This window comes from Macrotis lagotis, chromosome 8, assembly GCF_037893015.1.
Source record: "Macrotis lagotis isolate mMagLag1 chromosome 8, bilby.v1.9.chrom.fasta, whole genome shotgun sequence".
Classification (NCBI taxonomy): Eukaryota; Metazoa; Chordata; class Mammalia; order Peramelemorphia; family Peramelidae; genus Macrotis; species Macrotis lagotis.
In genome coordinates, this window is record NC_133665.1 from 8285870 (window position 1) to 8357958 (window position 72089).

Genomic DNA, 72089 nt, shown 5'->3' on the forward strand with positions numbered 1-72089 from the left:
AGATGTTCTACATTTTCTTCAATCTGTAACATGCTAAAATCCGAGGTTCAAATTCTACCTCTGACATTTTTTCACTAATTTTTAAAATGTTTTATTTTATCTTTTACATAATAAAAAACTTTGTCATGTACACAAAAAAACCTAAGAAAGGATTCATAATATAAAGCAATATATTTCAATTTCAATAAAACCTATATAATAAGTATGATACATTGTGTTCAGAATTATCTATCTTTTCTGTACTTCCTTGTGAGTTTTCTTCTGTTTTCTATTGGGAACACTTTACTTTAATTTTTCCTCCTCTTTTCCCCAGAACAACCCCACACACACACACACACACACATGCACTTACAGTCATATTTGCACCATATATAGTCATTTATGCATGTATATATATATATATATGCATTTACACATACCCACTTACACATTAATAGATGTATATAAATGGATATATATATTTGGTTTGTTTGCATCTCTCATTTCTATAATATTTCCTGAAAACAAAACCCCTCTCCTTACTCCTCTATTTTACTTCTACTCACTACCTTGCTTTTCTAATCCTTAATCAACTGCCCTTCAAAGAAACCTTCCCTTACACATACTTCTATACCATCTCCCCATTGATTTACACACCTTTCTATAGCCCCCATTAATTTATCCACCCTTCTATACACACTTATATTATTACCTTACCCTCTAACTCTTTATCATCGCTATCCCTCCTATTTCTTAGTAAATTTCAAAGGCTTTTATAGCCGTGTGTGTGTGTGTGTGAGAGAGAGAGAGAGAGAGAGTATTGTTCCCTCTCCCAATGAGAGTAGATTTTCAGAACTACAAACTCTCCTTTCCCTTCTAATTCCATTGTATTAATTCTTCTCACACCTCATTTGTATAAGATGGTAACTTTTCAATTTATTTTTTTAAGAATTCCACTCTTCAGGGGGCAGCTAGGTGGCACAGTGGATAGAGCACCAGCCCTGGAATCAGGAGTACCTGAGTTCAAATCCGGCCTCAGACATTTAATAATTACCTAGTTGTGTGGCCTTGGGCAAGCCACTTAACTCCATTTGCCTTGCAAAGACCTAAAAGAAATATCTGAAAAAAACTGTTATCTTATTATATAATTTTGCTATCTCTTATACTTTATTTTTCTTCCTTAAGGATATGATTTCTCTTATCATATTCAACTTAGATCGATGTATACCATGGAAACAATGTAAAGACTAACAGACTGTACCCCCTTCTGTGGGGGTGGGGGGAGGGAAGCAAGAACAGAAGAAAAATTGTAAAATGCAAAATAAATAAAATCTTTCTTTAAAATAAAAGAATTGCACCCTTCTCAGATCTATCCCCCTTTCCTTCTAATTATCCAATTAGTAATAATAATCTCAGACATATGGTTTACATTTCCTTGAGCATAGTAAACAATTTGTCCTTGCTGAGTTCCTTGTAATTAGTCTCAGATGATTATTTTCTCTTGGTTCTTATATGTCAGGTTTTCTATTATGTTCAAGTCTTTTTGCAACAAACTCCTGAAAGTCTGGAAATTCATGGACTGTCTGTTTTTCCCATTCATCTTTATGTTTAACTTTGCTGGTTTGATATTTTTGCTTGTATCCCCAGTTCTTTGGCTCTTTGATACATTGTGTTCCAAAACCTGTAGTCTTTTAAAGTACATACTACTAGGTCTTGTGTAATTCTAATTGTGTTATCACCATATTTGATTTACTTTTACCTTATTGCTCTTAATATTAACCTTGGGGATTTTAAATTTAGCTATGATACATCTGTCACTTTTCCTCCTAGGATCCCTTTCAGGTTGATCAATAAATTTTACTATTTCTACTTTCCCCTGTGTATTCTAACACTTCAGGACAATTTTTTTTGGTGATATTTTATTTTTCTAATTACATGTTATAAAAGATGTTCAACATTCATCCACATGCATATGAATATTTTAAATTACATAATTTCCTTCTACCTTCCCTTCCCACCCCCCTCCCCTTGGCAGCACTCAGGTGAATATTGTACATAGACATTTGTATTTAACATGCTTTGAATTAGTAGAAAACCATGAGATAGGAAAGAAAAACGTAAGATAAATTTTGAATGTAGTTCATTCAGATTCTGTAGTGTTTTTAGTTTAGTTTACTTTTGTTTTTCTTCCTGGTTGAGGATAATATTGTCCATAATATTATAATATTGTCCAGGTGATCTCAGCAGCTGATCTACTGAGAAAAAATTCAACCATCAAGGTTGATCAATTCACAATGTTGTTGTTAACATGTACAATGTTCTCTTGTTTCTGCTCCCTTCACTCAGCATCACTTCCAGTAATTCATTCCTTGATTCTCTAGAGTCTGATCATTCATGTTTTCTTATAGAATATTAGTTTTCCATAATATTCATATACTATACATGTTTAGTCTTTCCCCAATTGATAGGTATTCCCTCAATTTTCAATTTTTTACCAGTAAAAAAAGAACTGCTTTAAATATTTTGGAAAATGTGGGACTTTTTTTGCATTTTTAATTTCTTCTGGATATGGACCTAGATTTGGAATTGCTGGGTCAAAGAGTATGATCAGTTTTATTGCTCTTTGGGGATAGTTCTATATTGCTTTACTGAATGTTTAGATAAGTTTACAACTCCACCAATAATGCATTAATGTCCTAATCCTCCAAAAACCTCTCAAACATTGATCATTTTCCCTTTTTGTCATTTAGCCAATCTGATAAGTGTGAGTTGATCCTCAGAGTTGTTTAAATTTGCATTTCTTTAATCAAGAATGATTTGGACCATTTTTATATGATTATATATAACTTTAATTTCTTCATTTGAAAACAATTCATTCATATCTTTTGGCAATTTATCAATTGGAATGACTTGTAAGCACATACATTTGATGCAGTTCTCTTTATAGTTTAGAAATGAAACCTTCATCATAACCCCGAACTTTGAAAATTGTTTCCCCAGCTTTCTGTTTTCCTTCTAATTTTGGCAGAATTGGTTTTATTAGTGCAAAACCTTTTTAATTTAATATAGTCAAAATTATCCATTTTGCAAATTATAATATACTCTATTTCTTGCTTGGTCATAAATTTCTCTCCTTTCTCTAAATCTGATAGATAGAGTATTTATTTCTTGGTATGTTAATTCGTCTATGGTGTTTCACTTTAAGTCTAAATTCTGGACTATTTTGATCTTCTTTTTAGTATAGGGTTTGAGATGTGTGTCTGTGCCAATTTTACCATATTATTTTGCAGTTTTCCCATCATTTTTGTCAAACAGTGAATTATTTTCCCAAAAGTTAATGTTTTGGGTTTGTCAAACTGTAAATTACTTTAGTCATTTACTGCTGATTCTTTTGAGCCTATTCTAATCCATTGAACCCATACCAGGCAGTTTTGATGACTGCTGCTTTATAATATAGTTTTGGATCTGATAGTTAGATTTTAGTCATACTTTTTTATTAGTTCACTAATGATTCTTATCTAAATAAGTTCTTTTTCTTGTGAAGTGTTTCACCTGTTCTATTTCTACATTTTTATATTTTATTATTTCTTGATCTCTTATAACTTTACTGATATCCTTTTGCCCAATTCTAATTTTCAGAGTCATTTTCTTCCTAAGATTCTGGATCTCCTTTTCCAGTTGAATTACTTTCTTTTCATAATTTTGTTCATTTTCTTAGATTTTTTTATTTGCATTTTTTGTATTTTTCCTCATATTTGATTTTAAAGTCTTTTTTATGTTCCTCTATGAATTCTTTTTGAGCAGTTAGCCATATGACATTACTCTTTGAGGTAGAAGAGGATTTTTGTTTTGTTTTCTGCTTCAGAATCTTTCTCTGAAGACAAATCCCTGTTCTGTAATGTGGGGGATGGTGTCTCTGACCTTAGGAACTTTGACCTTGGACCAGTCTATACTTTCCTTTCCCTCTCCAAGTCACAGATAGGTCCCCTCAGCACATTGTGGCTATAACCTCTAGTGGCTATAACCTACAGTTCTCACTTCTTGCATGAAATCAGGATTGCTAATTCAATTCTATTTTGTGTCTACCACCAACAATATCCCCATAGAACTACCTCTACACTCACCAGGCAAATGTTGGTAACTTCTTGGCCAGGTGTGCTTCTTACCTGCACAGCTTGGACTTGCATGCCTTATCATCAAAGTTTCCCTCTCTTCGCTTCTTTTTGGACACCTGATTCCCTACACTGTTCAGGAAGTGAAAATTCTGTGGAGGCTACTTCCCAACCTGACTATTGTTAGGATTAATCTCTTGCTGTTTCAGGGAGTTAGCCTGGATATGTTTTCATTTCACTCAATCTACAGAATCTTGGTCCTGGAATTTTTCTTGGGATCTTCTCTGGTTGTCCCAGAAGCAATTCTGGACCTTCTCCAGTTGTTCCAGGAGAACCAATGTTCTGCCACAAATTTTATTTGTGTTTAATATTCTATTGTCATCCTGAGTTGTTATTTTGACTTCTTAATGGAGGAGATATGGAGACTTTGGAATTTTCTGACCTACTCATCCCAGAATTCCCCCTCTGATGTTACATTACTAATGTAATTATAGAAAAGAACAAGTATTTATTAAGTTTATTAATTTATTAATAATCAGTTTATTAACCTGACACTCTATGTGATGGGCAGCTAGGTGGCCCAATGCATAGAGTGTCAGGTTTGGATTCAGAAAGATTCACCTTCTTCAGTTCAAATTCAGCTTCAAACTCTTCTTACCTATGTAGTCTTGGGCAAGACCATGCTTGTCTTAGTTTCCTCTTCTGTAAAATGAACTGGAGAAGAAAATGGCAAATTGCAAATGGGTTCATGAAGAGTTGTCCATGAGTGAAATTACTGAACAATAAAATCAACAATAACAATATGTTAGGGATTGTGCTAAGCACTATCTATCTGTATGTTTGTATATATATATGAATATGTCTATATACACACTTACATGTGTATATAATCTCATTTGATCATCAGAACAACTCTGGTGTATAAGTGTTATTTTGATCTCTATTTTACAGTTGGAGAGACTGAGACAGATATAGGTTAAGTGACTTGTCCAGTGTCACATGGCTACTAAATTTCTGAGTTTGGATTTGATCTCAGGTCTACTTGATGCCAGGATCAGTGCTCTATCTATTGCTGCATCTAATTGCTTTTGGACAAGGAATTTATCCTTTTGGAGATTCAATTCTGCCATCTATAATAGGAGGATATTATTATGTATAACATCTTGAAAGATGGTTGTGAGGTTCAAAAAACTAAAATATGGAATGTGCATAATATAAATATCAGTTTCTATTATTCCTATCTGCCTCTCTCCCTATTGCTTTGAAGTAGAGAGTATGGCAGTGAGAGCCTTTTAAAGAACTTACAGCTTACAAGTAGTCAGTCAACAAGCATTTATTAATCATCTACTATATGTCTGCCATTGTGCTGTGCACTGGGGAAACAAAGGCAAAAATAGAATCCTTGCCCTAGAGGGGTAGATATTCTAGTATAGCAAGAAAAACCAACACTTGGCAAAATTTGTTATAAAGATTTGTTTTATAAGTAACCCTGTGAGAAAGCAAGGGTATAAATTATCCCAGTTTAAAGAAAACTAAACCTGAGATTGTGAGAGTCATACAGATTTATAGGGTAATACCTTTATTCTTCTATGCCTGACTATCCCTCCTTGCTTCTGCTCAAACTCCCTTCCCTTTTCAAAACTGTCCTGTGAATCATCTCCTTTTTCATCAGATAATCTCACCTACTAATCCATAGAAAACATTGAGACCCTTTATCATCTTCATCTTTCTAGCTCTACAGGTCAAAATTTATTTGTATTGTCTCCTCTTTTACTTCTCTTGCTTCTAAGGAAGAAGTGGCTCATGTCCTGATAATGGTGAAACCTTCCACTTATGCTTTTGATCCCATGTCCTCCAATTTCCCCTGCCCCAAGTATCTCTATTGTACTATCTTCAATATCTTCCTTTATATTCTCTCATTCCTTCTTTCCACCACATATGCCCACATATTCCCTGTCCTTAACAACCCTTTATCTAACTTTGCCAGATTCTCAAGATATCATTCTATATGTTGTTGCTGATCATTTCAGTCAAGTCTATGTCTCCATGATCTCATTTGGGGTTTTATTGGCAAAGAAACTGGATTAGTTTGCCATTTGCTTCACTAGTTTATTCTACAGAAGAGGAGACTCAGACAAATAGACTTACTTCCCCAAGGTCATAAAGCCCATGTGTCTGAGGCCAGATTTGAACTTATCAAGATGAATCTTCCTGACTTCAGTCTCAGTGTGGAACTCATTGTTGCCTCTGGTTGTCCATCATCCTATTTATCTCCTTTGAATTGACAAACTCCTAAAAAAAAGACTTTATCTCACTCATTCTTGTTACTCACCTTCTAGTCACTTCTTACAAATAAACTTCTGATACCTCCCCTCTAACTGAAGGTGATCTTTCCAACCAAAATTAGAGAGAGCAAGTTACCAGCAGTCTCTTAGATACTAAATCAAATGAGTTTCTCTCACTCCTCATTTTGCTAACCCTATTGCTAAAGAAAGAATTCTTAATTCTTTGTTTTATTTTTTTTGCTGTTACTGACCTCTTTGATCACTTGGTGGAACACCTATTTTGAAATGCATAAAATAAGATATATAAAATTTTATATAAGATATAAATTATATTCAAATAATAAGGATGTGATTATTTTTTCTGGTTCAATAGACTCCCTGAAATCTATCTGTGTTAATATCTCTTGTTCTAAAACTTTTGACACTATACCTAGATGGGCTCTTAACCCCTGGCTTCTCTGATACCTCTGTTTCTACCTTTCTGATTGCTTCTTCTCACTTTCCCTTCCTAAATTACCTATCCATTTCCTGTCCTCTTAAGTGTGAGTGTCATGCAGAACGCTATCTTGGGCTTTCTTCTCTTCTTTCTCTCTACACACTCCTGGTCATCTTATTAGCTCCCATGGGTTCAATTATCATCTCTGTGCAGATGGCTTCCAAATTTATATATCCAGTCCTAATTTTTTTTTCTGAACTCTAGTCCAACATTGCCAAGTGTATGCTAGAGATGTGTCCTTTTATCTTCCATAAGCATCTCAAATTCAACAGTTCCAAAAAGGAACTTAATATCCTTCTCCTTGAATGTGTCCCTTGCTTTTCTTGAAAATTTTCCTATTTCTGTCGAATGTAAGGGATATAGTACCTAGTGAATTAGATTTATGGAGACCTCGGAATCCTCTCTCAGTCAATTTCTACCTATGTAACCAATATCATTTAAACCTCTTGTTTCTGGGAATATCCTTATCTGTAAAATGAAAATTATTACTTCACAGGTTAGTTATGAAGATCAAAGAAAATACTCATAAAGCATTTTTCAAACCTTAAAGCATTATTAAAAATTTTATATTATTGTCAATATTAATAGTATAGTAGAAGTAGTATTGGTAATAGTTCATTTCCCCCATCCCTCATGTAAGCAATTGTCAAGTTCAACCAATTCCTTGTCTACTCATCTAACTTCACCAATCACATAGTCTTCATCCTCTAGGTCTTTATTACCCCTCTCCTGGATCATTTTTGTAATAATTATTGACCTCCTTGCTTCCAGGTTCTCCTCCCTCTCTAAACAATTTCCACACAGTTGTTAGAATAACCTTCCTAAACTATCCCCCCAAGTCACTCTAGCACTCAAAAGTCTTCAGTATTTTCTAATTATTTCTGAGACAAAATACTATAGAAATTCCTTACTCTGCCTGGCATCTATGGTTTACCAGACTGACATCAATCCACTTTTATACCTAATTTGACTTGCCTCTCCTTCTTCACACATACTTTCTGTTTTAGCCAAATTGGGACTATTGCAATCCCTTAACTTGGCATTCCATTTCCTGCAACTCTGAATTCTCACAAGTCGTCTCTAATACCTAGAATGCAATCCTTCCTCATCTCTGACTCTTAAAATCATTACTTTCAAGATTTAGCTCAGTTGCCACTTTCTTTATGAAATCTTCCCTTATCCCCAATTACTAGGGCTCTCTTCCCATAAATTTATTGATATTCATTCTACCAGTAGCATATCAGGTTCTTCAGTCAGAATATGTTTCATTTTTGTCTTTGTATGCTTAGAAATTTGCACAATGATTTGCACATAGGAGGTGTTCAATAAATAGTCATGGAATTAACTCAAATTTTGACTATACCATGCAGTCCCTAACTTCTTTTTCCTTTAAAATTCATATCATGGGTCACACACCTTTAATACTCTGCTCTACTGTGGTGACAATTTAATCAGATGAAAATATTTTATATTGAATACATTGACCCTTCTAGATAACAAGAATTTTTGGCACTTTTAAAGAAGTTCTTCAGGAAGTAAAGGGGGAAAAAAACCAGGTCAGGAATTCTCAAGTTATATCTTCTCACCTAGGGGGGATTGCTTGTACATTGTTCCTAGGTGATCTACTTCATAACCTAGGGATATAAATTTTTTTCTTTTGACCAGAAAAAAAAAGAAAAGATAGTCATATATATTGATACCTACTTATTCTGGGAATTTGACTTAATTTAATAAACATTTATTAGGGTCTCCGAACTTGGTATTCAAGTTGGAGATACAAAGGGAAAAAAATAAAATTTCTGCCATCAAGATGCTTATGTTTTATCCTGATAAATCACATGTGCCCAAGTAAATAGACACTAAATTAGAATAATGTGATTTGTAGGGGATAGGAAAGGGCATACTAATAGCTGGTAGTTAAGGAAAACCCCTATGTGGGAAGAGACACCTGAGTTAAATTTTGAAAGAAGCTAGAGATTCTTAGACATGGGATAAGGAACATACATATTGTATGCATTGGAGATAGTCTGTACAATGATGCAGAAATAGGACATAGAATACAATGTACAGGAAACAGTAGCTATCACCAATTGAATCATATTCTTTACTCTTACAGGACAGATTCAAAGTTTCTTTGTATTCCCCATAGCACAATTAATACCAAATGCCCCCCCCCCCCACCTTCTGTGGCTCTTTCAGGGATCATGGCTAATAGATAGTGACAATGGAATTGTTTACTTCTCTCTTTCTGCAGATGATATTTTCCCCTCCAAAATGCTTTAGCCCCCTAGTGGGTTGTGTTCTGAGGGGGGAATGCATAAATAAAAGTCATGTTGGGCTAGTGCTGAGAAGCAGATGGGAGAGCTACTGGGAGTCTCTCCCTGAGACCTCTTGGACTGAGAGAAGAGAGTCTAGCTTTGCCTGAAGAAAGGAAAGGATGCTGTTTCCAAGATGAGGACAGTAGGAGGGAGGATGGCAATGCTGATTCAAGTTTGAGTTTTAGATGCCCTAGACAGCAATCAGTCCTGGAACTAGTTTGCTCTTGAGGATTTGGTCTTAGCCTATGCTTATAAGGTTCTTAGAATCCTCTCTGTACAGCATATTCATAACATTTTCCCTTACTCATCTCCATGTTGCTTGATATTTCCTTTGGGCAATGATTCCCTGCCTTTTTTGAATTGAGGCACCCTATGGTGTTTTGATTTTTTTTTTTTTGAACTTCTGCCTTCCTTCTCCTCTTCCTGAATGGTAGGTATTTATTTTCTAATTTTATTGGAGATTTACTAAATCTTCCTTTGTACTGTTCATATGTGGTTCCCAGCACATAGTAGGAACTTAATCAGTGTTATTTTCATTTATTCATTCATTTATTCAAAATGAGAGGGATGCTCTAGTTGATCTCTGTGGTTATTTCTAGTTTTAAATCTATGAAACACTTATCCTCTTTATCATAGGATTCTGTAGGGAGTTCTTAATCTGAGATCTCTGAATTTTTCATTTTTATATTTATAATTCTGTATCAGCATAATGGGTTTTCTGTGCAATTCTATATATTTTATTTTTTGCATTTACAAATATTATTCTGAGAACAGTTTCATAGTCTTCATTATATTACAAAAGGAATCCATGGCATTAAAATATTAAGAACTCCTACAGTTAGCCTATGAATAGATGGAGACTCATTAAAGTATCACAATCTCAAGGCCAGGACCATTACCTTGGGGCATGGCAGGTTTGGATTTACCCTCTTTGAGTCACTGAGTTAATGTCCAGGGAGCCCAATTATTGTCCTCCTTTCACATGTGTGTATAATACACACACACACACACACACACATATGTGTATATATATGTATTAATATATATGTGTGCATATGTATATATGTATGTATGTCTACAGGATTACAGTTTTGCATATTTTCTTAGGAAAGTACTTCTGTAAACCATCATTTTGTTGAGTTGGAAAAACTTCATATTTTGACATGTCTCTTCCCCTCTCCTTACCCACTCTCACAATACTTTAGGATCAAAGGTCTAGAAGCAAAGGGAAACTGAGAGAGATCACTTTGTCCATCTAACCCCTTTTTTTCAGATAAGTAAACAGGACTAGAGAGATAAGTGACTTGTTTAATTAAGTTCACACAGTTAGAAAGGGGCAGGGCCATGATTTAAATTGCTTTGTGACTCTAAGGATAGGTAGATAGCATGGTGATTAGAGAACTGGATGTGGAGTTAGGAAGACTTCCCTTTGTGAGTTCTGCTCACTTCTTTTCTCACCTACTTCCAAAATGGGTGCCTTAGAGCAGTGGGAGGGCCTCTGACTCCAAAACTGTCCTCCCTAGTCAGGGTATCATTGTTTGGAATTTCCCTTCCCCTTTTCAATATAGATTTTGAGAATGTCTGAGCTGGAAGAGACCTTGGTGATTCCACTTTTCAGGGAAGAAAAGAGATTTAATGATGCCATGACTTGTTCAAACTCATACAATGAATTCTTGATCAAAACAGGATCAAGGGGAGTAGGAGGAAGAGGGAAATGGTATTTAGTGTTTATTACATTCTAGGGTCTGTGTTAGATACTTTATAAATATTATCTCATTTGGTCATCAACTCCATGAGGGAGATACTATATGATCCTCATTTTAGGATTGAGAAGACTGAGGTAAACAGAGGATAAATGACTTGCCTAGGATTGCATTGCTAGTAAGTATCTGAGACTGGATTTGTACTTGTCTTCCTGAATCCTAGTCTAGTGCTCTAATCACCAGTTGCCTCTAGCAAATAGAATAAAGTGAACACTAGAACCCAAACTTCCTAATGAATCCATAGCATGTTTTATATTTAACTAGATCGACTTCTACAACATTCTCTGACCTGGGTTCCCCTCTCTCAAGTTTGATCATGAAAATGTCACAGGAGATTGGATCCCCAGCCTTAAAAGCATTTCTGAGGTTAGGGCCAGAGGAGTAAAACAGCTGGTGACAGAGACCTGAAGCTGATTGAGGAACAGGGTAGGCCTTGGGAATCACCTCCCTAAGGGCAAATTCAATCTACTCTGAGATAGACTATCATTAAATTTTGAATGACCTGGTTCAGTGAAAGAGAATCCTTTAGCACATTGAGTTTTGACTTTGTCAGCAATCAGGAAATGAAGTTTTTGACCACTTGAAATGTATCACCACTGGGTCCTTCAGAAGGTTCAGTCCATTCCTGCTGATTTATCATCTGCATCAAGTATGCCACCCTCCCCCCACTTTTTTGGTAGTCAGCAGAAGTCATTTAAAATGAAATGCCAACTTCCTAGAACTAGGAGGAGAATTTAGATGTCAACCAAAGACCTTCTTTCTTGTCATGTGCTCAGATAAAAAAAAAACAGTCAGGAATATAAATGACCTGAAACACCAATTCTTTCATGCTTGTGGGTGAGAGAAAATTGATCATAGAATTTTATATCCTGTCTCTAAGAAAATATCTATTTGGAGATGCTAATGATTCCATGCCTCCTTCCAAATCCCCCTCCCCACCATCCCTCCCCTAATCAAAATCATTCTCATTGCTTTTAAGGTTTCTTAGACAATGCCTTGCCTCTCAAATTGGTGTATTTGAATCTAGGCTTGGTAATTGCAGCCTCTTACTCATCTTTTCAAGAAGGTGGCTTACTGTCTGGAGTGTGTATCATATCTTTTATTTTCCATGCACTTTAAAATTTGTCATTTTCTCTCACAGGCTTCCTCTGCAGTATATGCCACTTTCTTTTCTTCCTAGGATTATAAAGATATTCATTCTCCCCAGTGAATATCATCAATAAAAATCTCTTTGCCCTAGCATGTTGATTAGTCAGGGCCAATGCTCTGTCTCATCTAAGTTCAGTGTCAAAGCAACAAACATGTTTTCCCAGCTTCCTCCTTAGAGCTCATCCTCATTTCCTTCAGGATTTCAGATAAATGGAAAGTGCCTTCTTTAAAGTTTGAATTATTAAATTTTCTTGTAATCTCTCAGAGATACTTTTCTCAGTTGCAGCCAACATGTCCACCAAGTGAACTTTTCAAGAAGTTGGTTGTTATGATATTGTCATTTTTTTAATGCTCCTCTTGAACTTGTCTTTAGTCTGTTGCCAGAGCCTGAATGACCCATTCAGCTGAGTATTTATGGACTTGGGTATTGATGCTAATCCTTTTAAAACCCTTTCTTTTTCCAAAATATTCATAGCAGTTCTTTTTGTAGTGGCAAAGGATTGGAAATTGAAGGGATGTCCATCAATTGGGGAAAGGCTAAGCAAGTTATGGTACATGAATACTAAGGAATATTTTTATTCTATAAGAAACCATAAAATGTCAGACTCTAGGGAAGCATAGAATGATTTACCAGGAGGGAAGGGAATAGAACCAAGAGAACAATGTACACAATAACAACAACTTTGTGAGATGATCATTCTTAATAGAAGCAGTTAATCTCATCAGTTCAAAGAGCTGAGCTAGGACAACCATGTTAGACTGGCTATGGAAGATGTTATCCCCTTCCAGAGGAATACAAAACAAAACAAAACAAACAAAATAACCCCTTCTGAATCTGATGAACACTTTAAAAAATTATCACTTATGTATCTCTTTCCCTTAATCCTAATTCCTCAAACTGAAAGTGACTAATCTGTAAACATGTTTATCAAAAATATGTATGTACAATGCTATCCTAACTGTTCACCACTGAGGGGAGAGAGGTGGAAAGTAAATTTTGCAACTTAAAAATATGCATGTGCATATGGATGAAAAATAAATAAACAAAAAGATAAATTTAAAAAGCCCTTTCTCTTCTAGTAACTTTAAGGGAACATTTATCTTGACACTGTCAAACTCCCTTCTGTAGTCAGTAAATGCCAGAATTGACAACAAAGTAGATTTTTTTTCTACCTTCTGACTTCAGGAACACCTTATAAAGATGATATAATAGAACTTGGGTTATTATCCCAGATTGGCCACAAATTGAGTGATTTGTTTAAGGCTCTTTACTCCCAAGGTACTCATTACCACTTGTCCCTTTATCTCTACCTTAACATCTCTTTTATTTAAACCTGTGTTACTTCTAAGATCAAATGCAAACTGCTGAGTTAGACAGTCCTGATCTGGCTTCAACCTCCTTTTAGAGGATTATTAAACATTACTCCCATATATGCATTCTAGGGTTCAGCCCAACTATCCCACATGATAGCCATTATTCTTGATATTCCCTGTTTTCAGTTCCATGCCTTTGTGTAGACAGCTCCTTCCCATATGATAACAACTACCCTCTGACCCTTACCTTAAATGCACTTCCTCTTCAACTCTTGTTTTTGAAAATCCAATGCTAATAATAACTAACCTTTAGTTCTCTGAGCTATGCAAAGTGCTCTATGTCTTTATGTTGTTCTTACAATGATCCTATGAGTGATACATTGAAGGTGCAGGGACACGTAATGAGTGTCACAGGTTGGCTTTCAACTCAAGTTTTCCCAATTCCAGGTTCAGCACTCTCTCTGCTAAATTACTTTCCTGCCTAGCTTCCTTCAAAATACAATTTAATTCCTCAGCAGCTACGTCCCCCTTTGCTTCCCTAATCCCTATTTCCTCATGTTTGGTCCCATGAAAGTTGTGAATGAGACAGCAAGTATATATATATGAAATCATGCAAATATACATGCACACATATGTGCATATTTATATTTGTACACACACACACATACATGATCTGATGAAATATGAAGTCCTCGGAGGTAGAAGCTATTTTATCTTTACCTGTGTATCCTCAGAGCCTAGCAGTGTCTGGCACATCATAAGTATTGAATAAATACATATTGCTTGATTGATTTATTGATATGCAAATGTGAATAGTAATGTTGGTCATGCCAACTAATCTCTCAAATTTTATCTCAATATATTGAACATTTTAAGGCAATTCAAAAATGAATTGGGTATTAAATGTGGTAGTGAACTCTACTTCACAGGAAATCTTCAAGAGGAGGTTCAAATATCTAGGAATTTTTCTAGGAAAACTTAGATTGAAGTTTTATTTTAAATAATAGGTCAATATTATCTATGATCGCACCGGCCCTGGAGTCAGGAGTACCTGGGTTCAAATCTGGTCTCAGACACTTAATAATTACCTAGATGTGTGGCCTTGAGCAAGTCACTTAACCCCATTGCCTTGCAAAAACCTAAAAAAACAAAAAGATTATCTATGGTCATTGTATCAAAGTAGTCCTATACTTGCAGTAAAATGTAGACAGGAGTATCAATATCAGATAGATAAACTGTTGGTCATGAAGACAGGAAGATTTGGATTCAGATCTCAATATTAACCTCTTTTGTGACCCCAGTCAAGTTGTTTGATACTTAGATAGCTTTCTAAGAGAATATATCATAGATGGGTTATGATAAGTGGAAGGCATTACCATGATGATATTTCTAGCACCAAGTATTTATTCAGCACTTATTTTGTGTTAGATACAGTAGTAAACTCTAGGGATATCAAATAAAGCAAACACATGTTCTCTGCCATCAAGGAAGTTGTATTTTGGTGAGGAATTTATATAAAAATCATAGGACCTCAATACGAATGATTAAATCATGGCCTTGCTCCCTGTTAGGTAAACTGTCTGAGATCTTGCCTACAAAGGATACCTAGGATGAGTACATCTTCCAGGAAGCAATTAAGAATGGCTCTTCCCCTGATACAAGTGGGCTACAGCATACACTTGTGATCCCTGGTTCCAAGGAGGCTGAGGTTAGCAGAAAGCTTGAGTTTTGTTGAGTCCTTTTTCCGGATTCATAAGAGTCCCTTTCTGGTCTCCATTATCTTTCCCAAGTAAGCATTGGAGGAGAAAGAGACAAAGAAGCCAAGATCCTCAAGTACTCCATGGTCTCCAATTTTTTTTTTTACCAAAATACTAGTGCTTAAATACCTTCTCAGCCCCTTAATCTACTCCCACTCCCATGGCACTTAGTAAAATAGGACTCTGGTGCTCAAGGACACCAGGTGATGATATTTTACAGTGCTCCAACACACAACAGCCCTGAACATATTCCCCCTTCTTTTCTTTTTTGGAAACAAAATTATTTCATAATGAATGCCACATAAATTGTAAACAAAAGTTCAAAAATAAACAAATGTCAATGGTAAAAACCAATATTCCTAAATTCCTTGAAATACATTTTATCCCGAACTTACAAACAAAAATTACAAAGTTTTTTTCTTTTGCCAAAAAAACCTTTCAAAGTAATCAAATTCAAAATCCAAACTAAAAGAAGTAACTTTTAACTTTACCTATTTCAGAGATTAGGCACACAAACACAGAAAACAATTCTCTTGTATCACATTACCAAGCTGAGACTGATACCCTGGCCAGTAGCAGATCTCAGAATAAAGGAGTATTCTCCCATCTCTCCAGACCAGTAGAGTAATGTAAAATGCCCTACAGATATTAAAATACACACAGACACACATAACCAATCAAGACCAGTCAACAGAAATATAAGCCATAGGCACAGACTTCTTTTGAAAGACAAAATCCAAATTTCCCAATCCCAGAAAAAAAAAAATCTTCTTCCCCTTTTTTAATTAACTAATTAGCCATGAAGCTTCCCAATCAATAACCTATTGAAAAACATAGTCATTTTCCAACTCCCCCCTACTTTCTTCCCCAAACCAGGAAGATGGCATGGGGGTCCCTTAATTTCTTTTTTTGTGGGGCTGGGTGTCAATAGGACATCCGACAGAGTCAGTTTATTGGAAACATTAAAAGCTCTTATAGAAGAAAACCACAAAATTAGCATACAGAATAAAAACAATGATATAACTTTGTTATGAGCAGAAATTAACCTAGCAGGATGTGACTCAGGTCAAGAAGTTAGGAAACAGGGTTCATCAAATAGTGAGACCAAGAATGATACAGTTGTGTTATCAAATCAGAGGTCTGTGGAAGATTTCAGTTCAAGGCTCAACAGAACTCAGGCTATTTTAGCCAAAATTGGCCTCTTGACCCCACACTTGCTTGGGTGGCCTCTACAACCAGTGGTCCTGATTTTTTGTCTTGCCATTGGACTTTGATGACTCTGGAAGAGAAAGGGAGGCTCATGATTTTGTGCAACTCTGCCACGTTTGAATCCAATTCACTCATAAGTCAAGATATCATTGGTCCTCTTTAGAAAATGAAGGATGGGAGCAGCTAGCTGGTGCAGTGGATAGAGCACTGGCCCTGGAGTCAGTAGTACCTGAGTTCAAATCCGGCCTCAGACACTTAATAATTACATAACTGTGTGACCTTGGGCAAGCCACTTAACCCCATATGCTTCACAAAAACCTAAAGAAAGAAAGAAAGAAAATGAAGGATGAAAAACAGCTTGGTTTGGGGAAGTATGGGGCAGTGTGACTTTTTTTTCATTCTTTCCTCTGTCATGGGAGGGCCTTCCTTTTGAGCACAGTATAGCAGTAACAGTATTTGTGAGTTCAATAATTAAAATGACCTCACTCACACTTTTATCCCTCTAGCTTGACACTCTACTAACTTGTGATTTTTTTCTTTTATTTATCTTTTTTTAATTAATTTAATATTTATTCTCATTTTATACAAATAATGTTTTTTACATTAATAAAATATTCTTGTTTAAGAGTAAATGAAATACCCCCACCCCCCCTCATAAATATAGACTTGCTTGAGCGATAAAGTAAAGGGGAGAGAGAGAAAAATTAAAGTTAAAAAAAAGTAATAGTAATAATTGTAGGTATGGACAGGTGGTGCAATGGACAGAGCACCAGCCCTGGAGCCACGAGCACCTGAGCCCACATCTGGCCCCATACACCCAACAGTCACCCAGCCGTGTGACATGCAAGCCACCTGAACCCCACTGCCCTGCAAACCCCCCCCAAAAAAGAAAAAAAGACCCAAAATAAAATAAAATAATAATAATAGTAGGGGTGGCTGGGTGGTGGACAGAGCATTGGACCTTCAGTCAGGAGCACCCGGGTCCAAATCTGGCCTCAGACACCCAAGGATCACCCTGCTATGAGGCCCCAGGCAGGCCACCCAGCCCCATTTGCCCTGCACCCCCACCAAAAAATAATAATAATAAAAAATGTACTTGAGTGTTTGTTCCAACACCAACAACTCTGTCATGGGTGGATCACATTCTTTATGATAAGTCCATGGCAAAAGTTACTTCCATATTTTCCCAACATTGCCATTGCTGATTGCAACTCCCTCCTTTTGGATTTCTCCACTACCATGTACTTTCTCTCTCCTTACACTCTGAGTCTGCTGTAGGGGAGCTGAGTGGCATAGCAGACAGGTCCCCAGCTCTAGGGCCAAGAGACCCTAAAACACATACCACCCCTTAGGCCTTGCATCCACCTGTCCCTATGGTCCCAGACAGGCCATCCAATCCCAGCTCCTTGCAAGAAGTAAAAAAGAAAATATGTTATACCTGACCACTTACTGCCCCATGGTCCATCCTCTCCTCCATCACTCATGTACCACCCCTTCCCCCTGTCCCCCCCTCCTTCTTACTCCAGATGTCTATACCCCATTGTGTATATATGCTGTTTCCTCTCCTAACCACCTCTGATGAAAGCGAAGTTTCCCTCATTCCCCCTTGCCTTTCCCCTTCCATATCATTGCAATAGCTCATTGTAATAAAGAAAAATCTTGTTATATGAAATAAATTGGCCTATTCCCCCTCTCCTTTTTCTTTCTCCCATTACATTTCCCTTTTTTTCTATTGACTCCATTTTCACACCATCTTTTCTCTTCAAATTCAGCTTTCTCCTGTACTTCAACTATAAAAGCTCCCTTTACCTGCTCTATTAACTGTGAGTATTATCAATGTCATGTTTCTATACAGGAATACATGCAATTCATCATCATTACATCCCTCATATTTCCCCCTTCTCCTCCAATCTCTATGATTCACCCGAGTCCTGTATCTGAAGATCAAACCTTCTGTTCAGCTCTGGCCATTCCAACAGGAACATTTGAAATTCCCCTGGTTCATTGCAAGTCCATCTTTTTCCCTTTAAGAGGACATTCAGCCTTGCTGGATAGTTGATTCTTGGTTGCATTCTAAGCTCTTTTGCCTTCCGGTATATTATATTCTAAGCCCTACAAGCTTCCAATGTAGTTGCTGCTAAGTCCTGTGTGATCCTGACTGCAGCTCCATGATATTTGAACTGTGTCCTTCTGGCTGCTTGTAATATTTTCTCTTTGACTTGGGAGTTCTGGAACTTTGCTATAATATTCCTAGGGGTTGGTTTTTTGGGATCTCTTTCTCGGGGGAATTGGTGGATTCTCTCCATTTCTATTTTGCCCTCTGCTTCTAGAATATCGGCAATTTTCCTGTAGTAATTATTTGAAAATGATGTCCAGGTTCTTTTCCTGATCATGACTTTCAGGTATTCCAATAATCTTTAAATTATCTTTCCTAAGTCTGTTTTCCACAACAGTTGTTTTTTCAATGAGATATTTCACATTTTCTTCTAATTTTTCATTTTTTTGGTTTTGAAGTATTGAGTCCTGATTTCTTGTAATTTCATCAATATCCCTGAGTTCTGTTCTTTGTCTGAGGGATTTGTTCTCCTCAGAGAGTTTTCTTATCTCTTTTTCCATCTGTCCAATTTTGCTTTTTAAAGCATTCTTCTCCTCCATAACTTTTTGAACTGTTTTATCCATTTGACCTAAGCTGGTTTTTAGCATGCTATTTTCTTCAGGATCTTTTTGAATTTCCTTGACTAGGCTGCTGACTTCATTTTTATGTTTTTCCTGCATCTCTTTCATTTCTTTTCCCAGTGTTTCTTCTAACTTCCTCATTTGATTTTCAAAGTCTTTTTTGAGCTCTGTCATAGCCTGAGCCCAATTTCTTTTTTTCTTGGAGTCTTTAGATGCAGGAGCTTGTGCTTCCTCATCTTCAGACTGAGCATTTTCATCCTTCTTGGGCTCATTTGCAAAATATTTCTCAATGGTATTACTCTTTTTTTCTCTGCTTGCTCATTTTCCCAGCCTTAGCCTGGTTTTGGGTTGCTTCCTGAGCTTTTGGGACACTCCCACAAGGGTCTCAGTATGTGAGGCTGTGTCCTTCCTCCTGGTCTGTGAATGACCACAAGTGCACCCCTCTGCCATGGGGCTGAGATGGCAGCCCTGGTGTTCTATGGGAGGGGGTCCTAGACTGCGATCAGGATCAGAATGTGGTCAGAGCCCCAGAGTCCTGTTCCAGGGGCAGTGCTCTGTAGTCTCTCTCTCTCTCTTCACTCCCTTCCCTCAGCTCAATGGGTTCATGCCCTGGGGGCTCCTACTTCCTGCTTTGCCTGCTTCTGTTCCTGGATCTGGGCTGCAGAAAGGCTACTTTGCTTGCTGTGTGCCCTGAGGGCTGGGCTCCATGTGCTCCCTCTGGCAGAGGTCCCCCTCTGTTCCCCCACTTTGTGCCTGGTGCTCCTCAGGGTGTAGCTCTGGAGACTCCCCCACTGCTGTGAGCTGCAGCTCCCAGCGCCCTGGGGCTGCCTCCGGGAGGCTGAAGTTCTTTCGCTCTGGCAGCCACCCCTCTGGCGGGCCACCCCTCTGACCCCAGGGAGCAGAGCCTTTCTGCTCTTTTCCAGGTTACCTTGAGTAGGAGAACTGCCTCCCTGGGTCCCTTTGTGGGTTCTGCCTCTCGAAAGTTTAGTTAGAGTCCTTAGCTTATGAGTTTTATGTGAGAGTGCCTGAGACTCGATCCTTTCTTGTTGCCATCTTGACTCTGCCCCCAACTTGTCCCTTAATTTCTAAAATAAGTTTTTTGAGACACGGGTTTGAGTTTCGAAGTTCCAAAAAGAAAGATTTCCCTTCTCCCTCCCCCTCCCTCTACAGAGTATGAGAGAGAGCATTTGCCATTACTTGAGTTGACAACAGTACAATTTGCATTTTCTGAACAGTAACCATCACCATCACAAACTGTCCAATAGCATATGACACCTTTGCTCTCAGCATAGGAAGTGCAATAGTGTTCCATTCACAGCCCTCTACTTCTGGAGAAATGGCTGAGAAGCTGGCTGTAGGCTGGAAAGTGAAACTCCTTGTGGCTTCTGAACGGGAATTTGTAGTTTGCATCATGGTCTCTGTCAGGATCTTCAGCAATGAGAATTCTTTAAAGTTACCTGTAGGATCATGCTTAATGTGCTTAGCACAGTCAAGCCAGCAGCCTCTGCCAAAAGGAGCAGCAAACAGGTCCTCTGCATCCTGTTCATGGTGCTGGTATGGACTTCTGCTGAGGAAGAAACTGGCCCCTGCAGCACTGCCTCAGAGGTTCTACTTGCTGACTCCTCATGTTAAATACTTAATTGTTTTCTCACTTTGCTGGTTCCTTAGTTCTGAATGCTTATTTATCTTCTCACTTTTGCTTTACACCTCTTTGTTTAAAATTAGCCCCCTACTAACAAATCAACCTGTTACTTTCTCCAGGGTCCTCTGCTCTGGGATGTCACCTGATTCTCTTACATGTATCTGCTGTGTCCTTATTCCGGATTTCACTCAGATAATTCTGCCTTCTTGTCCCTGTTCAGATGTCAATATGTTGAGTCCCTGTTCAGACTCTTATGTTGAGTCCCCTTCAACCCAGGTGAGCATTGGAGGGGAGGGAGATAAGGAAGATAAGGAAGACAAGGATGACAGGTTCTCCAAGATCCCCAAATACTCCAAGATCTCCATTTTTCTTACCAAAATACCAGTGCTTAAATACCTTCTCAGTCCCTTAATCCACTCACACTCCTGTGACACTTAGTAAAATAAGACTCTGGTGCTCAACGGTACCAGGTGATGATAGTTTGCAGTGCACGCACGCGCGTGCGCGGGCACACACACACATACAGCAGAGTCCTAACAAAGCTTGAAGCTTTTGAGCTGTACTAGGTAAGGTCAATTGAATACCTGAACTAAGTCCACCACCAAAATGATGATCCGCTGGGAATAGAAGACCATGAGGTAAACTGGCTTAGGCCAAACTCCCAAACTAATCAATAGTAGCGTCAGAACCATGAATGGTCCTTGTATAGACAGGGAGCTTCAGTCTCAAAACAAAGCAAAAAATGAATCCTCTTAAGATTTTGGATTTTGTGATTCCCACATCTTAGCATAAAGTGGCTAGAGAAATAGACCAAGCAACAAGTTATAGATGAATCAGCAGGTACATTTTCAGGACTTTGGGATACTGGAATATTGTAGGTGAATGAGGAGAGCTTGAAACCTGTATATACTCTGTTTATCTAAATTAAAATAGATATATCTGTATCAGTATAATTTCATACAGAAGGGCTCTTGCATGAGGTAGAAGGACAGAGCCAGGCTCATGCTGTGACAAAGGTGAATTATAAAGCAGCCACTTCATTTGTTCCTCATTTCTCTTCCCTTTTATGTTTTGCTTCATTCCCAGGTGCAGATGATGGAAATGTGATTTCTGTTGCACAGAGGGAAATATTTTAAGACCTGCCAAAACACTTGGCTCAGAACTCACTTTTCCAAGTAAATTGTCTGAACACAGTGACTGTGGCGAATTACTGAGTCCTTAGAGAGTTCTGTAACAGGAGCATGGCAGATAGGGTAGACCCAGTAGTCACAGATAGATTTGGAATGTTCTTCACTTTGGGATTTCCTTTAGGGTCATCTTAGGTATCTGCTATTTTGCCACTTGACCAGACACACTATGGAGTGAGCCACAGAGCCTATTTTATTTTTCATTGAAATTAAGCAGCACTTAATCAGAACACATAATATGTTCTTTCACCAACAATGTAGTTTAGACTTTCAGTTCTTTAGTGGGGATTGAACTTTGAATCACCAACAATGGGGCATAGATTTTCAGTGTACTAGTGTATCTATCACCTCTCATTCCTTGCCCAAAATTTAAATAAGACTGGGCTTATGATGGTCTGTTCTACTCATTATCTTGAGTAGTCCCTACTATGACCTTTGATATGAATTTCTGAGGTTAGCTTAGAGATTAGAGACATTCTATGTCTATATAGAAATGTTTTGATTGATGATGCAGTAATACTTATTTGATACATATGATCCCTCATCTTGAACCATTCTTGACTATTTCCTCATGTAAATCCTCTTCTGAGAATACATGATAGCCACTTTTCTCACATTCTCTTGACATTTTATGGATACTAATAGAATCCAAAAGGTAAGCTTTCAAATAATTACCCCTTCTCACCATCTTAGTAACCCATCTTCTTTTTGTTTTCTTTATTTTAGGTTTTTGCATGGCAAATGGGGTTAATTGGCTTGTCCAAGGCCACACAGCTAAGTAATTATTAAATGTTTGAGACCGGATTTGAACCTCCAATGTACTTTTTTTTTTTAGGTTTTTGCAAGGCAGATGGGGTTAAGTGGCTTGCCCAAGGCCACACAGCTAGGTAATTATTAAGTGTCTGAGACCAGATTTAAACCCAGGTACTCCTGACTCCAAGGCTGGTGCTTTATCCACTATGCCACCTAGCCGCCCCACCAATGTACTTTCAATTACCACTAGCTTTAATTCTTTTTTAAAATTTTATTTAAGACAATGGGGTTTTAAGTGACTTGAACAAGGTCACACAGTTAGGCAATTATTAAGTGTCTGGAACCAGATTTGAACTCAGTTTCACCTGACTCCAGGGCCAGTACTCTATCCACTGTGCCACCTAGCTGCCACAGTTTTAATTCTTTGATGATTATAGTATTCTATCATTTAAAATGTTTTACATAAGGAAATTGCTTTAATTTTACGGAAAAACTAAGGTCATTAAAAGTGTTGAAAATTGTTCCAAAGTCTTGTTTCCTCCTCTTGTTCATTTCAACAAACAGGAGCATCCAAGATTCTTTATAATCTATAGGGAATCCATTTGTTGATTTGGATTCAATTTTGCATAATTTATTTCTGTTTTGTACAGATACAGATATGAATAAAGCCCTCTGTTTTCTTTCATAGAAGGGGATGCCCAGATAAGGAAACTCCCTCTACCAAAGTAAGTAGGCACCTTCTCTCTTAATCTGTGCTTTTAGATGCAAAGAACTTTTCAGAGATTAATCTCTTATTATCAAGAAATTGATTAAATTAATTAATTTATCCAGGTTCATAGATTCAGAAACAGTTCTGAAAATCAGGAATTCCATGTTTCCAGGTTGAACTCTATCAACTGTGATCTGCTGCCTCTATGATTTCTTAAAATAAGTTTTTATTGATTTGTTTTTAAATAACCATAATTTCTTCCAATGTCCTTACTTTTCCTCATTCCCAGAGAGCCTTCTTACATAAAAAATCAAAACCATAAATAAATTTAGTTTTAATTTATAATTGATTACCTTGGAATATAAACCTAGCAATAGAATCTCTGGGTCAAAGGATACATACACATACACATGCACATACACATGTACACATGCACTGCAACACACATGCACACACATGCACATTATACATATACACACAACATGCACATGCATGTACATATATACACACAACATGCATGTACACATGCAGGTGCATGTGTGTGTATATTAGTCACTTTATTTAATTCCAAATTACTTCCCCAAATAGTTACAATGTTTCAGAGTTCCAAAAACAGTCTACTAGTATACCTGTCTTTCCATAATTTCTCTGTCATTGATTAGTACAATTTTTTTGTACCCTTTGCCAATTTACAGAGTGTGAGGCAAAATGTCAGAATTTTTCTGTCATTATTAGTTAATTGAAACCTTCTTTTACATGGTGTTTAAAAGTGTGCAAATATCTCACAAACAATTTGCTCATAAACTCTGACAAATTTATTTACTGAAAATGTTTTGCTATTTCAAGGCAATCACATGGTTTTAGATATTTTTGTTTTCAATAAGATTTTGTGATTATTTTCCTAATGTTAAACTGTCCTCACATCCCTGTCATAATCTGACCTGGATTATGATGAATGAGTCCTTGGAAATTGCTATAGTATTTGACAGAATTTTATTTAAAAATTTTGATTATATGTTCATCAATGGTATTGGTATATAGTTCTATCCTTTTTTCTTCCCTATTTGTTTAATTAAAAAAATTGATAGGATATTTTTAACCTCTAATTTTGAGAATAATATGTTATAGTATGGTACTAATTGTTGCTACTAATTATTCTTTAAAAGTTTGAAAGAAATTTATCACAATTTCATCATGACTAAGGTTTTTTTGTTCTTCATAGCCCCTTTATATTTGGTTCTAATTCCATGTCTGAAGGTGTGTTAATTAGAAAATCTCTTTTTGTCTTCTCATTTAGTTAATTTTATATTTTTAAAAGTAATCCTTTATTTCCTTTGAATATTCAATTTTGATAGTATACAATGGTATATAATAGATTTTGACAATTCTCTCTTTGTTTTTCTGAATTCATTATTATTTCCACTTGTTTATTTATCATTTTGTGGATATGATTTTCTGCCCTCTTTTTAAGTCTAAAATTATCTAATAGATTGACTCAAGACATCAATTTTATTAGTAAGCTAAATTAAATTGGCTAAAAGTTTATCAATTTTATTCTCAAAGAATCAGCTTTTTAAAAATTTATTAATTCCATAGCATTGTTTTGGTTTCCACTTTTACCTCTACCTTTAAAAATCTCCTCTATTGCATTTATTTTAGTTTTATTTGCTTACTTGAAATTTTATTAAAAGTGTCCTGTTAATTTATTTAACTTTTTTTTTTGTTTAATGGGATGTTATAAGGATATTATTTTTCCCCTGTGGATTGCTTTAGCTACATCCTAGAAACTATGCTGTTACATCATTGTAATTTCCTTTGATATAATTATTATTTTTTTATTTTTTATTTGAACCATTCATTACTTAGGATTTCAATAAGTTTCCATTTAGGTTTTTTCTTTTGTTTGTGCTCCCTGAAGAGAGTGTTATTTTTTATTGTAATATAGTCTGGAAAGGATGTTTTTACTACTTCTGCCTTATTATGCTTTGGTATTATTTAATTTCTTTATATCTTAAGGTCTTTTTCTTGGTCCATGACAGAATTTGTTGTTTGTCATTTAAATTGTTAAATTTAATCTATATGAATCTTGCAGTTTTTAGCCTTGGAGTTTTGTTGTTGTTTGCTTGTTTTCTGGGTTCCTTTTATTGTCTCATTCAATGTTCAGAAGTTCTAGAAAATTTTCTTGTATTATTTCTTGCATTGTAACATTCAGAGGTTTATTTAATATTTTACTTATTTATTTCCTTCCTTTCTTCCTTTCTTCTTTTTTCCCTTCCTTCCTTATCCTGTTCTTTTGGGAGGCTTATAATTCTTGAGTTGTTTTGTCTTTGACATCAATGTGGTTTGCTTATATGAAGATAATTTTATAAAAAAATTATTGCTTTTACTCTCCTTCCAGATAGTGCTTCATTTGTAGAATTTCTAATTAACTATTGTTTTCCTTTTTCAGACATGTCAATGAATTCAAGTTTTTCCTATTTTGTCAATTATTTTTTCTGTACAGGCCCTAACTTCATTTTTCATCATTTACCTCTTTCTTTAAAATCATTCAAGAACATTCTCTTCCTCCATGATCTCCTGGAAATCTAAAGGTACTCCTGCATCATCAAGTATCAATTCTGGTTTCATTTTTCTTACAATATAGATTCACAAATGTATTGACTTATTTACCTGGTCTGGAGGCTCCTTTTCCTTCTGTTACAAATATCCTCCTTATTAGTTTGTCTGTTTATGCTCAAAATTTTCAATTGAATTTTCTTCCTGAGATCTTTAGTAAGTTCATTCTTTCCCCTTTATGTTTTTCTGTTGCTTACTTTCTGATTCTTTGATTACAGTTTTCCTCTGGAATGAACTTCAAAACCATCTCAGTTTTCTCTTACATTTGACAATTTACATTTAAATGACCTAATTCTCAGTTTAAGAGCATTTCTGGGGGGTACAGAAATAGCTCCAGGTTTCTCCTAGACTCTTTCTTTCAGATTTATTAGAATACTAAGCAAAAGTATTCTGATGTAGTTCTTTTCCTTATTCTTTGACTGAGTTCTGTGACACAAAGAATGCTGCCATGCTGCAATTCCCTCCAGATCAAGCTCCTACTTTTTTTTTTTTTAGATTTTCCTTGCCACATGGATGGAGTAGGCTAAAATTCTGTATGGGACAGTTTGTATATGTTATAGATAGTATGAGAAGGTGCTCTGTCAATCCATTGGGAGAAGAGATTAGTCTTCTTTACTGTTCATTGAACTGCTTCTTCATTGGGGTATTTAATATCCTAGACTATGGAGACTCCTGGAATTATTTTCTCTCTAGCAAATAATTCCTATTCTGGATAAGTTTGAGAACTTTTGAATATCAGGGAAAATGTCTACCCAAATTGCCTCTGTAATATTATTAGTAATATTCTACTTCTAGAAGGATAGACATCATCATTAATGATATTAATAGTAAAGTGGATTATTCAACAAATTGTGTCTGTTGTACCGTTAAAGGAATTTTATATGATTTCAATATATATTAGAGATACCTTGTTGGAAGAAAGTTGTAAGATGACATTTTATCTTGCTATGTGTAGTTTTTTCTTTTACATTCAACAAATAACCAGCTATCTTTTATTCTCTATAACTTCCAATTAACTCTTTGATTGTGAAGATGTGATATGCCATATAATAAAAATTATGAAGTCTTTTCTTTTCACATAATTTCATCAAGGATTCTCTTAATAATTGCATTGATTATTTTCATGAATTTTTTTGTGAAGTTGAAAAAGTAGTTATTTTGAACAACAGATAATTCTGTCCACTCACATAACTTTTATAGTATTATTTAGGCCTAAGAAAGTCATTCCCCACTTTAAACAACAAGAGAATTAATCCCTGAATGCATTCATAATTTTGTTATATACAGTACCTACAGTTTCAATGATCTATTCTAAATATTCTTCTTATCTTTCCTTTCTTTGTTGTTATTTTTCAATTTCCATTGTACATATTAGAGATTATGATTTTAAAGTTCAAATGTGATAGTTCCATAGTCATTATTACAAAAAAAATCTTTACTGGTATTTATCATTTTTCATCTCTTTGTTGTCCTTTAAGTTTCATTCTTTTGTTTTTTTTTAGGTTTTTGCAAGGAAATATGGTTAAGTGACTTGCCCAAGGTCACACAGCTAGGTGATTATTAAGTGTCTGAGGCCAGATTTGAACTCAAGTATTCTTGACTCCCAGGCTGTTGCTCTATCCACTGCACCACCTAGCTGCCCCCTAAGTTTCATTCTTAAATGATCTTGGTATCATTTAACTAAGGTTCATCTCTCATGAAATTTTCTTTAAAGATATTTCCTCAAATTCTTCCATTCTGTTGTATAAGAATATATTTCTCTTGATCTTCTCCTATTCTCATCCCTATTACTTATAGATAATTTTATCCTGTAAATGTTCTTGCTTTTGTGAAATTGAATTTTTGCACCCAAATGCATGTCTTTAACACCTTTCCTTATTAAATTCCATATCTCTTGATTTGGACTAAAGTTAACATTTGTCAAACTTTTGTTGAATTCAGGTCCTGTCCTTCTCTCTATTATCTATCCTTTCCCTCTTTGTTTCATCTGTATCTATAAAATGTGCCATTTACAACTAGGTCCCACTTAGTGTGACTAATGAATCCTATTCAGTGTACATATTTGAATTTGCACTATTTGAAGTTATAATTATATATTGTATGATAATTAGTTCTAGTTTAATAGAAATATGCATTGAGATTTCAAATAATGTGATTGTTTCATGGGATCCATTATTATTATTAAATTAATTGCTTCAAAGCTGCCATTATCCAAGCACTGAAAAAAATTGTTAAACAGTACAAATTCATGGGGTCATTTATGGCAGATCGTTTTCTAGGTTGACATAAAACCATCTTGGAAACGTCTTATCATTTAGCCCAAATCCTTCTACTGTTTGAGCAAGAACATCATGAGATTCTTTGGCAAACGCTTTGAGAACATCAAGGCAAAATAACTCTAGCATGTAATACCTTTTTCAGAAAAGAAGCAAGGTTAGTATGACATGACCTATTTATGCTTTCTTAAGTCATGTAGGCTCTTTGAGAATATGGCTTCCTTTTCTAAATGTTCCCTCATCATCTTTTTTCAGAATGTGATCCAGAATTTTGTCAGGATACAAGCTAAGCACACTGACATATAGGATTTTTTTGATACAGTAACTTTTGACATTCCTTTCAATATTTCAAATATCATTGATAGTGACTTAATAGTTACATCTTCCAGTAAATTCTAATTCCTCTGGATGAAATAAATTAGGTGATATATTTTTTAATCCTTCTCTATAATTATCATTTTTATACAATCTCATTGTTAGTTTTTGTTGTTGTTCAGTTCTTTGTGGTTATTTCTCATCAGAGACATCAGAAACAAAAATATAATGTTTGGTCTTCTCTTTGTTGTTAGTTACCACCTGACCAATGGTCCTATGCCTCCTTTGATTCTTCTCTCTTTCTCAGCTGAGCTTTCTCTTGTCCTTAGCTTTTCTCCAGTCTTTCCTCACTCTGAACTTCAGCATTCCTGACATCATATGAATCCTGACAATGCCATACTTTTGTATTCATCTTCTGTTAACCTGACCTTTTTCCATCTCCTACACAGATCTTTTAAGAATCTAAATTGGTTGGATAACCCTCTGTGTATATACATTAGTCTTGTCAGACAACTATTATTTTTTCTCACTGGAATTATATCCTTTATGTCTTTACAATTTATTTTTTAATGTTTCTTACCTTTCTTGTTTATGTTCTGCCCTATCTTCTCCTTTGAAATCTACTCCCTTTGGTCTAGATTACATGCCTGGCCTTCCTCAACCTCTTCATCACAAACTCTAACATGAAATGAGAGGTGGTAGTTAATTCTCCAAAAAGTTTCCTATATTTACCATTCAAGCAACCACATTGGCCCTATTAGTAATAATCATGTACAGAAAATAATGATCCCTTTATCTTTTAAAGGATGAGATTATCATTAAAGCAAGCTAAAAAGTTACTTGATACTTTGGGGAAAGGAGGGTGGAAGAAAAGAGTAGAACAAGGGGAGGAAGGAGGGAAGGAAGGAGAGAGAGAGAGAGAGAGAGAGAGAGAGAGAGAGAGAGAGAGAGAGAGCCAGCCCTTAATTACTGAGTCAAGTATCTGCTCTAACTCTGTATAGCTAATCTACTTTCCCTTCCCATTCCTCTGTATCTGAAGATAGCCCTGTACATTTTTATCTACATCCTGTTCTTCAGGGAATCCTTTTGTGGAGAAAAGGTCAAGATTTTCTGAAAGAGAAGAAGTAGAAGCATCCCATCTCTCCTTGCTGGTTAGGTGGTGGTAAAGGCACTAGTGTTCCACTCTTTAGGGCAGTTAGGTGGCTCAGTAGATAGAGTAGATAGAGCTTCAGACCAAAAGTAAGGAATACACAAGTTCAAACCTGGCTTAAGACTCTAGCTGTGTGACCCTGAGTAAATTACTTAACTCTGCCTCAGTTTCCTCATCTGATGAGGGAAATGGCAAACAGTTCAGTATCTTTTACCAAAAAAAAAAAACCAGACAAATAAAAACAACTCCAAGTGGGGTCACAAAGAGTCAGACACAATAGAAACAACTGACCACCACCAATAACAACAGCAATTAAAAGTATTTCTCTTCCTTGGATCTGGTACTTCACTTCTTTTTCTAAAATCGGTTTCCTGTTTACTGAGGAATATATAAGACAATGATTTTCATAGGCCATAGTGAACCTATGAGAATTAACCACTAATCTTCCTAGAGTCTAAGAAGACTATGTTGGCAATCTATGATGGCGTTGGAATTAAACAGGGCAAATGATGGACAGCATTTATTGGACAATCTAAGAGCTTGGAAATAGGATGTAGAAGAGAGGTTATGGTTGATTGCATGTGGAGACTATATTTACAGACTTACCTTTCCTGCCTTCACAATCTCAGAGTTAGCTTTGAGAATTAGTTCATTTCTTTTTAGTTTTTTTCAAGGCAATGGGATTAAGTGGCTTGCCCAGGGCCACACAGCTGGGTAATTATTAAGTGTCTGAGGTCACATTTGAACTCAGGTACTACTGACTCCAGGGGTGGTGTTCTATCTATTGTGCCACCTAGCGGCCCCGAGAATTAGTTCTTTAAAGTTGATTTTCATTAAATTTTATGCCTTTTATTCAAAGGTCTGGTTGCACTACCCTGTTCATGGTTCTTGTCCCTTAAGAGGAAGTCATTTGTTGCATTTAAACATTTGGGTAATCAGCTGCAGTCTTTGTTGAATGTCCTCCCTATGAGGAGCCCGTGATCATCTTTCCATTTATAGCAACTTCCTATTGTCTTCTCATTTTATTTACAATGAGACCAGTAAGACTGAAACTGTGCAGTACATGAATATAGTGTTGAGCCTTAAATCAGGAAGTCTTGATTTAAAATTCAATCATTATTGCTAGTTATGTGACCTTGGGTTAGTCTGTTTGCCTCACTTTTTTTATTTGTAAAACAGGGATAATAATGGTACATTATCTCCTAGAGTTATTGTGAGAATCTAATGAGATTAAAATATGTAAATTAGCCTAATGCATGGTAAATAATAGGCAATATATAAATGTTAACTGTTATTGTCATTATGATAATAATGCAGTATGTCCAGTTTATCACTGGATAAGAATCTCATATTTAGAGGAGTAACAGCTAAGCTATCGGTACATAATCTACAGATTCTACTACTGTTAGAATTCTGCCTTCTGCAAGAGGTTTTTCAAATCCCCTTTAATTCTATTATCTTTCTAATTTATTTACATATACATACACTTATTTATATACACATATGTCTTGTTTTTGCAGAGGTCTTTTTGTACTATCTCTCCCATTAGATTGTATATTATATATTATATATTGTAAATATACAATTGAGGGCAGAGACTATTTTGATTTATCCCCAATGCATAGAAGCATGGATGACACACAGTAGGCACTTCATATTGGCTTTACTTGAACTGATTCCATTTAGCCCTTTCCTGACACTGCCAGAATTTCTTTAGAAAACGAAGATGATGTGGGAAAAAAAGCTGTTTTTTTTTTCTTTTTCATTTTGTTTTAGGTTATCCTGGCCAAAGAATCCTTCACTACGTAGTCAGTCTTCTATTAATGAGTTAGAATAGCCTTTAGAAAGCAATTCTAATCTCTGTCTATTGATCTAAAAAAGATCAATCTAACACATCATTTTGAGATATCAAATAGACTATTTAAACAGGTCCTCTGGATCACAGATTATTCAACTACACTGTTAAGTCAGAGACTATTGTGGTGCACTGAATTCAAGGACGATTGATATAGTTGGTCTGTCCCATAAATTCCAGGAGCATAACTAGCCACCTATAGACTGGAGGCTGGAGCTAACACATCTTGAAATATTGAAATACCAAGAGTTGATCATTCAGAGGCTTGCTTCTCATTAAGACCCAGACATCAACATCTGAAAGCCAAGTGATTCAAACCCCACATGGAACCAACTTACTTAAATGCCACTTCTTTTAACTCACACAGCCGACAACCAGATGGCAGGAATGTAATTGAGCTTCTGTCTGCTAATGAGGAGTGTACCTCTTTGGTGATATTTGTGTAAGGAGAGTCTGGGAGACAGAAATCTCATTCCTGCAATCATCATTGAAGGTGTCAGGTCACCCCCAGTTTTTCATAAGGTACCTTTCAGTTTATATGTTTAATATGTTTATTAAAAAATTCTACTCAACAATTTATGCAATTTTTTCATAGACATCTTTTAGGAAGGCACCTTTACACTAGGGACCTAAAGGTAACACATCTTCCCTATTCTCAATGAAGTTACCATCTAATAGGAGTGTTAAATATGTACATACAGATCACTTGAGCCAAACAGTTTCTTTTCAGGTGTTGTTATTACTTGGTTTTCAAACTGTCATCACTGCCTTTCAAGTTCCCTGAAGACTGTCACAGAGACTAGAATCTTTGGAGTCTCATTCCCACATCCCCCTAACCCTCATCATCCTCATGCTAGAACTGAGATTTCTTCTTCACAGGGAAGCATATGCTCTCTGTTCTGCTGATTTGGTTTTGACTCTGCTGGTCAAAAGGACTCTCTCAGGACTTCTGCTTTTGGGATAATTTAAACTTTGTAAATTTCTTTTAAACTTTGTTTAAGTTAATTCTTTAACATACTCTGCTACCTGTTCTTTCCCACCCCTCCCCTGATTCCCAAAATATAGTATTTCTTTGCCTTCTTGGTCTGCTGGCTGCTTTCCAGAACTTGCTAACAGTCCCCTGGACAAGTCTCCACAGAGGAAAGCAGACAGAATTATTACATGGTAGAATATTTTTTTTTTAATTTAGAAGCAAGCTAATGGAACTGAGAATTCAGCATTCAAGGGAATAACGGCTGATGGAGATATCTGAATAGTACCTGTTTCCAATACCATTTGCCTGGTCCATGAAGCTGGGGTACTTCCATTTAGAATGCATCGTCTCTAAGGAAATTTTGTTGGATCCATTTTAACTACATAGTTTGCAAGGATATTGAACTGGAGGAGGAGGCAGGATAAAAGTGGAAGTGGGGAATGTAAAATGAGTCAACTCAAGAGTAAGTGAGCTTCTCAATTCTAAGTCTCTTGTTTAAACCCTTACACTAATTGTCAAGGAGTTGATCCTCTTCTATCTTACCTTAATCAAAGTAGGATGAAATATTTGGATCCCTTTAAAATATACTTCCCACAAAATAAATGCTATTGGATAATGTTTAGAAAAGGTTTATATACTGTAGATTCAGAAACTCCATAGGAATAATGATGATGATGATGATGATGATGATAATTTTTGTCTTTCATTCTTGAATGTGATGCCATGACAAGCAAGTGAATTGAATTTGAGTGAAGGAGTTCTGTGCTAAGTCATCAGTCTCACTTTCTCTTTTAGAACTATCTAGATACAGTGAGCAGACATGTCAGGATAACTGGAGATGGTTTTGGATGTGAGGCAATCAGGATTAAGTGATTTTCCCAAGGAAACATAGCTAGTAAGTGTCTGAGACTGAATTTGAACTCAGGTTCTCCTGAGCTCAGGGCTGGTCCTCTACCTACTGCATCATCTATCTGCCCATAGCAATAAACAGCTAATTTAAATATTTTTGATATATAAGGCTTTATATTTCTCAAAGGACTTTATACACAAATATTTTTCCATTTGAAACAGGCATCTATCTCCATTTTTTGAAGAAGGAAACAGCTTTAGGTGAAGTCAATTGCTCAGGGCCAAAAAGTCTGTCATAAAGAATTAATTAAGTACTTACCATGTGCCAAATACTAAAACTAAATTGAAACAGCTCCTACTCTCAAGAAGCTGACATACCAACAGAGAAGATAACATCTAAACAAATAGGTACCACTAGAATCTGGGTGGTTTGACACATGACTGCAATTAGGTTCTATGTTATACATTTTTAAAACACACACCAAAAAAGCCCAAGATTTTCTATCCCTGATGCTGCTGTCATTTAAATAGATTTTTCAAAACATTAAACTATTTACACAGATGAAATAAATTGGTTCAGGGGCAAAAATGCTAAGTAAAAATAATAAAATTTGGTTTATATAACTTTTTTTCATTAAATATTTGTGTGACTAGGCAAGTCATTTCCCTATAAGAAAAACTTCAATTTCTTTTTCTAAAAAAATTATTGATAGTCCTTAAGTTCCATTCTAATTTTAAAATCCTAGATTCCCATAGGAATAAATAAATCTTCAAGTTTTACACCCTAGTTTTACCTTACAAGGGGTAGATATGTGAAAAGTAAAGAAGTAGCTGGCATAATGTTTAAACAGTGAACAAAGCCAGACATTGAGATGCAACCAGATTGTATGCACCAATTCTGTACTCTGCAACTACTTCAGTTACTCAATGATGGCTTTTATGGATAATCCATTGCCATTTGGGGAACACTTGAAGCTCACAGAAAAGGGTACTCTTTTTAGATTATAGTGTTCCTGATCACTATAACTGATGGGATCAACTTTCAGTTTTCTTTGCTGAGAAATTATAGAAAATTCATTATTCCATGTATTTGGTTATAGAATGAGGTTCCTCTATCATGAGTTCAATTATAAGTATTATAGGATTGATATTTATCTCTGGAGAATCTTTTGAATCTGTCCTATTAACTTATATAAACCCTATTACAATTTAGGCTTTTATCACCTCCAATCTGGACTGTTATAAAAAACTTTTAAAATTATTTTTTCTAATTAACAAGCATTTATTTTCTCCCACTGCCCCCCCACCCCACCCCCATGGAGAGGGAAAAAAGAAAGGAAGAAAATTAAAAGCCATTGAAATAATGATATATGTTTGAGCAAAACAATCCCTACATTTGACTATGATCCAAAATATGTCTCTTTCTGCATATCACTCCTTTGACAGGAAGTCAGAAACCCCTTTCTTTCTTCTTCTGTAAATATAGTTGGTCATAGTGTGGATTTGCATTTTTAAATCTTTAAAAGTTCTTTATCTTTGTAATGTTTTTATTATTTCTTCTTACCACGTTTTGCATCACTTCCTAAAAGTCACCTCAGATTTCTCTGACTTTTGAGATTCCTTATAGTATATATTCTGTTACATTCATATAGTTTCCAGTTCCTTGTTACTTCTAAAGATAACTGTCATATTGTAGTGCCTATGAATCTTTTTCTTCTTTTTGGAAGGAGATAACTTATAAATCTAGACCAAGTAATGGCACTGCTGGGTCAGAGGGTATAGAGTTTAATTACTTTTAGGGAAGACTTTCAAATTGATTTCCAGAGTGGTTGGACCAACTCTTAGCTCTACCAATAATGGATTAATGTACTTCCTTTCCTGCAGTCCCTCTAACATTTCTCATTTTCTTTTTTAGTTAATTTTGCCAAGCTAATAAATTTGGTATGGAATCTGAGTTGTGGTAGTTTGTATTTTGGTCATTATTAGTGACAGCATTTTTTGAGCACTAATGTTTTTAGAGTATATGACTATATATATAACTTGGATTTCTTACTATGAGGACTGTTTTGTAATATGCTTTGATCATTTACCAATTGGGGAATGATTCTTATCTTATAAAGTTTAATCATTTCCTTTAATTTTTATAAATGAAAACCTTAGTAAAGAAACATACTGCATGACTTTTTTCTAAAATTATCTGTATTGGTTTTATTTTGTAAAAACTCTACTTTTATATAATAAAAACTGTATATCTTTTTTATGCCTCCTATTTATTTGGATATTCTCTTAGTCTTAAATTCAAAAGGCAATTTCATCCTAGTTGATTTTTTCTTTTTTAATTTAATTCTTTTGTTACATTTTAAATTCTGAACCATCTCCTCCCTTTCCTTTGCTTTAGATATGACCTCTTATCTGGATTGTTTATTCCATCTGGAGTTTAATTTGGTCTATGTTTATGAGATGTTAAACTAAACCTAATTACTGTAAGAAAGTTTTTCAGTTTTCCAGCAGTTTTGAGTCAAATGGTGAATCAAATGGTGAGTCTGTAACCTAGCATCTGGGTTACAATAGCCTTCTCTTTTTAAAAAATCTATCTTGCCTCAAACTCTGCTGACTCCCAATCTCACATCTTCAGTTGGCTTTCAGATATCTAAAATTGCCTTTGAATACAAAGCTAAATTTCAATGTATCTAAAACAGAATTATCTTTCCCCTTAAACCTTCCTACCTTGCCTATAAGCATAGGTAGCAATACCCTTCTCCCCTCTCCTCCAGCTCACATCAAAGATTCCTCACTGTCTTTCTCCTTTCCCCCAACCCCATATCCAAGGTTTGTTGATTTCACCTGTGCAGCATCTCTCACACATTCCTTCTTCTCTCTTCTGACACTACCATCCTGCTAATGTTTGCCTTCATCAACTTACAACAGGACCCTTGCTATAGCCTGTTGGTGGTCTGCTCACCTAAGCCTATTCCCACTCCAATCCATTTTCCATTCAGTCATCAAAATGGTTTTCCTAAAATGCAAGTCTGTCTAGGTCATTCCCCTACTCCAGTGGTTTTCTATTGACTCTAATATTATATACAAAATGCTTTGTTTCTTTCAAAGCCCTTCATAACCTAGTGCCCTCCCAACTTCCCTTACTTTGTGCTTGTGCTTTTAAAGAGAGAAGGACTGGAGTTAGGGATATTAATTGGAAGGGTTTGGTATCTTGATCAAGATTACTCCCTGTCATGTACTCTTTAAGCCAGTGACTCTGGACATTAGGTTGCTCCACAAACAAGACACTTCATCTCTCACCTCTGCCTATTTCTTTTATTGCTGTCCCCAAAGCCTAGACCACTCTCCTCCTTTCTGAGTACTGACCTCACTGGATTTTTTAAGGGTCACTTAAAGTCCTAATTTATACAAGAAGTCTTTCCATGCTTCCCTCTGTCTTTCCTCTATGTTTTTCCTATTTATACTTAAATAGCTTTTTTAATGTTTTCATTTACACAATCCCCACCCCCATTTGAATATAAACTCCTCAATTAACAATAACATGGTCTTCTAATCAAAAAAATCATTCTTTTGAATTAATAAATAAACTTATTTAAGATGGTAAATTGTTCTCACTATTTCTTCACCTATCAGAGAGCAAGAATTTATAACCATTAAAAAACAGTTTCCACTGTTTTGTGTCTTTAACCAATCTTCTAGGTAGCTGCCAATTTGACATCTTTAAAACAAAGATCTAACCACATAATCTCATGCCTAGAATGTCCTTATAATCTCTTTTGTAAAAAAGTTTTAATTTTCATCAAATCATAGCTTGGATTACCATTATCTACTTGAGTTCTTTCCTAATTCCTGTAGTTATTAGCATTTTGTCCCTTAATAAAAATTATTTTGTATTGTTTTGCTCAAATGTTATATTTACTTAATATTTTCTTTCCTATGAGAAAATAAAAACATAACTATAAAAACAGAGGTAATGAGACCAATGATAATCATTACTAATAATATGGACAAAATTTTATGTAGCACTTTAAATTTTCCAAGTGATTTACATATTTTATCTCATTTGATGCTGACAATAACCCTTTAAAGAAGGTGATATACTAATTTCTATTTTATACATGTGGAAGGTGAAGCTAAGGGAAAGTCATATAGGTAGTAGATCACTTGACAGGAAAAGATACCCAACACTGAGGTCCTTTCTTGAGCTAAACTGCCAAGCATTCCGACATTACTATAGAGAGAACAATTACAATGGGCTAGGCATTTTAGTCAAAGTACAGCTGCCAAAAGACTATTTTTATGGAGAATTCACACGGGGCAAATGCTCAGAAGTGGATCAGAAGAAGTGATATTGTAACACTGTAAAAGTCTCTCTTAAGAAATTTAGAATTGATTGCACAGCATGGGAGACATTGGCACAGGACCTCCCACTATGGTGTGTTCTCATCAGAGAGGGTGCTGTGCTCTATGAGGGAGGTAGAATTGAAGTGGCTCAAAGGAAGCACCCCAGGTGTTCATTTCGAGCTCATATTGGTTTGATCAGCCAAAGTTCAACACACTGTAATTTGTCTCAAATATAGGTGATGTCATGTTGTCTTTTTAATAATGAAGGAGAAGAACCAACCAAATAGGCAGGGTTTGAACTAAGACATTCTTAACTCTAGGTCCAGCACTCTAGAAACAACATCAAACCTATATTAGGATAGATTGTCCCATTATCAGGATATAGACTTTTTGAGAGTGGATGTTTAAAAATATTTCATTTTTATACAGAGTCAAATTTTCAAAACAACAAGCCATTTCCCAATTGTCAAATGGTCAAAGGATATGCAAAGGCAAATTACAGCTGAAGAAATAAGAGCAATCCATAGTCATATGAAAAAATTGCTCCAAATCATTACTTATTAGAGGAATGCAAATTAAAGCATCTCTGAGATACCACCTCACACCTCTCAGATTGGCTAATATGACCAGAAAGGACAATGACCAATTTTGGAAGGGATGCAGAAAATCTGAGACACTAATACTTTGTTGGTGGAGCTGTGAACTCATCCAACCTTTCTGGAGAGCAATTTGGGATTATGCCCAAAGGACAACAAAAATGTATGTAGCCTTTGACCCAGCAATACCACTACTGGGTCTATACCCTGAAGAGATGATAAAAAAGGGTAAAAACATCACTTGTACAAAAATATTCAGAGCAGCCCTGTTTGTGGTGGCAAAAAAAAATGGAAATTAAGTGAATGTCCTTCAATTGGGGAATGGCTTAACATTTATATTTATGGTATATTTATGTCATGGAACACTATTATTCTATTAGAAACCAGGAGGGATGGGAATTCAGGGAAGCCTGGAGGGATTTGCATGAACTGATGTTGAGCAAGAAGAGCAGAACTAGAAAAACATTGTACACCGTAACAGTAACGTGGGGGTGATGATCAACCTTGATGGACTTGTTCAACCCTTCAGTGCAACAACCAGGGACAATTTTGAGCTATCTGCAATGGAGAAAACCATCTGTATCCAGAGAAAAAATTATGGACTTTGGACAAAGAGCAAAGACTATTACCTTCAAACTAGGGGAGAAAACCATTATCTTATTAGGTAATTTTACTATCTCATACTTTATTTTTCTTCCTTAAGGATATGATTTCTCTGTCATCTCATTCAACTGTGATCAATGTATAATATGGAATTAATGTAAACACTAACAGAATGCCTTCTATGGGGGGGAAAGCAAGAATGGGGGAAAATTGTAAAACTCAAAATGAATAAAATCTTACTTTAAAAAATACTTAATTTTTCTTTATATCTCCACTGAATAAATTAAGGTATTATAAATAGGAGACCTTTAAAATTGATCTCACCTTTCTTTAAATTTAAATTTTGTGATTATGGTCAATTCTATATGGTTTGGTATTTTATTATTCACTTTCATTTTGTCATAATTATCATTGTTTTCAAATTGAACTGAATTTAAATGGATCATTATTTTATAGTTGGTTGATTTTTCAGTCATGTCCAATGATTTGTCACCCCATTTGGGTTTTCTTGCCATTGCCATTTCCTTTACCAGTTCATTTTATAGATGAGGAAACTGAGGCAATCAGGGTTAAGTGGCTTACCTAGAATTACACAACTAATAAGGCTAGATTTGAACTCAGGTCTTTTTGATGCCAAGTTCTCCTCCAAGCTGTGGAAACTAGATACCTGATTATAGTTGGAGGGGAAATCAAAAGCTCATTTCATCCAACCCTTCTTTATCTGCCATGAGAAATCTATTTTGGGGATATTTTCCCTCAGGTGATGAACAGGCTGAAAATAAATTGTGCTGAAAAAGAATTTAGATCAATACCATTTTCTTGCATGGTGATAAGGTATTTCCTCCAAAGAGAAATCCTGTAGGAATCTAGGTCAAGATCTAGGAATAATGTGACATGCTCACATTCTTGATTGGATGGTCTATTCTTAGTTTTGATTATAGTCTATTGCAACTAAAAGAGGCCAGACAGAAGCTCCAAATACTTTTCTACTCCTTTTTGAGAATGTTTCCACAAGTGAAGCAATTGACTTAAGCAATTTTCTAAGGGGATTTAGAAGCTGTTTTTGGTTAATAGTTATAGATTCTGACAGGTGAAGAAATAGAACATTTTACCAGCTTAAATAAGTTCATTTATAAATTCAAAAGAACAATTTTTTGTAATGAAGGAAATTTTAGATATTACCACAGAGCCACTGTTCATAATGTCTGATTGAGCCTCTTCAAGAATAAGTGTTGCTGAAAAAAGTTTGATTTTTGTCCTGTTGCTCAAAATGGAGGAAAAAGTAGATCCTAGAAATTTGATTAGGTAGCCTAACATGAGCACCTGGCAAAAATACTAGACCATATTATTAAATCGATTTTTTTTGAGCATTTAGGAAAAAAATGGAAATGATCACTAGGAGACAGCATGGGTTCACTGTGACACACAAGACTTAACTTACTTCTCCCCTGGCCCCCCATAAAAAACCTGCATTACCTGATTTATAGAGTCCCTTCCACTTCTCAGATTTTAGCATTCTATAAACTTTCTTTTACTATTCAAAATATCTTTCGTAAATTTCAGCAGTGATGGTCAACTCCATATAATCTGATATTTTATTGTTCACTTTTCCTTTCATCATCATTAAGAAATATAAATAAGTAATAGTTTTATCACTTTAAGGTTTAAAAATAAATTATATTGATTTAATTAAATATATGGGTGTAAACATTATTTCATTTTAATATCCTTTGAATAATTCTGGAAGGTAGGTATCATCATTCTTATGGTTGAGGTAATTGAGATAGAAGTTGTGTATCTTTCCCAGGGTCCCACAAGGGGTTTAATATCTGAAGTTAGATTTGAAATCAGGTCTTTCTGACTCTAGGTTCAGCACACTATCTACTATACCTCTTAGCTACCTTCTCTTTTGTTAAATTTGCCACCCCTGCTTGGATGCCAACTCCATGTGAGAGTTTTCACACAGAGCTAGACCTCCAGTAAATATGTGAAACTGATTGAAAAATTAGCCTTGCTGCAGTTTCCATTTCACCTAAGTTAATTCAAGCCAAAAGTAATGAGGAAGTTGAACATCTGATAGTTGTGTTTTTCTGATTGAAACCTACTAACTGGCCTCTTCAGTGCGTGAGCAGAAATTGGCAACTTGATTTTTCCCCAAGTCTTCTTGCTTTGCCATCTGTGCCTCCAACTGCTCTCCTACTGTATGTTGTCTGCCTGAAGATGCACTAAGCAGGTGTGGCCCACACTTGCTTCATCCCTGTTTTGCATGTGGAATGTAATTATGTTTGACAGACTCAGTTTGATTGAGAGAAAACTATGAATTGGATTAAATGCTTTTTGTTTAGACTTTATTAGCTAAAGATGCCACTGCATAATTAATTTGTGAATAAGCAGCAATTTTGCAAATGAGGCATTGAATCCCATGCACAGAAAGGAATTACAGCTTCTCCTCAGGATAGGCTTGCATGCTCCTTGTAACTCGAGTCATTAAAAATGCATCAAAGAGAGGAAAAACAAGGAGAACAAAAAGACAAAAAGGGGGGTGTGGTTGGAAACATGAGCTCACCATAGACTCCATCCCATCATAGTAGCAGCAGATTCCAAAGAAAGACCCTAGATCTTGAAAAATGACAAATGGTTGTGATCCACCTTTCAATATGTAACCCTGGGAGCTAAAGGATTATAGCTCCTTGTAGCTTTTAATTTGGGAAGCAACTCCAAGATCACCTAGTCTTAATTTCTTTCTTTGCAGATGAGGGAAATGAGGACCAGAGGGGCTAAGGGTTTGGACTAGTGCTGTATATCTAGTTATGGCAGAACTGGGGCTACAACCTAGCTTTTCAGAAGATGGGTCTTTCATGATCTACATCATGCTGTTAGAGACCAGCCTCTATGGCACAGTACAAATGTGCCTCGTGTTTTATTTATTGCTTCTTAGCTTGACAGGGAAAATAAAACACATCTGAGAACATTTTCAGTGTTTGCCTACTTTCTCTGAATAAAGAAGAAAAAAAATTCTTTTTACTGTAAATTAAAAAGGTTGAATTTTGTATAAGTGGACTTGGTGATCACTCCAAATTATAAATTACAGTATTTCTTCATTGCCTGCTTTAAAACTATCTCTACTAATCAAGTGTCATACTGACTGAAATTCTGTAATTCGGAAGTTATGCCTTTGGGTTAAGCATTGCCCTTTGTAGGTTCCTCTTTTAAAATACAAGTATGCCTGGGAGAAGTCACATCAGGCTCCAATGTATTCAGGCATTAGTGACTTATCAGCTCATTTCTCCCCCCACTCCAATAATAGATAGGAGGCTGCTTGAAAATACTGGGCTCTTGGGGTAGAGATTGTGTGTGTGTGTGTGTGTGTGTGTGTGTGTGTGTGTGTGTGTGTGTAAACAGGAATGTTAAGAAAGGAAAAAGAAATATAGAAATGCTGAATGGGGTATTCTTGGTGAACTATTCAGATATTTTAATGTTATAATGTTCTGAAAATAATCCATAGTGATTTGTACCATTTATTTGTACTGAATATATACTTAATATGCTCCTCTCTATCTGTCCCATGAGAGTTAGAAATTAAGTTTAGTTCATGGATTCTCCAAGAAGAACTGTTAACATTGTGGGAGAAAATAGAGATATTTGATTGATAGATTGTCAGAATAATAATCAACAAACATTTATTAAGTATGGGAGATGGGGTAAATTCTGGAAAATGAAGCAATCCCTGATCTAAAGAACAGGAGTTATCTTGATATTACTGCTAAAAATCCTCTCTAGAAGATCAAAAAATAGGAATTATCAACATGGATCCTATACTTCTTCCTTCTATACCAAGGTGGATGGGGCTTTAGAAATCATATACATAAATGTACACCAATATGACAACTGTTTTTGATACAACTGTATTATTATTAGCATTATTAACTCAAGATAGTCAATTAATATCATATTGCTGATTAGTGATTAGTGATTCTATATTCATGGGAACATAATTGTACTTTATATGCATATGACTATATATTAAATATAAATATAAATTAGTAATAGTCATATATACTATATATATATATATATATATTTATTTTGGAGGGAGGAGAGATGGAGGAGAGAATGCAAAGTATCATTTCACATTTTTATTTTCTCCATGATCTTTTAGTATAGAAAAGATATTGGGGTTGGAGTCAAGTTATTTATTTTCTAATTCTATCTTTGCAATTTTCTACCTGCTTAATGCTATTCAAGCCCCTTGACTTCTCTGAGTATTAAGTCTAAGAAGAGGGGGCTTGAGTAGATAATCTCTGAGCCTTCTTTTGAGTCTTAAGTCATGATTCTTGATCCAACGCAGTGATAGGGTAAGGTTATCAATGCTTTGGCCACCTCTTACTCAATGTATGTCATCCTTTGCTTTCCTGAGCAGGGACAGATGCCCAAAGAAATTAGAGCAAGACAAAGCTCTGCTAATTCTTTGAGGTCTTATATTAGAAGAGTCCTGGCTCCCTGCCACTGATAGGAGACACTGTTGATCAAAATATAGAGGTGAGTAACTCCATGTAGGATTGCCAAGACCCATAGCAGTAGAAAATTTATACCACTTCCTTAGGCATAGTAGTGAAAATGAGTGCAAAACATACATTGACTTACAAGGACACCTTCAAATCCCCCAATAGATTTTGTACACATTCTTCTTTAGAGAGAATGTCTTCTTCCATATGTTCTTTCAAACTTGAAGTTCTGTCAAGGGCCTCTTTCAGAAATCAAGTGTAATTTCCAGCATTGACAATTTGGGAATTCTTGCCTACTTGGGTATTCCTGTGAGTTATTTAAGGTGAGCTGTCATGACAGCTTTAGCTTCTTCATCCCTCTTTAATTGTGAAAATAAAGTAACAAGATGGTGTGAAGGAAAGAGCCTAGATCAGAAGACAAGGAATTCAGGTTACTCTCCCAGCTAACTAGCTGTGTGACCTTAGGTGAGTAATTGCTTTTCTCCAACTTCATTTTTTATTTGTCAAATGAAATTGTGGAAAATTGATGAATCGTTGGGCATCAGTGTTAAGTTTGACAGGATTCAGATTGCTATTTTCATTTGAATTCCAAAGGACTTACTATTTGTAAATAGTAGGTGCTTCATAAGTATTTGTTGAGGTCACTGTATATATAAATATGAAAAACAATGTTTTTCTGTATGGAATATGTGACATGAGCATATAAATAAATATAAAACAAATTTTAAAATGATCAAATGAAAAGAAAAATTCACAATGGCTTAAGAGGGCATGGAGACATTAAGTAGTTCTAATTTGAATAATTTGAGAATGGAATAGACAGATTAGAGCAATACTATTCCTTAGAAGGAATATTTAAAGGAACAGTAGTGGGAGTGATATGAGAAAGTTATTTCGAGTCAGATGCTGTAGTAGCTTAATGCCAGGATATAGGATTTTTATTTTATTTTGAGGCAATGGGGAGTCCCTGTGGACTTTTGAGTCATGGTAACACATTATCAGGACAGTTCATTAATAAAATTACTTTGACTGATTTTGAGAGCTAGATGAGATGGAAGAAACTTGAAGAAAGGAATATATTCAGCATTCTTTTGCTATATTCTAGAAAAGAAGTCATTGATATCTGACTAGGTGTGATTCTATAGTCCTGCAACCCTGTTATTTCTGATATAAAACACTGCATCTCCTGACTGTCTTTTCATTTGACTTCCTACATGCCTGGAATTCTTTCTCCTCCTCAAATCCTCTCCTGACCCCTTTACCGACTTCCTTTCAAGTTTTACCTTCTGTAGAAATCTTCCCTGATATCTACCTCCTTTACTTCTCCAATATTAGTAACTTTTTTCTGGGAATGTCTTCCAGTTTTACTGTGTAGTTCTTGTATGTTTTTTGTCTATTGTTTCCTTTACTAAAGTAAAGAAAAAAAATCATTTGAACTCTTCCAAATTCCATTCCAAACAACTTTAAAATAATAATTCAAATAAAATTCTGGAACATAAGAACCAAACAAAAAATCATTTTGAGATAAAATGATGACTTTTTCTACCAGTAAAGAATACAGCAAAAAAAAAAATAATAAAGTAATAAAGATTAGCAAGAAACAACTACCATATCAGAATAAAAATTAGGCCCAGAGTGTAGCCTGTTGAGTTGGCTGTGTCTGTGGCATCAGCAACTTCAGAAACTCTCAGCCTACAGATGATGAAGAAGGGAGTGTTAGAGAATAGATGAAAAAGAGAATACTTGGGACCTTTTACTAAAGCTAGATTCAGGACCCTGTTGCAGTACTGTTATAAGATGAAAAGATATACTAGTGCTCTAGCATTATAGCTGCAGGGGAGCATCACCCCTGGTCATAGCCCAGGACAGAGAAGAGTGATTGTGATCACTCACCAGAAAGGTAAAAAAAATCTGTCATCTATCTGTCTGTCTGTCTGTCTATCTATCTATCTATCTATCTTTGTATCCATCCATCATCTCTATTCCTTACCCTCCTTGGTAAAGTGAGATCCCTACAATACATCATATAAGAAAGACAATGATCAGAAGCAAAACAGATGGGACTTCTATTGGTGAGGTGACACCTCAGAGTTGTCTTAATTTGCATTTATCTAATCAATTTAGGTAATCTTTTTCCATATAACTATAAATGACTTTTATTTCTTTGTCTAAAACTATCTTTTCATAACATTTTACCATTTATCTGTGGGAGAATGATGAGCATCTTCACAAATTTGACTCAGTTCTCTAAATATTTGAGAAATTAGGCCTTTATTGAGGGAATCAATGGAAAAAAAATACAAAACAAAGTCATCTTACCAATCCAAATCTGAAACTGTATTATAAAGTGATAATTATCTAAATAATCTGGTTACTGGCTAAGGAACAGAGTGGTGAATAAGTAGAATATATTAAGTAAAAATTGCAGTAGAATAAATGACCATACTATGGTATGTGATATATGGTATATGATAAACCCAAAAATCTATGCTTTGGGAACAAAAACTCATGATTTAACAAAAACTATTGGAAAAACTGAAAAACACTCTGGCAGAAACTAGATGAAAGACCAATATCTCATACAATAATCTAAGTTAAGGTCAAAATGGCCACATGATTTACATGTAAAGTGTGATAACATAAGCCAATTAAGAGAGCATAGGATAGTTACTGTAAGATAAGGGGAAAATTTAGGACCAAAAAAAAAGATATAAAGGACATTAAAAAATGTAAAAGAAATAATTTTCATTATATGAAATTTAAAAAATTGAACAAACAAAATTACAAGAAAAGCAGAAAACTGAGGGAAAATTTTGTAACAAGTTATCTCTGATAAAGGCTTCATTTCTCAAATTATAGAGAACTGAGACAAATTTGTGAAAATTAGCATCATTCCCCAACTTATAAATGGTAAAAGAATATGAATATGCAGTTTTCAAATAAAGAAATCAATCATTTTAGCCATTTGGAAAAAATACTCTAAATTAATTAGAGAAATGCAAAATAAAACAACTGTGAGATACTACCTCATACCTATCAGATTGACTAATATGACAAAAAAGGAAAATGGTAGATGTTAAATATGGGAAACTGGACACTAATGCATAGTCTGTGTTCAGTGGCCAGATATGAGTCAAGACAACTGGAAATAGTCCTGGATAAGAGGTAATTACAATTAAGTGACTTATCCAGGGGCCCAGCTAGTAAGTGTCCAGTGTCTGAGACTAGATTTGAATTTAAATCCTCCTCACTCCAGGGTCAGTGCTCTAGCCACTGTGCACGTACTAGCTGATAGTGGTGGTGGAGTGAAGGTAATGAATGTGGATGGAGAGTTTGCAGAGGTAGAAGCTATAGCATGTAACAATTAATTTGATATTATGGGTAAGGGAAAAGGAAGGACCAAGAATAATTCTGTGGTCCCAAACTTAGGTGAAGTAGAATGGTGAAGTCAGTCACAGAAATGGGAAGCAAATAGAATTTCTCATAAGACACCCTATTTCAGGGTAGTGAGGCATTGTGGTTTAGTGGGAAAGGGTCAGAGGACCTAGATCCAATATTATCTCTGATATTACCTCCATGGCCTTGGGAAAGTTATTTATTGTTCCCTGTGCCTCAGTTTCCTTACCTATAAATGAGGGGATTGGACTACATGACCTCTAACATTTCTTCTAGTTTTGAGAACTATGAACCTATGATCCTTAATAAGAGCTGCCAATGATGAACCTTTTCTTCTGGGAATTTTCCAGCAGCATTTCTTGACCCAGGTTCCTCCCTTGTTGCTGAAGTACTAGAAAATAATTAAAGCTTACCCTGCTGGGAATACTCCACCCTGTCATTATTAGAATGAACTTCTGGGGCAGAGATGCTGCAGAAGATACATGGACATGACTTCACCCCACCCTCCCAAATTCCCCTTTCTACCTTCCCTCAAGGACACAAACCATTTAAAGCCATCTCTCCTTTTCTTCCAGTAGTACTGTTCATAATATCTGGTAGCATGGATAGATGGTTTTAATTATTTTAGCCCTTTAAGACACTTTAGTTTCTTTTTCTAATGCATTCCTTTCCCTCTTGCTAAGGAATATTAATATAGTGATAATTCAGCAATGGAACTGCTGGCAAGGAGTTGAGTAGGCTTACCTTCTGAATTCTTTCATACACACTTAAACACACATGTGTACAAACCTGCACAGACAATGCATATCTAACTAAATATGCCTTTTACTTATGTATTTGTTTACTTATGTTTCTGCTATCCTAGATTCATTTTGTCAAGTTTGTAGAGCGGGTAGCCTGCCCTATCATGAACTTTCAGCATCCTCTCTGAACAATCTTACTTGTAATGACCTCTGAGTTCACAGACTAGAAAGTAATGCCTTGTCATCTCTCCTGAGTCTGAGAATGACTATAGAACTGGTAAAGAATCTCACATACAGTCTATTGCTTTGCTTGCAATTTTAGGAACTCTGTTAGCAAAAATAAATGAGACTAGTTGGACCTGGAGGTGAAATGGCTATGCCATGAAATACAAATTTTATTAATTTTTCTTCACTTTATGAAGATAAGATTTAATGAGCATCACTCCAAACTGCACATTTATTTGTTAAAGCAATATGGGCATCTGACAACTTAAAATGTGACCTTGTTTTGTGAGGTACTGGGCTGGAAAGAAGGGGTATATGGAAGGGGTCTTTGTGAAAGAAATCTCAATTTAGGTATGATATTCTTCTTTTCCTTTTTATGAATCTCTCCTCAATCATCCCCTCTCCCCAGACTCTAACACATTTCTAACTTTTGCCCTAGTAATAGTAATGAAATAAATACTACCATTGCATCTGGGATGACCTTACTTAATATCCCTCTTTCCAGACCAAAATATCTTGCTTTCATCCTTGTGTCATCTCTCCCTATTATTATGGTAGAAACTAATTTACCTTTGTAGTTATATTTCTGCCACTTAAAACACTGGCTTTTACAAGCTTAATAAATGCTTTGTTATTCATAGAAATAGAGTTGGAGTGATAACTTCTGAGGTTATCTCATCCAGCACCCCATTTTACAAATGAGGAAATTAAAGCCCATAGAAGTAAAAAAGACTTACCTAAGGTTAGAGACAATAACTAATAGGTTTGGAATCTAAATAAGTATCGCTTGATTGTAAAACTTGTACCTTTTATTGATAAGATCCATTTACCAAAGGAAACTACCACCTTTGATGCTGTCAAAGTATCATCCAACATCCCTTTCCCTCATTTGATATTTGTCCATGCATACTGAATTTGCTCACCTAGGATCATATCCTTTATGTTGGAATCTATTGCCCTATATGGCTACACCCCATAGGAACTTCCCTGACTTCCCAAATCATTTCCCTCCCCAACAAAGGGACCCATTCAGGAAGGGACATCTCTAATACCCTTATCACCTGGAAGCAGTAACAAAAGATTAGGCCTTCATCCCTCTTGCCCACATTAATTTGGATTTCTACTCCCTGAAGAGGAAAATGATGAGGTCACTGAGCCTCAATGCATTTCCCTACCCTCTGGCAAGGGCTCTGTAAATCCTTGCCCCTAGATCCAAGACAACGAGACAATAAATCCCTACCCTAACCTGACAGGAGTTACTGTCCCTCATGTACATGTCCCTAATTACCTCATCTTTATTCTCTGAGCTACCACTACCACTCCCATCTCTGTCCCTGATTACCTCTTCTCTATCCTTTAAAAGCTCACCCTCTCCTCGGTTGAATTGCTCTTTCTCTTTGGGAGACCAACCTGCTCTTGGAGACTGTGATTCCTTAAATAAATTCCTTCATTTGAATTAGAAAAATTAAAAAAAAACTAATTGAGGCTACTGACTGATTATCAGCAGTAGACACAAAAATTGAGATTTGTGAATGGCTAGAATAAATGAATTTAACTAAGTTTAACTCAGATAATAGCTATGTGACCTTTAGTTAGTACTCATGTATACTTTTTTCAGCCTCAGTTTCCTCATCTATATAAATTAAGTGATTAGGTTTACTGACCTCTAATAATTCCTTCTAACTTTAAATCTATGCCCTTAAAATGCTAGCTTCATCACTGAGTTGTCAACTGTCCAAAGTCAGGGCAGGGGGCAGATGCTCTGCTTTCATTATAAACAAATTGGCCCTCCTGTCAATCAAATATTATTATAATACAGTGATTTTTCCCTTCTAAGAATCTCTTGGAATGTTTGTCACCTCTCTTATCGATATTCTCCTTTGTCCTGTATAATGAGGGAAAAAACAAGGACTAACATGAAGCTCATTGATAATTTAAGTGGTGATTGCTAATGTTTTTATATTCATATTTCCTTGCTTATGGAATGGGTTATCTGTGTGCATATGTGCACCCAGGTTTAATCCAGAGCTAGTTATAAAAAGTTGAACTTACTACCATAAACCCATTTTGATTTTTATTGCTTCAGTTGACGTTTATTGACTGAAAAAATGTGGTGCATGATGTCTGGGTAATAGAGAATCATCTCTATGCAATGTAAATGCTTCATAAGAATTAATCATTTAAAATGTGTGAGCTGGCTGAGGAATAATACAGGTACAAACATACTGTAATCTTCCCCTCCCCCACAATAATTATTGACTTCTTGTTCATAAGCAGGACCTAAAGTTATATCTCTCTTTAATTAGTTTGCTGATGACTTTCTTTTCTTTTTTAATTAAACAGTTCCACAAAAAAACTTTTGAAGCTAAAGACACTTTAATAGATATGATCTCTTTGCCTTTCTTTTCCTGACCGTATTCATTACAGGCAAATCAATGGAAATTGATAAACTCATGATGGAAAAAAGGAATGTATTTGTATTCATTACAGAGGATTGGAGATAATAATAAAATGAAATGTTGTTATAGTGAGATATAAACCCAACCTAAGGAATTGTTCAATATGTGAATAGCTAGATACATTTCATTACTGTGATATGGAGCAGCTTGATAGCGGAAGCCAATAATTTAAAAAGTCTTGAGCACAGGGTTATGCTGACTACACAGTTCAATACGTTAATTGACAATAAATCCTGGTTGCCTATAAAAAGCACTTGGCTAGTCATTTTCAAGATGGTCATGATTTTTTATGATGCGGAACTTTTAATTTACAGGGATGATAAAAATAGATTTACTTTCAGCCACTTGTATTTGATTTAATTACCTAATCAACTATAAATCATCTACTATTGAAAAAGTAATTTAACATAGATGATATTTTTCCCATCATATTTTTGGGTAAGTTCTGAGGAGACTTGGGGAGAGAAACTGAAATAAGCTCTTTGTCAGATTGTAAGTCCAGTGGGACGCTGACTTTTCAAGATCCTGAGAGGTACATGATAGTAGCCATGATGTTCTGGCTAGCCAAGTACAACTACCTCAGCTGATGGGCTTGTTATTACTTAATCCTCTTCAGTATCATTTAATGTTACTAGTTCAGCCTTGATTTTGACTCCAATTTAACTCTGATTTCTAATTTTTTAAACTGCAAACCCCTTGAAGTCAGAGACCATGTCATATTTATTGCTCTTCTTTCTTCACAGGCTCTTTGTCCATTGTATGCTTAATGATGATTTGTTGAACTGACTTTTCAAGTTTTATTTGATTCATGATTTGACTCCACTCAAGGTCCATGAAAACTGATCTATGTGCCCCAGCTACCTTCTATCCTATTTCCTATCATATGGTTTTCCTCTTTGAACATTTCCCCTTATAGTTTCTCTAGTTCTCTATTATTCCTTATTTCTCACGTACTCCTGCCTAGTTTCCTACAGTTGGAAATAGAAGTCTCATTAGAACCCTACTGCCTTCTGTTTCTCATAGGAAAACTGCTAACCACAGAGAACAATCATTAGGTTAGCCCTCTCTGGAGAGGCTTGGTGTATAAGATAGAGTGCTGGACCTGATTAGGCAAATCACTTAACTTCTCTGTGTGTATACAAAATGCTTTGCAAACTTTAAAGTACCATAGAAATGTCAATTATTGCCATTATGTGTTCCAAATGTCTATCTCAAGATTGAACACCCTATAAGAAATAAAATTTCCTTCTTGCTTGAATCTTGATCTTAAGGATTATCTTAGTTAAGCTTGGATGTAATTTAAAACTATTAATTAATTAATTTAAACTTGGAAATGATTTCTTTATAGTTACTTTTTCTTTTCCCATCAGGACTAGTATGGAATGAAAAAAAGGTTTTAGGATAACAGAATACATACTGACACTCTGTTGCATTCATCATTTGAGAAATAGTAATATTTGTTTCAAATTTGTTTGCTTATAGAAAGAGTGAAGTAATAGAAACTGGGCCAACCTTGGAATCACAAAGACCTTGGTTCAAGTCCTGCCACTGGCAGATATTAACTAATATGTCACTTAGCTTCTCATTTCCCTAGAAAAGCACACAACATTGTGAGTTACAAATCCTTAGGGGGAGTTTTCATACTCTCCAGTTTTGACACTAATGAGAATTTACCAACCTAGTGATATAATACATATGGTTACTCATTCATCTATGAAGAGATGAAAACTGCAATTTCTATTTAATGAAAGCAATGTAGATAAACTAGATAACATTTTAAGAATTCCTTCATTGAAGGCTAGAATTTGCTATACAGTTCTATTTAGAGCTAATTGAACAAAATTCTGAGACACTGCAAAGTCTGTTTCTTTTTTTTTTTAGGTTTTTGTGAGGCAAATGGGGTCAAGTGGCTTGCCCAAGGCCACACAACTAGGTAATTATTAAGTGTCTGAGGCCAAATTTGAATTCAGATATTCCTGACTCCAGGGCCAGTGCTCTCTCCACTGCATCACCTAGCTGCCCCTGTAAAGTTTTTTAAATGAGATTACTTCAAAATAGCTTGATCTAACTGCATAATAGAAAAGCCAAGAAGATGAAGAATGTCATGTAGCTGTAGAAGTTTGGGTCAGTTTTTGTACAGGTCTTAGATATTTAGAAAGAGAATTTGTTTAAGAGGAAAATTCAGGTAAATAAAGCACTGCACAATATCCCAAAGATGACCCAACCCATTCTCTTTCTGCTATTCAATTCTTAGTATCACTCAATGTCCTTGAATAATAGGTATGTGTGTTCTCTGAATGAACTGATGAAATGTGTCTTCTAGCATCATATAGCATTCTTTGTCTTCTTGGTTTTTTAGGCATATATTTGTTATTTTAAAAATAATTATGTTAAGGAGGGGCATATAATATTTATAAGATTGTCAACAGGGCTTGTAAAATCTCCAGACATCCTTAAAGAAATGAAGAATTCTAGCATTATGTCAAATACTTCATTGTTGGAAGTCTGTTCTTTATGATCAAAGGCAAATTTTTGTTAGTAAGGAGGTATCCTTATGCTTAACAAAGAAGGTGGGGAGAAAACAAGTATTATTAAATGCAATCAATGCGCCAGACATTGTGCTAAGTACTTTACAAATATCTCATTATATCCTCACAATAACTCTATAAGGTAAGTGCTATTATGGCTATTTTATGGTTTAAGAAACTGAGGTAGACAAAGTTCAAGTGACTTGCCCAAGAGTCACACAACTAGTATCTGAGGCCAAATTTGATTGAAGCGTTATTGTCTTCAGGCCTATCACTCTATCTACTACTCCATGTTTAAACATTTCTTTCTTGAAATAATTGAGAGTGACTTCTGGGCCAAGATGGTGGAGAGAAGACAGGCACAGTTCTAAAGTCTCCTAATCTTTCCCCATCTATTATATGAATTAAACCTCTTAACAGAAATCCAACCCAGAAAGAAAAGCCAGGAGAAAGAACATCTACCTCAGAATTTGTCTCCCTCAGCAGCCTTGGATGAATTTGGGCTGGTGAGTCTGGGCTCAGAGGGAGGACCAGCCCCGGATCAGCCAGATTAGCAGCTGAATTGGAGCCTGGAGTCTGAGGGCCTGAGAGCTGGACCTGCTGGATCAGTGGTGGGGCTAGATGGCGGGGGATTGAGTCAACTAGGGAGCAGAGGCACTGTGTTGGTGCTGTCCCTCTGGAACTTGTGGACAGGGCTGGGGGCAGAGTTCTGGTGCAGGAGAGCTGCATACAATATCCCTGGGTTCTTCCAGTCTGAGGGACTCAGAGTCTGCACCTCCATTGCTGCTAAGGCCTCTTACCAGAACAAACATTTGCAAACTAATTCTGCCTCAGGCCCAGGTGTGTGAATAGAAGAATCAGCCCAGCTGACAAATGACCTCAGGCCAGGGTAAAGAGCACCATTGATTGAAGGCAAAAGAATTCAAAACCTCCAACTCCTTCCTTTTAGCAAAGTGAGAAGGCCTCAATCAAGGTCACAGACACTCTGGGGAAAGCAACCAACACCCCCTACTGGCCAGGAAGAGAAATTTCACTCAGTGAGTAAAGTGTCTAGTGATCCCAAGCCCCTGTGAACCAGCTCCTCCCCAACTCAAGGTCTTAGCAAAATGATGAAGGGTCAGTGGAAAGGTGGATCCATAGAAAAATTCTTGGAAAGGAAAGACCCTAACTCAGCAAGACCTAGAACCTCTGAGGGGAATATGATTTGGTCTTCAGCACAGAAAGACTTCCTTGAAGAAATAAGGAAGGAGCTTGAAAATCAACTGGAAAATTTGGGAGAGAAATTAATACCTTTCAACAAGAAAATAAATCCTTAGAAAGTACAATTGGACAAATAAAAAATGAGAATAAATCTCTCAGATCATCAATTGGACAATTACAAAATGAGAATAAATCTCTCACATCATCAATTGGACATATACAAAATGAGAATAATTCTCTCAAATCCTCAATTGAGCAAATGGAAAGCTCCTTCAAAAGTAGAATTGAACAATTGGAAAAGGAGTTGCAAAAGGTTAATGAAGAAAACTCCCCCTCCAAAAAAGAATGGAGTCTGCAGAAACTAATGACTCTATGAGACAGCAAGAGCCAGTTAAACAAAATAAAAAAATAGAAAAAATAGAAGAAAATGTAAAATGCCTCATCAACAAAACCACTGAAAATTTTAGGACTTCCTGAAAACATTGAAGAGAAAAAAACCTGGACTTAATATTACAGGATCTAGTGATGGAAAACTGCCCTGATATCATGGAACCAGAGGGCAAAGTAGTTATTGAAAGAATATATTAATCCCCTCCAGAAAAAGATCCTAAAATGAAAACATCAAGGAATGTTGTGGCCAAATTCCAGAACTATCAGATAAAAGAGAAAATCCTTCAAGGAGCCAGAAAGAAACAATTTAAATATCAAGGAGCCACAGTAAGGATCATGCAGGACCTGACTGCATCAACATTAAGGGATCAAAGGGCCTGGAAAGAGATATGTAGAAGAGCAAGAGAGATTGGAATGCAGCCAAGAATCTACTATCCCACAAAGCTGAGCCTTCACTTCCAGGGAAAATGATGGGCATTTAATGAAATGGAAGAATTCCAAAAATTCCTGATGAAAAGGTCAGAGCTAAATAGAAAATTTGGACATCAAAAAGGAGGTTCAAGAGACACATGAAAAGGTAAAAAAAAACGGGGCAGGGCAGTAAAAGGGGAAAAAACTGATATCCAGTGACTTAAAACTGGCTATTTCCAAGCATGGGGAAAAAAAGATTCACATAAATCTTGAGAATTGTAACTCTAACAGAGAGAATATACCTAGCCAGAAATGATGGACATTCATGATCTATACATGAGACTGCTATCTAAAGGGATGTAATTGGCTTTAGACTCTAATAACTCTCAAGAATTTTAACATTATTCGATAGAATATACTGAACTAGAAGTGACAGACACTCAGAATTTTCTATGACTCAGATAGAATGACCTAAAAAAAACACTACCTTATTAAAAGGGGGAACAGAAAAGAGATGGGAGAAGGGAGGGGATTGAATGGGGTAAATCGCATTACACTAAGAGGTACAAAAATCCTATGGTAATAGAGGGGAAGAAGGGAACAGATGACAAACACCTGAATATTCTTTTCATCAGACGTGGCTTAAAGTCAAGCTACACATACTCAGTTAACTTATAAAACATCTAACTATTCAAGTATTAAAAGAGGAAAAGGGGATGGGGGACAGAGAACAGGAAGGGTAGTGAGGGAGAAAAGGGGAAATAACAAAAGGAATGGAAGGGAAAAATGGAAAGGGGAGAGAAAGGGCAGGGGGTGATTTGGAGGGCAAACACACTGAAGGGGGTGGTATTCAGAAACAAAATAGTGGGGAATATGGATAAAGGGGGGAAGGGGGAAAATACAAACAGAGGGAAGATAGCATGAAGGGCAATAAAAAATTAGTAATCATAACTTTGAATGTGAATGGGATGAACTCTCCCTTAAAATGAAAGCAAATAGCAGAGTGGATTTAAAAACCCAATCCGAAAATATGCTTCTTACAAGAAACTCATTTGAAGCAAAGAGATGCATATAGAGTAAAGGTAAAAAGTTGGAAGAAATATATATTTTGCTTCAGCTGAAGTAAAGAAAGCAGGGGTAGCAATACTTATCTCAGACAAAGCAGCAGCAAAAATAGATACCATTAAAAGAGATAAGGAAGGAAACTTCATCCTCCTGAAATGTAACATAGACAATAAAGTTATTTCAATACTGAATATATATGCACCCAGGGGGACAGCATCCAAATTCTTAGAGAAGAAGCTGAACAAACTACAGGAAGACATAGACTACAAAACTCTTCTAGTGGGAGACCTCTACCTTCCACTATTAGATCGAATAAATTGAATCATAAAAAAACAAGAAAGAAGTTAGGGAGGTAAATAGATTATTAGAAAAATTAGATAGGGCAGACTTACAGAGGAAACTGAATGGGGATAGAAAGGAATATACCTTTTTCTCTGCAGTACATGAAACTTATACAGAAATTGACCATGTACTAGGACATAAAAAACCTAATGATCAACTGCAGAAAGGCAGAAATAGTGAAGCCATCTTTCTCAGAATACAATGAAATAAAAGTCATATGACATATTGGGCCAAGGAGATATATATACCCAGAAAAAATTGGAAACTGGATAACCTCATTTTAAAAAATGAGTGAACCAAAAACCAAATTATAGAAAGAATTAATCATTTTATCCTAGATAATGATAATAATGAAACAACATACCAAAACCTATGGGATTCATTCAAAGCTACTCTCAGAGGATATATTATAGCTTCAAATGCTTCCATGAATAAATTGGAGAAAGAGGAAATCAATGAACTAAACATGCAACTAAAAAAATTAGAGAAAGAACAAATAAAAAATCCCCAATTAAATACCAAATTAGAAATTCTAAAAATTAAAGAAGAAATTAATAATATCGAAAGCAAAAAACTACTGAATTAATAAATAAAACCAAAAGTTGGTATAATGAAAAAACCAATAAAATTGATAAACCTCTGGTCTATTTGAATAAAAAAGAAAGAAGAAAATCAACTTGCTAGTATTATAAATGAAAAAGCTGAACTCACCACCCATGAGGAGGAAATTAAAGTAATAATTTGAAATTATTTTGCTCAACTCTATGCCAATAAATTTAATAATCTAAGTGAAATGGATGAATATTTACAAAAATATAAGTTGCCCAGGTTAAATGAAAAAGAGATTAAATACCTAAACACCCCTATCTCAGAAAATGAAATTCAACAAGCCATCATTTAACTCCCTAAGAAAAAATCTCCAGGGCCTGATGGATTCACAAGCGAATTCTACCAAACATTTAAGGAACTATTGGTTCCAATTATATATAAACTCTTTGGAAAAATAGGGAAAGATGGAACTCTGCATAATTCTTTCTATGAAACCAATATGGTGCTGTTACCTAAACCAGGAAGGGTTAAAACAGAAAAATAAAATTATAGACCTATTTCCCTGATAAATATAGATGCAAAAATCTTACATAAAATCTTAGCAAAATGATTACAACAGGTTATCACTAGAATAATCCATTATGATCAAGTAGTATTTATTCCAGGAATGCAGGGTTGATCCAATATTAGGAAAACTATTAGAATACTCAATTATATCAACAACAAATCTATCAGAAATCATATGATCAAATCAATAGATGCTGAAAAAGCTTTTGACAAAATACAACATCCATTCCTACTGGAAACACTAGAGAGTGTAGGAATAAATGTACTATTTCATAAAATAATTAGCAGCATCTATCTGAAACCATCAACAAGCATTATATTCAATGGGTAGAGGCTAGAGGCTATCCCAATAAGTTCAGGGGTGGAAAAAATTGTGCCCATTGTAACCACTACTATTCAATATCGTATTAGAAATGTTAGCATCAGCAATTAAAGGAAAAAAAGAAATTGAAGTAATTAGAATTGGAAAGGAAAAGACAAAACTGTCACTCTTTGCAGATGACATAATGGTCTACCTACAGAATCCCAAGAATCATCCAAAACACTACTGGAAACAGTTAGCAATTTTAGCAGAGTAGTAGGTTATAAAATAAACCCTCATAAATCCTCAACTTTTCTATATATGTCTATCAAGATACAGCAGAAAGAGCTAGAAAGAGAAATCCCATTCAAAGTAACCTCAGACAATATAAAATACTTGAGAGTCTATTTGGCAGGACAGACTCAGAATCTTTTTGAAAACAATTATAAAACACTTCTCACACAAATTGAGTCAGATTTAAATAACTGGACAAATATGAACTGTTCATGGATAGGTAGAGCTAATATAATAAAAATGACAATTCTACCAAAGTAAACTATCTGTTTAGTGCCCTACCAATCAAAATTCAAAAAAACTACTTTAGAGTTAGAAGAAATTGTAAGTAAATTCATTTGGAGAAATATAAAGTCAAGAATTGCCAGAAGCTTAATTTTAAAAAAGTGCAAAAGAAGGCGGCTTAGCCCTACCTGATCTAAAATTATGTTATAAAGCATCAGTCATCAAAACTGTTTGATATTGGCTAAGAAATGGAGTGGTGAACCAATGTAATAGATTAGGTGTAAAAGCAGGAGATGATTATAGTAATCTGCTGTTTGATAAACCCAAAGAATCCAGGCATTGGGATAAATCTCCCTCTTTGATAAAAACTGCTTGGAAAATTGGAAGTTAGTATAGAAGAAACTTAGATTAGACCAACACCTAACACCCTTTACCAAGATAAGATCCAAATGGTTACAGGACTTAGACATAAAGAACAATACTATAAGCAAATTAGAAGATCAAGGAGTAGTTTACATGTCAGATCTGTGGAAAGGGGAGCAGTTAATGTCTAAGGAATTGTTGGAGAACATCACGAAAAACCAATTAGATGATTTATATTACATTAAATTAAAATGCTTTTGCACATATAAAACCACTGTAACCAAGATCAAAAGAAAAGTAGTAAATTGGGAAACAATCTTTACCACTAATGATTCTGACAAAGGAGTCATTTCTAAAATACACAGAGAACTGAGTCATATTTTTAAAAGAATATGCCATTCCCCAATTTACAAATGGTCAAAGGATATGCAAAGGCAATTTACAGATGAGGAGATCAAAGCAATCCATAGCCATATGAAAAAAAGCTCTAAATCATTAATTATTAGAGAAATGCAAATTAAAGCTTTTCTGAGGTACCACCTCACACCTCTCAGATTGGCCAATATGACCAGAAGGGATAACAATCAGTATTGGAAGGGTTGTGGGAAATATGGGAAACTATTACACTGTTGATGGAGCTGTGAACTCATCCAACCCTTCTGGAGAGCTATTTGGAACTATGCCCAAAGGGTGACAAAAATGTGTATACCCTTTGACCCAGCAATACCACTATTGGGTCTATACCCTGAAGAGATGATGAAAAAGGGTAAAAACATCACTTGTACAAAAATATTTATGGCAGCCCTGTTTGTGGTGGCAAAGAATTGGAAATCAAGTAATTGTACTTCAATTGGAGAATGGCTCAGCAAACTATGGTATATTTATGTCATGGAACACTATTGTTCTATTAGGAACCAGGAGGGATGGGATTTCAGGGAAGCCTGGAGGGATTTGCATGAACTGATGCTGAGATGAGCAGAAGCAGAAAAACACTGTATACCCTAACAGCAACATGGGGGTGATGTTCAACCTTGAAGGACTCCCTCATTCCATCAGTGCAACAATAAGGGAACAATTTTTGGGCTATCTGCAAAGGAGAGTGCCATCTGTATCCAGATAGGGAGAGGTGGAATTTGAAAAAAGTTCAAGGACTATTCCCTTTAATTTAGGGAAAAAAAAGATATCTTATTGTCTGCTCTTTTTACCTCTTAGACTTCTTGTCTCTTCTTTAAGGATATGATTTCTCTCTCATCACACCCAATTTGGATCAAGGTACAACATGGAAACAAAGTAAAGATTGACAGATTGCTTTCTGGGGGGGGTGGAAGGGAGTAAGATGGTGGGAAAATTGTAAAACTCAAATAATATCTTTAATAAAAATAAATTTGAAAAAAAGCAAATCTCAATTTAGTTCAATTACTCACATCTTTTTAATGTACTTTGTCATCAAAATAATTGTACTATTTAAACATAAAACCAATGCCTCAAGAATATATCTCACTACACTATTGCAAATATGTTTAAAAAGAGCCATGTCAAACATGGTGGCACATATCAATAAAACTAAATTCTGGTAAAAAAAAAAAGAAATAATTGAGAGTTCAGGGGTCACAAGTCAGGGGAGTCCTCGTGAAAGACTTGTCAGTTGTCTAATACCGTTTAGGATTATAAGCTCTTTGTGACTATAGAGCAATTTCTCTTTTAGAGATTTCTTTAAGTTTTTCTTTGATGTCAATTCTTTTTGTGTCTAGCTTTTTTTGACTGGATCATATTCACTAACTAGTTCTTAGAACTGTTTTGGGTTTTCAACCAAGCAAATAGAAAGGTAACCTTAAAGCCAAAAAAAGAAACCTGGGCTCCTGGGCTCCAATCTTATGCTCAAATGCAAGTTTCAAAGTCCATAAGTAACAGAGATTGACCTGCATTGGACCAACAAACTCACAGGGTCAGTCTTTATGTCATTCTCTCTTCTAAATATATCCAGACTGAGTTGTCCAATAGGCAGCTGATGGTGTCGTACAGGGGCTCAGGGATATTAAATATGGAGGTCATTTACAGAGAGATTACAAGTGAACCCAATTCCATTGCATTGATAAGGTAATCAAGAAAGAGAGCATAGAGAGAAGAAGGCTGAGACTCCTGGTGCTACGACCATATTTAGAAGAATGAGTTTTGGTTAATGATCAAGCAAATAAGAATGAGAAGGAATTGTCAAAAAGATTAGGAGAAATATGAGAAAATAGTCACATAGTAATCCAAAGAGAAAAGCTATGATGATCAAGTGATATGTGTTGCAGCGTGGTCAAGAAGGAAGAGGATTGAGGAAAGGACATTGGATTTTTCCAATTAAGAGATCATTGGCAATTTTGGAGAGAGCTGTTTCAATTGCAAAATGAGACAGAAAGCCAAGAGCAAGGGGATTAAGAAATCAGTGGATAATATAGACAGGAGAGTAATTAACTTTTTCTAAGAGTTTGTTGACTAAAAGGAGAAGAGATGTAGAATGATAGCTTGAAGGGATGGCAGGTACAACTGAATGGTCATTTGTGATGGGAGTAGGAGGAACCCAGACATGTTTGCAGACAGTAAAGAATGAGTCAGTAGATAGAGAGCAATTAAATGTTTGGTAATAATTTCAGTGGATGGTTGTGTCTTCCAGAAAAGATGTTCAAATGAACTTCATCAAAGGTATATGCTGAGAAGTTGACTTTGTCTTTGAGAAGGGAAATCTCCTTATAAACTATAATAAAGGGGAGAATATGGAAAATAATATCAAGAAATTTTAAAATATAGATCTTGGAGGGGTGGCTAGGTGGCACAGTGGGAAGAGCACTGGCCCTGGAGTCAGGAGTACCTGAGTTCAAATCCAGCCTCAGACACTTAATAATTACCTCACTGTGTGGCCTTGGGCAAGCCACTTAACCCCGTTTGCCTGGCAAAAAACAACCCTAAAAAATAAATGAAATAAAATATAGATCTTGGAAGAAGAGGTGATTCAGTGTGAATAATTACTCTTTTTCAGTACAGTATATAAGGAAATCTTCTGTAAAGGAGCAGGGGTAGGAGAAACTTTTCTCCCTCAAAGGTGTTTTCCCCAATACAAGCACAATAGTTTTCTAATTTCAAAAAATATCTCCAAACAAAGCCAGAATTAAGAAATAATTTTCCCTCAAAGGAAAAATGTCATTTTTTCATAATTACTATTTATTAATAAGAGCTGAACTATTAATATAAGTAGCAATTATATTATAAAGCATCAGTCATCAAAACTGTTTGGTATTGGCTAAGAAATAGAGTGGTGGACCAGTGGAATATACTAGGTGTAAAAGCAGGAGATGATTATAGTAATCTGCAGTTTGATAAGCCCAAAGAGTCTGGGTACCTGGATAAAAACTCCCTCTTTGATAAAAACTGCTGGGATAATTGGAAGTTAGTATGGAAGAAACTTAGATTAGACCAACACCTCACACTCTTTATCAAGATAAGATCCAAATGGTTACAGGACATAGACATAAAAAACAATACTATAAGCAAATTAGAAGATCAAGGAGTAGTTTACCTGTCAGACCTATGGAAAGGGGAGTAGTTTATGACTAAGGAAGAGTTGGAGAACATCACCAAAAACCAATCAGATGATTTCGATTACATTAAATTAAAAGCTTTTGCACAGACAAAACCACTGTAACCAATATAAAAAGAAATGTAGTAAGTTGGGAAACAATCTTTACAACTAATGTTTCTGACAAAGGACTCATTTTTAAAATATACAGAGAACTGAGTCAATTTTTTTTAAAAAGCCATTCCCCAATTGACAAATGGCCAAAGGATATGCAAACGAAATTTACAGATGAGGAGATCAAAGCAATCCATAGACATATGAAAATATATTCTAAATCATTACTTATTAGAGAAATACAAATTAAAGCTTCTCTGAGATACCATCTCTTAGACTGGCCAATATGACCAGAAAGGATAATGGCTCCAGTATTGAAATGGTATCAATAGAATATCTGAAAAAAAAGCAAAACAAACAACAAAATCCTAGGGAAAGAAATCTTGTATAATAGATAGATGATGATGATAATAAAATAGCACTTTAAAGTTTGCAAAACAACGATTTATATGTGTATATTTCATTGGATCCTTCAATATGGAAGTATATGGACAACAATCACATAAAATGAGAATGTGTGAATGGTTCAGTATCTGCAAGTATGGGTAGAGTGAATATTGCTAATGATGGCATTATGGACCCACAAAAGATATTCAAATGTAGGTATAAAGAATTAATGTGAGGGAAGCTAGGTGGTGCAGTTAATAGAGCACCAGCCCTAGAGTCAGGAGGACCTGAGTTCAAATGTGACCTCAGACACTTAATAATTGCCTAGCTGCATGACCTTGGGGAAGTCACTTAACCCCATTGCCTTAAATGAGAATAATAATTATTAATAATAATAATTATTAATAATAATTTTAAAAAAGAATTAATATTAAAAACCCTGAATGTGATTCCCTTGCATATTCTTAGTGCCCATTAGTGTCCATAAGATTTATTGGCTAATGTATACTCATAATTAAATAAACAAAATACACAGAATTTATTTCTCTACTAATATTAGTTCCTTTGTGGGAATTTGTCTTAAATGGAACCATTTATTTATTTAGGACCTAAGATAAAATTTAACAAGAATGATTTCAAGTAATTTTATAAATTTATTCATACTATCCAGGATATTTTATTTGCTCAGAATGAAGCATTTTCTTAATCTTTTTGTTTGTTTGTTTTTAAGAGATCCTGCCTTCTTCCCCAGTTCTACTGACCCTGGCTACACAAAATTTGTTGTTTCATCCTTAAGGGGCTAATATAAAATCCTTTGTGAGTCTTTAAGGGATCTTCTTGAAAAAAAAAGAGCAACTCTTTCAATTTATAGTAAAGTAAGTCTTTTATCCTCCTACTTTCTTGCCTCTGGGCACCTTCACAGACATGATATGACCCTTATCCTTCTATTACTTTGAGAACTCCACTTTGATCTCTGGTCTTCCTCATAATCAACTCAATCTATGCTATATTTATTGTATAGTCTATTCAGCAGAATTCAATCCTTTACAATATGTACTATTTTTATATTCGTCTTTGTATTCTTAAACAAGGCAGTGCATTTTTCACAAAGTAGTCACAAGAAGTTTCAACATTCATTTTTTATAACCTTGAGTTTTTACTGAGAGTATCCTGTTCATCATTTCTTATAACAGAATAGTAGTTCATCTTAATCACATACCACAATTTGTTCAGACTTTTCCAATCTGTTAGACATTTCTTAGATTTCCAGTTACTTTCCACCAGAAAAGAGCTGCTATAAATATACTTATACAAAAAGTTTCTTTTCCTTCCTCTTTTTCATCTCTTCTGGAATTGAGACCTGGTCATGGCATTGCTAGGTCAAAAGGTTTTAAAACCCTTTGGGCATAGTTGCAAATTGCTCTACAGAATTGTTGAATCATTTCACAACTTCAACAGTACATTAATGTATCATTTTTCAACATCCCCTCCAACACTGGTCACTTTCTCTTTCTGTATTATTAGTCAATCTAGGTAACTCAAAATTATTTCATCCCACATTTCTCCTGTCAATAGTGAGTTAGGACATTTTAAAAATGATTTAAATATAAACGATTGCTAATCTCATCTGAAAACTGTTCATATCTTTAGATCATTTATCAATTGTGGAATGGTTTTTATTTTTTTTTTTATAAATTTGACTCAGTTCGCTATGTTAGAGCAATGAGGTCCTTATCAGAGAAATTTGTTTCAGTAATTTTCCCCACAGTAGTTATTGATATTATATTTCCATCCAATCTATTCTTTGCACCTCCATTCATTTCTCTCCTTTCACTCATTCCCTTCTTATAAGTGGTTTGCAACTGACTACCCTGTCCCATAATATTCCCTCCATTCAATCACCTAGCCCACCCCCCTGGTCCCCTTTCTCCTATCTCTTTCCTTTCTTGTGTTCCTCCAGAGAAATATAGATTTTCATACCCAATTGAGTGTGTGCTGTTCCTTCTCTGAGCCAGTTTCAATGAGAGTAAGGCTCACTCACTCATCATTACCTCCCCCCTTTTTCATTCAGCTACTAAAGTTTTTTCTTGCCTCTTTTATGTGAAAAAAACTTGCCACATTGTACCTTTCCCTTTCCCTTTACCCCAGTACATTCTTCCCTCACCCATTAACTTCATCTTTTTTTAATACATTATCCCTTCAAATTCAACTCCCACCTATGCCTTTCTACATATGCTTCTAACTGCTCTAATAAATGAGAAAGTTCACAGGATCAATATCATCTTCCAATGTAGTAATATAAGCAATTCAACATCATTAAGTCCCTTATGATTTGCCTTTCCTGTTTACTTTTTAATGCTTCAATTGAATTTTGTATTTAGAGATCAAGTTTTCTGTTCAGCTCTGATTGTTTGATCAGGAAAGTTTGAAAGTCCTCTTTTCATTGAAAGTCCATCTTTTCCACGGAAAGAATATGTTCAGTATTTCTGGGTAGTTGATTCTTGGATATAATCCAAGCTCTTTTGTCTTCCAGAAGCACCATGATCCTTTAATGTAGAAGCTGCTAAATCTTGTGTTATCCTGATTGTGACCCCATGATATTTGAATGGTTCTTTCTGACTGCTTGCAATATTTTCTCCTTGACTTGAGAGCTCAGAAATTTGGCTTTAATATTTCTAACAGTTTTCATTTTGCTCTTTCTGGAAGTGAGCAGTGGATTCCTTCAATTCTATTTTGCCTTCTGCTTCTAAAATATCAGGACAATATTCCTTGATAATTTCTTTAAAAATTTTGTCTAGTTCTCTTACTAGTCTTAGCTTTCAGGTAGGCCAGTAATTATTGAATTATCTATCCTGGATCTGTTTTTCAGACCAGTTGTTTTACAATGAGATATTTCACATTTTCTTCTTTTTTTTCAATCTTTTGCTTTTGTTTTATTGCTTCTTGATTTCTCCAAGTGTAAACAGTTTCCCTTTGTTCCATTCTTTATTTTAAGGAATTATTTACTTTTTTGAGCTTTTGTATCTCCTTTTTTATTTAGTCAGTTCTGTTTTCTAAGGGCTTCTTCTTTTCATTGGTTTTTTGGACCTCTTTTCTCATTTGGTCAGTCTGATTTTTAAGATGTTACTTTCTTCATTATTTTTGGTAACTTCTTAACCAAGGCACACACTCAGATTTCATGATTTTCCCACATTACTCTCATTTCTCTTCCAAATTGCTTCTCTACCTCAATTCATTTTCAAAATCCTTTTTGGGCTCTTTCACAGTCCAATTCATAGTTTTTCTTGTAAGCTTTGAATATAGAAGCTTTGACTTTTACATTTTTCTGAGTATTTTGATCTTTCTATATAACCATAGTAATTGTTTATGGTCAGATTCTTTCTACTGTTGCTTGCTCATTTCTGCAGGCTATGATTTGATTTTACCTCTTTGATAAATGGCTTCCCAGGTAGAGGATATACTGTCTGCAGCTTTTGAGGGTTTTTTTGCAGCTGTTTTCAGAGACACTTCTAGGAACCTGCAAATTTTCAGTTCTTTCAAGATCTTCTGAGAGGTTTTGACTACACTCCTTGCCTGTGCTCTGGTCTGTGGATGACCACCAGCACTCCTTTCTTCCCTACACTGTGAGGAGAGTCCCTGCTCTGCTTAAGCAGTAAGTGCTTACACTCCTCTTCCTGGAACTGGGGCCTTAGACTATGACCCATATCTGACTATAGGCAAAGCAGTAGAGTCCTGTTTCAGTGATAGAAAAAACATCCCTATAATTTTATTTTTACAGCTCTGGAAGCAGCTGCTGCAACTGCTTCAGGGGCCCTGAGACCTACTCCTGGTCTGCTGGGGTTGGGTCTTCTCTGAGGCCTGTGATGGACTGTGTTCCAATCTCACCCTGGTGTGGCAGTTTCCAAGTTTTCTTTAGCAATCCCTAGGCTGAGAGATCTGAAAACTTATACTATTGCTGCTGACTGGATCAGGCATGTTCCTGTTCCTGGATGGCTGGGGGTGATTCTCTCAGGCATGGTTCCCACCCAGAGACAGCAGAATTTTCTCCTGAATCTTACAAGTTGTCTTCAACTAGAAAATTCTTTCACTCAGTCTTTTTGTGGTTCTGTCACTCTAGAATTTGGTTAATTATTTAAAGGTATTTAGAAAAGTTTTGGGGAGAGCTTGTCCCTGACCTCCACCATCTTGGCTCCCCCCATCTCATTTTTGGGGGACAGAAAAACCATCCAAAGTTTCTCATTTGGCTTAAAATAAATTGGAAGAATTCTAGTATACTCTCATGAAAATTTGTTAATGGTTGATAAGGCTCAACAGTCCAGTAAAAATTTATTAAATACCTCCTATGTATAAATTTTAGTTAATTTTTTCACTAATTGATACATTTATAAAATCAAAAATGAAAGTGTTCCTGACTTTAAGGATTTACCTTGTCCTGGGAGAAACCAACATATACACAGGAAATAAATCCAAAATATATTTAAAATAATTACATTTTCTTTTTTTGACACAAAGGATGAATAACTGAGAAACTAAGGAAGGCTTCTTGTGGTAGCATTTAAGCTGAGTCTAATCTTTGACTTTTGAAGTTAGGTAGTACAGTGGAAAAATCACTGGTGTTGGAGTCAGGAAGATGGGAGTTCAAAGCCATCCTCAAACACTTGACACTTATTAATTCTTTGACCTTGTAAAAATCACTTAACCTTGATTGTCTTGCATCCAGTACCATTTCCATTCATTCTGGTTCTTGTCTGACCCTAGACTCAGTTGATTCTGGAGGAGAAAATGAGGCTGGTGACTTACCACAGCAGCCGCCCCACTCAAATCCAATTCATGTGCTTGTCATGGCATCACCTCCCCTGATTTCATGGTTTTTTTCAAGAATGAAGGCCAAACATATCAATCTTTGACCATACTTGACTTTTAATTTGACCATTTGATCTTTCTTGATTAGATAATTTATTAATTATGCAAAAGGATGGTTTCTAAGTGGTAGAACTGGAGTAATGATGGAGAAATATTTAGAAGTTATTTGGGGAGCAGTATGTCTTTCTGGTGCCCTTTAAATGAAACCAATACACCATTCTGTTACAGAGACAGTGCATCATAATGAAGAAAACATTAGCTAAATTTACATGAGTTCAAATCATAGGTATATTATTTGTTTCCCTGGTGGCCTAGGGCAGGTCACGTCTCATTCCTAGATTCTACACCTGTAAAATGAATTTGAAAATAAAAATCTTAATAATTTCTTTCAGCTGGAAATCAATGATTCAGAGGAAGTGTATGAGTAGGAAATAAGTTGTCACAATTTATTATATTTAATTCTCTGTACTGGACTTGCTTGGATAATGTTCTTAGTATATACAAGCCCTTTGGTACTTAGGAAATATTAAGTTCCATCTGAAGCATGAATGAGCTTAGGTCCACTTGATTTCAGTTGACAAACATTTATTTAGTGTAAACCATGTGCCAGATATTATATTAAGTACTGAGAATTTAAGAGAAAGTGAAAACATTGCTATTTGAGGAACTCACATCCCCCAATATCACCCCATTACTTTTTCTGTTTTGACCAACATGTACCAAACAAGTTATGTTGAAACACAGATGTTTGAACTGATGTGAACAATGAATACTTAGCTGATTATTTCTCTTTTCATGGTGCTATTTCTCTGATTCTTCAGATAGATGTTAGAGCAAAATTTAGCAGTTTTAGTGAGTCTAACATCCTCAAATATTATGTTTTTGTTTAATACTGTCTCCAAATGTGAAAAGTTGTGAATAACTTGGTTTCTAAAACAGTGATGAAAAGAAGAATACATATGTGTGTTTGCATTTGAGAGTATACTGTGAGGTATTGACATAATTATCATTGGCAATAAAATTTTCTTTCTGTTGAATCACCAATAAATTATGAGTTTGGTGTGTGGGGCTACAGGATTCTCCTCTCCCATTTTTATCTAGTTGCCAGATGAGAGGTTCCATTTTTATAGGTCAGTGACCTAAGACCTTCAGGATGGAAAGAGCCACAGAAACTTGCCCTACCCATGTTTCCTTAAAATCTAGATCTATTAGTCTTGTTCTGTTGTTGTATTTACCATTAGAGTTTCCATGAGAGAGCCAAGATGGTTGCGTGAAGCTAACATTCTCCCAGAGCATGTCCCTGCCAATGAATAAATGAAGCTTCTACTCTGACATTCACACTACATATCCTACCAAGAAAAAAAGAAGATTCAAAGAAGTTTTCAACTGTAGACATCATGGGGGATCTTCAGTGAAGGTCTGTCTCTTTGAGGGGGAAAGGGGAAGTAAAATCCAGGAGGCAAGAGTTTGGGAAAGACTGCATGAAATTTTTAGCCACAATTCAATCCAGGTCCCAACAGTTTAAAAACATCAGAGGTTCTGGAAGCTAGATAACAAGTCAGCAGGGAGGACCACAACCCCAAACATAGTCATAACCCTGAGAACACCAAGGTAAAAGACAGGACTGGGTTGGGAAGAAATCAATGTTAAGTCAGAACCTGTACATAAAAAAGGAAAAAAAAAACCCTCTGCAAATACAAGACCTGGACTACAGAGCCAACATCTTGGCCAACCACAAGCCAGGGATCAGACCCCAGCCCCAGCAAAAAAAAAAAAAAAAAAAAGTTTGGGTCTACACTCCCTATACCCTAGAAGCAGAGCTAAAACAGAAAGGTGAGCAAAAATGATAAGGATATCTACTATAGAAAACTACTTTACAGTCAAAGATGGTAATAATGCCATGTCTTAAGAAGAAAGCAGTGAAAAATCACTCATAGGGAAAGTATCAAAGTAGTCCATACATTGAACTCAAATACAAAAACTCATTGAAGAGCTTTAAAAAGAATTTAAAAGCCAAAAATGAGGGGGAAAACAAATGTAAGGCGAGCAGGAAAATTATGAAAAATTGACCAAAGAAGTCAACTCTGTTAAAAGTAAAATTAGCCAACTGGAAAAGGAAATATGGAAACTAGTTGAAGAAAATAAAACCATAAAAATTAAAATTGAACAAGTAGAAACCAATAAATCTTCAAGACTATAGGATTCCATCAAACAAAATAAAAAGGATGAAAAAAAATTGAAGAAACTGTAAAGTACCTTTTTGGGAAAACAAATGACCTGGAAAATAGATCCAGAAGAGACAATCTATAAATCATTGGATTACTAGAAAACCTGGATCAAAAAAAAAAGAACTTGGAAGTTATTAGTATGATAAAACACTATGATCAGGTAGTATTTATACCAGGTCAGCAGGGATGGTTCAACTTTAGGAAACACTCAACATAATTAAACATATAAATAGCAAAAAAAAACCCCAAATAAACATAAATATGATTATCTCAATAGGTGCTAAAAAGTCTTTGATAAAATGCAATGTCCATTCCTATAAAAACACTAGAAAGTTTAGGAATAAATGGAATTTTCCTTAAAATAATGAATAGTATCTATCTAAAACCTTCAACAAATATATATATTGGGAATAAATTGAGAACATTTCCAATAAAATCAGGGGTGAAACAAGGTTGCCCATTATCACCATTCCTATTCAATATAGTATTAGAGATACTAACTGTAGCAATAAGAGAAAAAGAATTTTAAAGAAATCAGAATTGATAATGAGGAAGCAAAACTTTCACTCTTTGTAGATGATATGATAAAATACCTAGAGAACCAGGAAAATCATCTAAAAAAGTCTCCTTGAAACAATTAACAAATTCAGAAAAATAGTTGGATATAAAATAAACTCATATAAATCATCAGTATTTCTATAAATGAACAACAAAGCCCAAGAGCAAGAGAAAGAAAGAGAAATTCCTTTTAAAATAATTATAGGCAACAATAAATACCTGGAAATCTACCTCCCAAGACAAACCAAGAAATTGTATGAACACAATTTTAAGGCACTTCTCATCCAAATATAGTCAGATGTAAATAATTGGAAAAATGTCAAATACTCACGGTTAGTTTGAGCTAATATAATAAAAATGACAGTTCTACCCAAATTAAAATCTTTCTTTAATGGCTTACCAATCAAACTACCAAATGACTACTTTGCCGAGCTAGAAAACTTATTAACGAAATTAATCTGGAGCAACAAAAGATCAAGAATAGCAAGGGAACTGCTAAGAAAAAATGTAAATAAATGTGACCTAGCTCTACCAGATCTAAAGCTAAGCAATAAAAGAACAGTCATAAAAATTGTCTGGTACTGGTTAAGAAATAGTTTAAAGGATCAATGGATTAGGATAGGTTCAAAAGAGGTTGCAGTAAATTACTTCAGAAATCTATTAATTGACAAACCCAAAGACATCAGCTTCTGGCATTAGAATCCACTATTTGACAAAAATGTTGCAAAAACTGGAAAACGTATGGCAAAAACTAGGTATAGATCTACATCTCACACCCTATACCAAAATAAGGTCAAAATGGGTACATGATTTAGACATAAAGAGTAATAGCATAGATAAATTAATGACTAAGAAATACTGTATCAGATCTATGGAAAAGGTACAAATTTATGACCAAACCAGAATTAGAGCACATTATAAACTGCAAAATGAATGATTTTTGACTATAATAAATTAAAAATTTTACACTAATAAAATTAATGCTGCCAGGAAGGAAATCAGAAACCTGGGAAACAAACTTCATAACTCAGAATTCTGATAAAAGTCTCATTTCTAAAATATATAGAGAATTGCAACAAATTTATAAGGTCACAAGTCATTCTCTAATTGATAAATGTTCAAAGGATATGAATAGAAAAATTTCAAAAGAAGAAATGAAATCTATATATGATCATGTGAAAAAATGCTCCAAATCATTATTGATTAGAGGAATGCAAATTAAAACAACTATGAGGTATTATCTCACACCTATCAGATTAGCCAAGATGAGAAAAAGAGAAAATGATCAATGTTGGATAGGTCATGGGAGAATTGGAATATTGATATATTGCTGATGGAGTTGTGAAGAGATCCACCTTTTCTGGAGAGCAATGGAACTATGCCCAAAAAACAATCAAAGTGTTCATAGCCTTTAACCCAGCAATTCCAATTCTATGTCTATATGGATAATCAATTATTACAAAAGGGAAAATATTCATAACAGCTCTTTTCATAGTGACAAATAATTGGAAATTGAGGGGATGCCTATCAATTGGGGAATGGTTAAACAAGTTATGATATGTGAATACTATGGAATACTATTTGTAAGATACCATAAATAGTTGGATTCTAGAAAAGCATGGAATGACCTCTGGGATCTGATGCTGAGGGTAGGGAGTAGAAAGGAGAGAACAATGTACACATCGACAACATTATGAGATGAACAACCCTGATGGAAGAAGCTCCTCTCAGCAGTCCAGAGAGCCAAGACAACTGTTTTATACTGGCTATGGACTATATTATCTCAACCCAGAAGAAGAAAAGTAAAACACACACACACACACACACACACACACACACACACACACACACACACACTTCTTCAGAATCTGATGAACATTTCATGAAAATC